Below are 72,089 nucleotides of genomic sequence, written 5' to 3'. Positions count from 1 at the left end.
CTATGTCAGATACTGCTGCAAAGTAGGGACTACTATAATCATTTTGCAGGTAAGATGCAGCCCGGGAGGATCAAAGAATGCGGTCAAGGTCACACAGCTAGCAAAATGGCAAAGGAAGAATTGAAACCCACAAGTCTAACTTCAAAGTCTCTGCTCTTAACCACCATACCACACCCCCTATCAAACACTGGGTTTATAGGAGGTTAAAACATAGTACACACACAAAGAAAGGCACTTAATTTTTTTAACGAGAAATAAATGTGATTTACTTCTTCCAGGGAGTTAAACCATGCCCTGAAAGCATTAACTCTCCATCTGTGGTCACTTATCTCTCACCCAAAGTAAGAGTCAATATGGTTTTCTTTTGGAAGAATTGGCATTTAAATATGGAGCCTGTTGTCCCAACAATTATAGATTTTAATAGAAGAATTTAAGATTGAGTAATGCTTGTGAGTGTAAACTGAATTTCCAGAGCTTAGGAATAATTTACATTATAAAGAACTTCCCTACTCTCTTCTGTGCATGAATCAGCTTAAAATATGATGATGGCTATTCTTGTTCACAGTACTATAGTTATGAATTTAAACATGCAAAATGCTTTAAAATCACAAATTGATTATTAATGAGAATATTGCTCTTGAAGGCTTATATTGTTTCAAAGGAATGCGATTGTTCTATCGGAAGGAATATGTTTTGTACATTGTCATAATTCGGGGTGAGTAAACAAAGCTAGCGTCTGGCCACGTCACTAGGTATTTCAGATCTCCCCTTTTCTGCCTTGGTTATCCCTTCACTGGATGGATTCAGGGTACAAGGATCAAAAATATCCTGCCAATGTTTTGGAAGGTGAGGATCAAATACACTTTAATTAGAAATCCACACTCAGCAAATCTACCTGTTTCTATACATTTGTACTTACTTTACCTTTGTTTCTTAGTAATGAGATTTCCCTTGGCAAAATCCCCATATTGCCTCCACTGGGCAGAGAAGAAAAGAGATATGGGCACCCCGAGGCTGGAATGCTTGGAGGTCTCAGGGGGCCCCCAAGAAGACAGGCATGAAGGAGGCAGCAACTATCACAGCCTAGCATCCTGGGAAGAGTTAGTGTGACTGGGGTTGGTTGAGAGGGAAAAACACAGGGGGGGAAATTGATTTTTTTTTCCATTGGGAGATTTATTTGCACTGGGTGAGTCTATTATTAGTCCATAAAGTTCCTTCCATTTCTACCAAGGCAGTGATTTCTCATCTCCTCTAAAAGTCCTCAGCAAAACAAACACTTATTAATGGTATTAGGCTGGATAAGCTATGTTGTCGTGCAGTAAAAAATACACTCCCGTGTCTCAGTGACTTCACACCACAAAGGTCTCTTTCCCATTCGGAAAGTCCACTGTGGGTTGGGTGGCCTCCCAGGAGTCTATGCACCATGCTGTCACTCTACCAGGCTGATCTTACAGGTCTGCCATGTTGCCATGAGCCTTCCTTGACAGTCCAGGCCAAGGGAGACACAGCTGGGGGACTGAGCATCGCCTCTTCTGAGTCTCGACCTGTAAGATTCACATGGTCACAGCCCATAGGACAGAGCGAGTGGTGTGGCTTCCCTTGAAGGAAAGCGTGGCCAGAAACCCAGTTTCTATTGCGTTGGGTGAAATGAGAATCATTACCCAAAACTGAGTATCAGTGACACATACAGATAGACATTTCAGCCTCTTTCTCTTAAGGGAGACCCAGGGAACACATTTGTTGTGTGAGGTATTTGCTAATATGATAATAACGATGATGACGGTATGAACGAAGGCTCCTAGAAGGCAGGGACAGTGTTAGGCATCTTGGTACCCCTCACACCTGGCAGGTACGTGCCTTGGGAAAAGGGCTCAACGAAGCCTTATTGGGGAAATAAATGTAAGAATGAGGCATCCTGTATTCTTAACTTCACGAGGCATTTCTTATTGCTGTTCTTTCCCAGCAGACCCCAGTTATATCACATTAAAAAGGCATTCTTTGAGCCTGAAATAGCTTTCTACTTGCCATAATTCATCTTGATGAGAACTGGAAGCCATGGCCTTGCTCTGGTAGCGGATAGGAAACAACAGGAACCAAGTCAATTGCATTTCAGTTGTAGACGTAATTGCCACTGTTGTTTGTCCCCTTACCTAAATCTCTTTCCAAAGAAGCGCATTAGCCTTCAGATGCATTTTGCACATTAGACCCCTTGGACAGGTCTTTATCCAAACCAATCCAGGAGCCATTCTTTCAACATCCAACGCTCCGACCACCATCGGCATCCATGCTCATGGTTGATTTTCTCATAACAGTAATGGGCCTGCATTAACCACACGTTGTCTCTCACCTAGTTTCCTGTACGGTCGACGGTGTTCCCCTTGTGAGGCAATTTGGCCTTGCAGCCACTGCCCAGATAATGCCTGTCTTGATATTTTGGCTTTGGCCTTCTTAGAACCCACTCATGAATGAGCAAATGGTCCTTGGCTGGACTCCTAAAAATAACTTGTTTTGCCTGCTGCCTTGACATCTGACTGCGAAGTCAGTGATAGGCAGAATTAAGTCAATGTGAATTAAAAAAAAATGTGCTGTGGTTTATGCACTGTTGTTCCTTCTGCAGTGGTTTGAAACAATGTCAGGATTTCTACACACTCTTTTGGGTTTACATATGAACTTGGATATGCCCAAGTACTGCGTTCTTTCATTTCTCTTACACCTGAACACTGGGTTCTTTTATTTCTCTGAGTGAAATCTTGTATGCAGGCTTTGGTTTTCTCCTCTAGGCCTGGTGTCATGCAACAAAACTGTGTATGTGCATGGTCATATTTTCATCTGTGTGCAGGCTGCCCCCTTGGGGTTTGAATATTAGCATTTGCTGATTTTTCCTGCCATATACATTTAAGTGCAAAGAGTTTCATTTAGATGCAGAACGGCCTGGAGGGTTGAGGCCGTGTAAGTTTTCAGTAATGACCTTAGTATGTACGAAAAGGTAATGGGCAGTTTTATATGGACTACTTATAAACTATCAAAGGGGAGGGGCACCTGGGTGGCCCAGTCAGTTAAGAATCTGACTCTTGATCTCAGTTCAGGTCACTTGATCTCACAGCCATGAGTCCAAGCCCCGAGCTGGGCTCTGTGTTGGGAGGCAGTCCCACTTAAAGCAAGCAAGCAAACAAACAAACAAACAAAACTATCAAAGCAGGAGAAAAAAGCACATGTAATTCTTGTTTCCAGGATAACGTAAACTGGACAAGAAGACTGTATTCATTCAAGTTTAACTATTCTCTATCAAAAAGCTTGGAATGGATGGAAATCAGTATTTCAAAAAGACAGCAGGCTAAATAAAAGTAACCATACAATATTAATCCCAAGTAGTTCTATTTTTCTTTCTCTTTGCAATTTATTAAAGTCTGGAAATAATAAGAGAAACCTGAAAAATGAGGAGGGGAATGATCCCAATTTATTTTTAGTTATTTGATAGTCTTGTAATTGCAATCCAATATTTTGACTTTGGCCTCTTGTTCAAACGTGTCTTTGGTTATAGACCAGATTGTTCATAACTGGATATAATCTACTTTCTGGATTTTCTAATTGAAAAAAACAAACAAACATTAATCATATGCCATCGTGCTCTAGCCTATTTCTTATTTACTAACAAATGCATTAATTCTTTTAATGGTTTTAAATGAGTGTCCAGACTGTCAGTTATGGTTTTCTAATTGCTAACAGTCCACCTACACTTACTCAACCTTTCTTTTTTCTAGTGCTCGTATGTTCACAGGAACACAGTCCAAATGGTTAGAAGTTAGGTAAGTTGGTGAGTGTTTAACACAAGGGTATCTTATAAAGATGCCCATGCTGTACGCTGCCTCCTAGAGGTGGGGACTGAGACTGCAGGGATCATGCAATCATTTAGGAGCGAGGACATAATCCAGTCCTTTGCTATTAAGCCCGTGACCAAAAGCCGTGACAACTACATTTGGAGTCCCAGTTAATTCTGAGTTTCATTCAACTGCAGAGGTGAGACGTTTGTCCGTCTGACAGGTAACAGATTCAACAGGGAAGCTTTTAAGACACACATCCCCAGATCCCACGCCCAGCCCTTCCCCTTGGAGATCTGGCTTCAGTAAGGCTGAAGTGGGATCCTGGCAACAGTATTTGGTAAAAAAGTCCCCCAGGTGGTTCTAATGAGCACTTAAAGTTTGTGAGTTAGTGACCAGTGCCTGTGGTTGGACCTCTAAGCCTGAATACACGAAGAAAGATTCGAGGGAACGAAGGGATGAGCCCAGTTCTGGCTCCACACCACAAGGTCCTGGAACGCTGGAGAATTCCTGATGTTTTCCCCAAACCTCAGAGCCAGGGGCAGAGAGCAGAAAAATCTCTCCTTTCCTAAGCCACAAAATTCTGGCAGGCGCTTGGTGATTTCTTTGTAGCAGATAAGAGTGGAAGAGTCACTTCATGTAGATTGGGAACCTTATTCATTACAACTGTTTAGAGATGCTGGGGCCCCATTTGTGCAGGTGTGTCTCCTGCTGGAGTTGCAGGAATGGGCATCCTTGGGCATCTTCTCATTTCTCATGAAGGTGAAGACCCCTCCCCCCAAGTCTTGTGTCCTCTATTCACCCTCTTCTCCCACTCCTCTGGGGTCCCGGTCATTCACATACCTTCCTTCCAAAATTATTGGAATGCCCATGTGGCCCAAGTGATCCTAAAGCCAGTAATACTAAATTGGGGCTTCCTTGAAACACACATAAATCAGTTAGAAGCCTTTCCATTTTTAACTTAAAATTCATCCTGGTTTTACAAAAGCATTTTTGTATAATTTCCTCTTTTTATTCTATATGAACATTAATACTTCAGATTTCTTTCGTTAACACAAAAATGTTTAATTCACTCTTACATTTCAAGTGAACAATCCAAAACATTAAAGCTTGCTTTTATTTTTCACTTGGGAAATAGACAGTCTGAAATTCACCTTCTGCCTACCAGATACCTCAGATCTCTGGAAGACAGCTAAACTTTAAAACCAAACCGTGGAAGGCAATAGCAGTTAATAGTAACAACATCTTCTGAACAGTTCTGAAAATGGAGGTTGCAAGCTGTTTACACAAATGAAGGAAGGGGCACCTGGGTGGCTCAGTCGGTTAGGCATCTGACTTCGGCTCAGGTCACAATTTCACAGTTTGTAAGTTCGAGCCCCACGATAGCTGACAACTCAGAGCCTGGAGCCTGCTTCGGATCCTGTGTCTCCTTCTCTCTCTGCCCCTCTCCTGCTCATGGTCTCTCTCTGTCTCCGTCTCTCTCTCAAAAGTAAATAGACATTAAAAAAGTTAAAAAAAAAAAAACAAATGAAGGAAGGATTCTCAAGATAAAAGGTGATGGACAATAACGTCCTATTGTAGGGTGCAAGCTGGTAATTCAGTTGAAATGGAATCTTGGACTTTATTCCTCTTGAATCCATTATCCTTTATCCCAACCATGTTTCCTCAAATGGATTGCCTTTAATGATTGCCTAGAATTCAAGGGAAATGCTGGTTTAATAAAACCATCATGATAGATTTTCTAAGGAAAAGTAGAGTTTTATCTACTCATCCATCCACTCACCACCTACTAATCTAAATCTATCATCTACTTCTGTTGTCTCTCTCTTTCTCCTACCCCTCCCCATCTGTTTTTGGAGGGTCTAACACTATCAAAAATATCCCAAATGACCTTATATCTCACAAGTATCAGCGCATAATCATAGAGCCTATAAAGTATACAACAGAAGTATAAGAAAAAATGGAAAAGCTCTATCTGCCTTGATGATCCATTGGTATATATTCCAAGATCACCACTTAAAGGCATGTTAAACTGTTTTTCTCAGCAATATAAAGCCTTATGGAAACTTTTCTTAATGTCGTCTATAGGTGTTAAAGAATTACCCCTCATTATGGAAAAGGCACGTGAACAAGGAGAAAGACGGAAAGGAAGAATCAAAAGAAAAGTAGTTGGTCAAAAAAGAAGAAACTCCTGCAACTTGGGACAAAGTGGGTGGGCCTCACGCGTATCATAATAAGTGAAATAAGTCAAACAGAGAAAGACAAGTAGCGTATGATTTCAGTTACATGTGGAAGCTAAAAAACAAATCAAAAAACCAACCAGCCAAGAAATAAGCAAGCTCATAGCCACAGAGAACAGAATAGTGGTTGCCAGAGGCGAGTGGTAGACGGTGAGAGAAAGGGAGTCAAAAGGTAAGAAGAAAACACAAAACAGAAGACATCGTGCTGTATACCTTAAATATATACAATTTTTGTCAAGTATATAGACCTCAATAAACTTGAAACAAAAGCTTTAAAAAAAAAGGTCTTCATGTTGGAGAAATATTCTGTTTTCCCTATTAAAAATCTAGCTACAGATTAGATATGTCTAGATATTGCCTGGGTGTCTCAGTCCGTGAAGTGTCTGACTTTGGCTCAGGTCATGATCTCATGATCCATGAGTTCGAGCCCCAGCACAGAGCCTGGAGCCTGCTTTGGATTCGGTGTCTCCCTCTCTCTCTGCCCCACCCCCCGCTTGCACTGGTCTTTCTCTCTCTCTCTCTCTCTCTCCCTCAAAAATAAACGTTAAAAAAATAAAACTAAAAACCTAGCTATAAAATTATTTTGGAGTTTCATTAAAAAGCATTGGTAAAAATGTAAAGTCTATTGAACTAAGTGTATTACAGGAAAAGTTTGTGCATAGTGCTTAAAAAAGTCAAGGAAAAAAAAATAGTTGGACTTGATCCTTTTTAACCATAACGAGTCTATAATATTTTGCTACGGACACTCTATAAGGTAATTTAAGGGCATTCAGTATCTCAATGTATACACTTAATACGTTAAGAACATGAAGAATTTGTAGTTGACCAGGGCTTGTGACTGAAGTCACACTGTTTAGGGAGCTCATCTTCCATGATCAGAAATGTTAAGAGTCTTAGATGTTTCAGCACAAAATGACCTGAAAAGGATATTTTGCCACACACTGAGCTGTCTCCTTGAGCATGTAGTGCTTGTTGAATCTGGCCTTTAGATGAGGATTGAGAAACAAGGATGTTGGAAACATACTTCCTGTGTTCATTAGGTAAGGGAGACCTGGTGCTCCTATTCCTTCTCTCCTTCCTGGAACACAGCAGAACTGCATTTCCCAGGCTCTCTGGCAATTGTTTTGGGGCCTGTAGCTGAGTTCCCCTTGGCAGAATGCGGGCAGAAGTGTCAAAAGCCACTCTAGGCCTGGACTGTTATACATCCGCCACACTGTCTCTATTCTGCTGAGGCTTGGGTGGCCATAGACAGAAAATGGCCCAAGTCTCTGACTGATGGCTGACGTAGAAAGAGCCTTGGTGTCCGAACAGCTGCATGGAACCAGGGCGCCCATATTCTTCCTCCATCCCTAGCAATCCACATCAGACTGTTACGTCAGAAATACACCTTCTATGAAGCCACTGAGGGAGAGGGTGTTTGTTCTAACAGCTACCATTATTTCTCCTGGTATTTTTTTTCACATACTAGATATGTGTTCTTGGAAGTATATTAGAATCTAATATTTAAATATAGCCTTTGTTACATTGGCATATTTACATGATATTGTACTTCATTTAAAGGTACAAACTTTAGTGGTAACATATACCCTACTGTCCACTGTGCTTTAGGGAAAGGCATATAAAAGCATCAGTTAGAATTTGGTTCAGCTGTATGTGAAGAAAGTCTAAAGACCAGGCTTTAAACAAATAGACAGGATTTTCTCTTACAGAAACAAAGTTGAGAAGCAAGCAGTCCTGGGCTAGTATGGTTACTTTAGGAAGTCATTAAATTCAGAAGCTTCTTGGACGCCACCTCTCCAGCCTCCCTATTGTGTGGCTCTCATACTCGTGGTCCATGATGTCAGCCCAAGCTCCAGCCATCACATCCATAGTCCAGGCAGTAGGAAAGAGGAACTCAGCAGAACTCAGCTACAGGGCCTCAAAACAATTGCCAGAGAGCCTGGGAAATGTAGTTCCGCTGTGTTCCAGGAAGGAGAGAAGGAATAGGAGCACCAGGTCTCCCTTACCTAATGAATCAACAGGAAGTATGTTTCCAATATCCTTGTTTCTAAATCCTGGTCTAAAGGCCAAATTCAAAGGGCAAAGAAGAAACGGGTCACAAGGCATATTAACAATCTTTTTAAGGGGGGCTTCCTATAAACTGCCACAAAACACTTCCACTGTATTTTGTTGTCCAAAACTGATCATCTAGGTAAACGCCACTGCAAAGGAAGCTGGGAAATGTAGTTTTATTTTGAGCAGCCATGTACCTAGTGAAAAATGAGTTATATTACTAACACAAAAGGGAAAACAGTTATATAGATGGATTCCAGAGCCTCTACCACATTAAATAAGCACAAACTTTTTGCTGTGAGGGAAAAATAGACTTATACAGAAGGCAATTTTGGACGGATCTCTGTGTACATCATACAAATGTTTGTCTTAAAAATATGTGATGCATTTAGCTTACCGTTTCCATCTTACTCTCAGTCCATCGGAATTCCTCTGGAGTCCGTGAATTTTAACTATTCTCCAGTGTTTGGGGCACAAATAGACCCGCATCAGACAACAAAGGAAGAGTAAAGATACTTTACATTTTGTGTATCAGGATGCCCAGAAATAAGTAATTTCGTGCCCACCTGAGTATAACAGGGTCTGCAATTGTTTCAATGTAAGGCTAGCATTGCGACTGTGGTATTGATTTATGGATAGCTAGTCTCTGTTCTAAGTCTGTTTATGTCTGGGTGTGCTTGAGGGAATGGTAAGAACTTCCTGTTCTCCATTTCTATAAGGAATCATGGAGAAACTCTGGTAGAATAAATACGGATCAAGTGAGAACTCCCTTTCGATAAGATATGGGGTCGACACCTTTCTTTATCCTGTGTCTTTTTGGTGCCCTGTATTTTCCAGGCATCCAATACATATAACAGATTCCCCTCAACATCCTATGACATCAGTAATGCCCTCCCAAGTAAACTGTATATTTGGTTTCAAATTGTATTTATCCTTCTTCCTCATTCTTTAGCCAACCTGTGTACATTCAAACACTGCATTTGCCCAGGCGGCCCCCAATGGAACAGATGGAATGTTTCATACCAAGGATTTGGGGTTTTGAGTGCCTTTGGGCATCAAGTGTTGGGAACGTCAAAAAAGTGACTCCCAGAAAACTAGGGCTAATTAACCACCTGCTGCGGACTGCTTTGCAAAGGACCATGCTTTAAGCTACTTTTGCATTCCCGCCAATTCTGTAATGAACGTGCGTGCTCGTCTGGTCACCCCTGTTTTTACAGAGGTGGAAACTGAGGTTCCGACTTGGGTCCAGTTACACGGCTTGCAGCAGCCTAAGACCCTGTACAAACTGTCTCACCCAAACCCATGCATGTGGGGCAGTCCCTCTCCGGGAAATGCTTGGGTCTAATTGGAAAACAACAGAGTAATAGTAAGAAATGACTTGAATACCAAATACCCTGTCCTCCAGAAGATACAGGACTGCAGGTGAATTACACATGTGACTCTGGCCACTAACCTTCTTTTAGGGGGCTATCTTGCCTTCCGATAACAGAAACATGGATTTGAGGCAAAGGTTTGGTGGAGATCTTTCATCAGGCAGATCCGTCCTGCCATGAATCAACCACCAACCACTTTCATATGCCCACTTAGTTCCTCCCCCCTCCTCCCAAATCATTTATTTGCAATCACGTTCTCATATTCTGGGCACCGCAAGTTGGTTCAGTTAACGAGGAAGAAGGGAAACTGATAAAGATATTGTTAATGGATCTCTTTGTGCATAAAAAGAACTCGAATCTTCCCTCCCACATGCTGTCCTGAATTCCCCTTTTCCTCCTTCTCAAAGTTTTACTTTTTCTCGAATGTCTGTGTGTGCCATATGACAGTGATTTTCTGTGGTAATTGCTTTATTCTTCACTAAGAACCTTTACAATAGCGAACTCCTACAATACTTATGTGTAAATTAGGGCTGTTCCAAGGCAAAAACTGAACCTTTGAATATAAACCTGTATCGTTTTGTGTACCTGAATGTGAGAATTTTTGACTGGTGCAAACCCCCCAAAATTCCCTCTTTTAAAAACAAAAAATCATTCTTTTTTTTGCATCAATCATTTCATGCCTTTGGGTTTATAATACAGGATCTCAGAGAGGACAGATCGTAAATTCACTTCAAAATAGCTTACTGAGAAAGAGTATATTTCATTCTGTCATATACAAAAGTTGGGTGGAATTCTATATAAATGCAATTTTAAAATTCAAGTGCTGGGGCGCCTAGGGTGGCTCAATCAGTTGAGCACCCGACTCTTGGTTTCTGGTCAGGTCATGATCTTGCAGTTTGTGAGTTTGAGCCCCAAGTTGGGGCTGAAAGTAGGGAATCTGCTTGGGATTCTCTCCCTCTCCTTTTCCCTCTCTCTCTGCCCCTCCCCTGCTTGTGCTCGTTCTCTCTCTCTCTCTCTCTCTCAAAGTAAACAAATAAACTTTAAAAAAAATTAAAATTCAAGTGCTCTTGGGCTAAGAATTCTCATGAACGGGCTGGCTGTGGGACAGGGGGTGGCTGTGTCCCCAGGCAGCAGGGTCCACGTAGAGAAAAGCCACACACCTTATCCGAGGGGCCCCCAAAGAGATGATCGCGCTAGCATAGCTTTATTTTGCTCACTTGCAACAGCAACAACAAAATGATGCCGCAGACGAAAACTGCCATGTCCCACCCACGCCATCTGTCCTGCGCTGTGCACCCACAGCCCCCTCGTTCTACAAATTAATCTTTCACACATTTTTTAACAAAAAAAGTGTTAATGTTATAAAAGAAAAAAAAAATAAGGAAAACAGAAAGGGCTGTGTAGAAAATAAATTAAATTTAAATTTGATGGCAGTTATGACTTTTTTTATTGACTATAAGAGCAAACAGTCACATCAAATTGGTGCCACTGGCATATCATTAAAACTACAGGGCACCCTTAATGATCTCTGACAATGATTGCGTGTGTGTTTTTTTTTAAATATAGCATGCACATTTTGTCCAATTTGGGCTCTTTTTTCCTGTTGCTTTTGTCCTCTTTCTGAGTGGATATTATTCATGAACTGAGCCTTTATTATCTATTTGGCCATCTGCATAGCATTGGCCATAGTCCCCTGTATTGTAATTTTGAGTGAAAATAAGGACTTTAGGAGATTGCAACACTAATACCACTACTACTAATAATATGCTTTAAGAACCCAAAAGTAAAAAAAAAAAAAAAAAAAACTTACAAATTCTTTGTGATGGAGGTGAGGTTTGAGGGAAAATAGCAAGGAGGTGTGGGGGGGTTGTAAACTCAATCATTCCATTCACTCATTTAGCATAACAGAATCTGGATATTCACTCTGACCAAACTAACAACTATTTGCCTTGATAACATGCAGTTCAGAAAGTGATGCTTCTTCATGGTAGAATGTCTTTGAAAGGAAAAAAAATTACCATTTTTTGGTTTTGTTTTCTTACTCGCTTCTCTCTTGTTTCGGAAGTCTTCACATCTGTTCCTGGAGTGACAGCCCCAAACAGTAGCATGGCCCCAAAGCTATTAAGATTCTAGAATTTGAATATTCATGCTCACAAGGCATTAGATGCCTTGTTTTTAGTCTAGCGAAGAGAGATTTTAAGTGAAAATATTAGGGCATATTATTTCCAATTTTAAAAATTCTGTACTGGGAACAAAATGAATTGACTGGAAACTTGTATACTTTTTTTTATTCCTAAAACTTCACCTAATTTTATTTGGCTTTCTTCATTCTGCTTTCTTTTTTTCTTCCCCTTTTCTCTGATCTTCTCCTCTCTCTCGTTCTGACATTCTCCTAATCAGTATTAGTTTGCCATTTTTTTTTTCTTTCCACTTGCCAGATTTTCCCTGCAGTCACAGGAAGGCCATCGAAGTCAACTGACTGAAAGATGTATGTGGACTAGCTGGGAAACATCTTCTCAGAAGGGCAAACACACAAGGCTGTAATGAATCAGGACGGGAACATTTTTGTTTGAAAAGAAAATGTATAATATCCTATTTGTTTTTTAACATTCCTTGATTTTTTTTCTTGTAGTTGTTTCCTATTAAACTTGAGTACTATGCAATTAAAGCGATATGTACATACACACACACACACACGTGCACATGTACTCGCATATGTGCATGCACACACAGACACACACACAGCACACACTGAGTTTACTACCAAAGCAAGATGAAGTCTGTCAGTTATCTCATGATTTGGAAAATGAATTATTTACTTGCAGTTAGTAGTGGCTTAAAATACCTTAAAAAATGTTCCTTTCCTCTCCAAATTGGTTCATGTGTGTATATAGTAACAACCTATATGGCATAAAACTTTCAGATTTGGAAAGTTAGAGCTAATCACTTTAGTATGCGTATTGATTCACCCGAAAATAATAGTTGCTAAAACCAAGAGGGATAACTCAGTTTCAAAATTAACTACTTACTCATGGTTGGTAAAATTTGGGCCATATATTTTTATTTATTTTCATACCTATTTAACTTGTATGTTGAGGGTATATTGATCTTTTAAAAATAATTGAATTAATTTATTTTTTTATTTTTTATTATTTTTATTTTTTATTTTAGAGAGCAAGAGTGCAAGCAGGGCAGAAGGGCAAAGAGAGAGAGAGAGAGAGAGAGAGAGAGAGAGAGGGAAGGAGGGAGGGAAAGAGGGAGAATCTCAAGCAGGCTCGTGCTCAGTGCAGAGCCCGACCCGGGATCATGATCTGAGCCAAAATCAAGAGTCAGATGCTCAACGGACTGAGCCACCCAGGCACCCCATTCTTTTATTTTTAAGACTACTTTAATTACAAATATTACAATAGCCCGGAAATAGTAATTACCATTTCATTGAATGGTATGCAATTTTCATTAACATTATAAAATATATGTTTACATATCAATATTATATATGTTACCTCTAGAAGATCTGCGGAAAATAAAACGATGATGTTATTTTATATATCTATCATATGGTTCTATTTCCACTAAATTGGTGTGATAATCACTGATATTTTTAAATCTTATCCAGATGTACATTTGATAATATGGTACAGGCTTCTCTTTCACAAACTATATTTCCAGTCTGATTGTTAAAAAAAGATAAAAAATAAAAATCTACACCTAACACAGCGAAACCCAAGCTGGAGCATTCACAGTTGAGAGCCAACATTTTTACTCTTGCAACATAACAAGAATAAAGTGATGAAAAATCATGAATTTAGATATTGCCTTTTAGATAAATGGTATAAAATAAATGCTTTTGGTAATATTAACAGACACCATACTCGAACGAAATGGTTTCGGTCAACATCGAACGCCTCGACCCTGCTTTAGTATTGCCTCTTCCCACCACCCACCACCCCCCCCAAGTATTATTTGCATTGAACATCATCTGAATGCTAAACATCATCCCTCAACCAGGGCTGAGGATTGCTCTAACTAGGAGTTCCGAGTCAGAACAACGCACAAGACCCAGAGTCCTCACCCAGTCTCAATCTGCGGGAATTTTAGGGCTGTTGAGAGAAGCAGGATTGGAGACATGAAGTACAGGTGTGCTTAGGTCAGACTGCTTATTCTTGGTTATTTCTGTAGTTGTTTTCAGCGTCACAGATTGATGATCTCAGAAGCTGTATGAGAAGAAAGGATCTCGATCAAATTTCTGACCAGATCCCTCCTTATGGCCATGAGAGTTTGATTTTTCATTTAAACAACAATAAATGTAGGCATAAGGGTTTGCGATAAATTATGGAAGCCCTTTAGCCGTAACCACTACATTCTGCCACCAAATGAGCTGCTGTTCTCACTTTGTTTTATGGGCTCCGCGTAGCCTGTGTTATTGTATCTGCCAAATAAAACCCAGCAAACCATGCAAATGAAAATATAATCTTTTATCTTTCATGGTCACAGGATGCGCCCATATATACAGTTTTATACATTCCTCGGCACCAGATTTACTGCTATTAGGACCCTACTGTCTTAGTAGGATCTCCAGGAAGGGAAAACATCTCTCTCTGGGATGCTCCTTCATTTAGATCCACCAATGACTTTGTCTGCAGTAGAAGCTACACTTGGAAAGTGAGGGATAATTCTTTTCACTATATTTTTAGCTTATCTGTGTGGTTCATTTGAGATCCTGGACTCTGTCCTTAAGTATCAAGACCTGAGAGCTTGTATTTTTTCAAAGCATAGCAGATTTTAATTTGTTTAAAAACAATGGAGCTTTTCTTTTCCTCTTTGGTTTTAGAGTGGCCTAAACACCTGAAGAATGATGACTTAATGAATCAATGACTAACTAGTTCTGCAACTCACCAATCTTAATATTGGGCCTTAAATAAGCTACTTAGCCATTCCATATAAACAGTCTTCTCCCGGTAACAAAAATAACAACAAATCGTCTGCCTAGAAGAGGTTTTGAGCAATAACTCATTTCTAAAATGCCTCAGAGATGAAATACTCTTTACATATGCTACAGAATTACTGAGGCTCTTACTAGAAGTAAAGTCTCTACCACATCCATCTGGGTTATTTCTACGCTGGGTCAGAGTACTCCCAAGAGAGTAAATGGACGGTTTTCTGGTAGTCTATAGAATAAGATGTACTCCTCACTTTTTCCTGAGTTCCTGAGCAGCTGAACATGTAAAGCTGTGCTATTCCCTCCAGCTGGAAAAATAGAAAGGTATAAGTTGTTTCTTTCCATCTCTCCCCTTCCTCCCTTCCTTTCTCTCTTCCCTCCCTCCCTGCTCATAGATCTTTCTGGAGTGTGTATTCTGTGTCCAGCACCATTCTAAGTGCTAAGGGTACAGCTGTTAAGGTCATAGAAAAAGTCCCCAAAAGAGGGAGCGCATATCCTATCAAGGGAGATTAGCAAACAAAAACTAGAGTCAGTATCTTAGATCATGGGAATTTTCCTGGTTCACTTGATTCCAGTAGTTTAATCTTCTTCCTTTACAATGCTAATTAATGCATCTGGTCATGAGACAGGCCAGATGCTATATATGGAGGCCGATGAGCCTAGCACCAGGCCCTATGTGTGGTAGATGTTTAGTGACCGTTGAATGAATGATTTTCTAAAATGTGATTAGGTAGGTGGATAAATAGTTCATATTCCTCAACGAAATGCCAATACACCCCCACCATCTCTCCATAAGGAAGGTCAACCCCAAACTATGTAGTAAGTGTGCTATGAAGCTCTGAGTCTATGTTAAGAAAGTTCTTATCAACCAGGTCTTATCAGAAAACCAACCAAACTAATGAGGTAGGCATGTGCTTGCATGAGTAGTTGCCTGCACGCACCCATATGCAGTTGCCCTGATAGTGACAACTTAATGTGTAGGAAAAGTTAAATACCAAGTATATTCTAATTCTCTTTACTTTGGGGCTAGCTAATTCGTAAAGCATTATTTAAGGACAAAGAGCAAGATATGATTTGACAAAAAAATAGTGGCAAGGGATCAGCAGAGGCAGGAAGGAATATTAACATCTCTGTTTTTTTTTTTTTTTTAAGTTTGTTTATTTATTTGAGAGAGAGACAGAGCGAGTCCAGGAGGGGCAGAGAGGCAGGCTCCACGCTGTCAGCACAGAGCCCCACTCGGGGCTCCAACTTCCGAAACCCTGAGATGACCTGAGCTGAAACCAAGAGTCAGACCCTTAATGACCGAGCCTCCCAGGCGCCCCGACATCTCTGTTTTCTCTCCTTCTCTCCTTTGCTGCTGCCGCCACCTCCACCCAGGACCACGTCCACCAACCAAGACCTCTAAGCACAGACCAGTTCCCAGTAGGATCTTTTCTTCTCTCCATCTCTCTGCGATTATCCTTCTAGACTGCCGCCATCTTCTCCATGTTCTTTACAGCCCTGCCTCTCCCCTATGAAGCTGTTATCACCTATGTTGCTGTACTCTATCATTTTTTTCCTAAAATTCTCTGTTGTGCATGTGTCTCTGTTACGAACACCCTTGTTGCTGTTCTGTCTTAGTAAGCCTCCCTTCCTGCACCTGTCCCATATTCCAAGTGCTAAGGCATAGCTTGCCAATGTGCACTAGTTGTCAGTTTCTTCTTTCTCTTTTCTTTTTTTTTTTTTTTTTGACTCACACTACCATGACCCCTCCAATTTTTTTTTTTTTTTTTTTTTTTTTTTGCTATGACCTTGCTGAACAGCCTCAGTTTTGTACGACAGCTTCAGAGCAACAGGTTCTCAATTAAACATGTGCCAATACATTAAGGTACAGAGCCAGGAAACAAAGAAAGCTCCGAGACACATAGAAGAAATTTGAAATCTGTTTTCTCTGAGTTCATATTCAAGACCCACTTTTCCTATTGTCTCCCATAAAGTCATTACTGCGGCTTCAATTTAAAATGCTTATTTTTACTGAGTTTAATTTAGATACACATTTGCATTGTAAAATGAGTACTTTAAAAATAATCATTTTAGTCTTAAGCATAAATGCTGGTTCTTTGTGAGGGAAGTAACTTCCTGAGTCGCATGTTATCGCTAAGGGCGAAGTAAATTTCTGGAGTGAGATTTTACCTTCTGTCTGCTCTTATTACCAGGAATAGTTTGAAGTTGGTATGTATAAAGACTTTGCATTACATTTACAGAATTTCTGTATAAGCAAAGGTTTTTATTAATACAATTTTATGTGATTATAATAGTTAGGGTTGGTATGCATTCATTAGCCACTGAACAAAAAACAAATGGTGTCTTTGTCCAGTGTGTCCACCATGATATTTACACATAACAAGGTCCTGAAGGGAGGGATGATACTATTTTGTGTATTGTTGGCACCTAGGATGTGGTAGAGATTTTACAAGGACCATGAGAAGGCAGTTCCGTATTTCTCTAATGTGTCATAAGTTCTCAAAAATTTGGAGATGCATCACTTTCCCTCCTGTCCATTTTAAAGTCCAAGAAAGGGCTGCATTTTGGGGGCGGAACAAGCATGAAAGGAAAGAAAAACTTGTCTTTCTGCATCAGAATGTGGACAGACAGGTGCTCCTTTTGGTCTGAAACACCATACTTGACACATAGTAGAGGTACAGCATTAATACCTCTTGGTAATCTCTCTAATTCTCTTTATTTTGGCTTTTCTAGCTAAGTTCATTTGCACTGAATTTCTACGGGTCCCAATTTAAGCAAATGAATATAATTAAGAATATTAGCATTTACATATTTAGGAGCTTTATTCTTTCATTTTGAACAAAACAAACTACCTCTATTTACTATATATTTTACAGAATTTTAGAACAATCAAAACTCAAAGATTTATGCTAGTAAAAAGTGGGGCACAAATATCATAGGTTCCTATCAAATCTTTCCGTTATAGAAGCTATTCATCTGGAAAAGTTACATGCTCCATCAGATTATTTTTAAAAATTAAATCTAAAAAAACCCACAGGTTGAATGAATGTGTCTTTCAATTACCCAAATTAATGCAGCCTCTACAACAACAGAATGCATCCAACATCTGGATTTTGGAGTCTGGTAGACTTGTCCATAACAATTTATTTTGTTTAGGAAAGAGTAGGGGTGGGGGAAGAGAGAGAGAGAATAGAGGTGTGGGTGGCCAATCCTGATGTCAACCAAGCCTAAGCCATCAGCCTCCTTCACCCATGATGCTGTCTCTGGATTTATGGTGGTCATTAAAAGCACTGATTTACAGCAAGCAACTGAAAACTGGCTACACAGGAGAAACAGTGCTGGGAAGACTGTATCTTTTGCTCTTCTTTTGCCCTTAACCTTCAAACAGGTTTGAATTACTGGTGTAGGCTCTTTCTGCTTTTAGCTTTGGGGGTGTATCCCCAGCGCCCTGTGTAAATCTGCTAAGAATCTCTCATCCAGAGTGTATAACATTATCTCTGTCTTCAGGGCTGAGAATCAGGATGAATTATCTCTTATTTATGGCTTATCAGAGTTGAGGAATTCAATAAATAGATTCAAGTATTACAGAATTTATAACCCAGGGAATGATTTGGTATATAACAGTTTTGCGGGATTATAAACATATATTTTTAAAAACGAGGCTTTGGGAAATATGCTCCCTGTTCATGTCATTATTGTAGTGTGTGTTCCAAATTGTTCATTTCTTTCTTTTTACTATTGTCTCCGCTGTGTTTCTGTGTCTCTTTCTACCTTTAGGCCATTTCAGCCTGTTCATTTCTAAAAGCCAGAAAAGAATGAGAAAGAGAGAATCTAAACAAGTTAATAGAATGTCATGTGTGCTATAACATTGAAAGAGTCTAGGCTTAATAGAAGCTTTAACACATTTTATAGTATACTCTTTAGTATGCTTTCCCTCTCCAGATTCAAAGTCAGGTTAACCTCTACCCACATTTTGTTACATTTTATAGTTATCATATGCAAAATACTACACTTTGGGACTATCTGGTCTTTCATTATTAATGCTTGCCTCCCTAATGTTTTGAGAAAAAAAAAACCCCAATTATACAGGAAGTTTATAAAAAGTCAATATTCAAAAATTAATTGCATAGACAACTTTTTCAACATGACCTATTGCACAAAGAGTAACAAAGATGCTGATTTTTTCAGAGATTTGACCTGTGGTTCGCATTTAAAAGTCAGACCTCCATTTTATGGAGTTGCCCATCAAATTAAATTTTATTGGGTCTGTCAACATTTTATAGTGTTAAATTGTTATTATTTGAAATCCATGCGTTATTAAAACATAAAACTTGTTCTCTGCAAGAAATTAACCATGAATGGTTAGATGGACTTGTATCAGTTTTAATTTCAGGACTCCCATAAAAGTATGGATTAATTGTAACTATAGAGGATTGGGATTTTTTTCAGAGGAAAGCAATGGTACATTTTTATAATGGTTTAGAGACTAGTTTTTGCACTTTTTTTTTTTCCTCACTGTGACAGAGAGGAAAAAAATTATTGGCTTTCAAACTCTGTCAAGTAGCTTTTTATCTTGGTAATTTGCTAAGCCTGTTGGGTAGAGGTAAATAGACCCCACTTTGAGGAGCTTACTTAAGGGGGCTATTTGAGTCTGACTTAATACTTTTCCATGGTTCCTAATGGGCACCCAGTTGAAACTGTAATTATTCTGTATCAGGATACCTCTGACATCGGTCTTGCTTTACTTAGAATTTGTATGCTGATGATTTTCCAAAGATGATTAAAAGTATTTTTATAGTAAGTTTATGACACTTTAAAATACGGTCAGGAAAAAACATTTTTTTTTTTAATGTAAAAAAAGAGGCAGAGAAAATACAACCTCACCAAGGAGCAGGGATAAGATGGTTGTAACAACCGAATATTAAATTTAGCTCTGATGCTCATATCCTTTTAAATTGTTATTTAGCCTCTCTGTTGTTTCAGGTATTTACATATTATACCATCTCTTTCCCAGCTAAATTTAAACCCCAGGAAGGACAGAACCTGTTCTCACGCTTGTTTGTCTTCCATCTCATCAGAGTGTCTTTCTTGAACACAGCAAATACTCCAGAAATGTTTTTCATTGATTCTGACAATGTATGGATAGTCCATGCATTGTCATAAATTTATAAACTCTTTTACATAACTGAGAGGACACACTTGCTTCCTTAAATATCCATTTAATCTATATTTTCTGGCTACACTACTCAGCCCTCAAAATGAATTCTAGTAATGGCTGTTAGATCTAGAAAACAACGCTCACGACTCTTGACGCATCAATGTGTCTGTTCCCCACACACATCTCTGGTGCCTTTACTCCTAGATGCATTGTGAGAAACCTTTTGTTACAGCTGTGATTTTGCTCTATATGCCACAGAATTGAGTTTCTAAGCTTTTTGTGGATAATCTGTTCTAATTTTCTCATGAATTCATTATTCACTATTTTTTCATATTTCACTATTACGTCTACTCATCCAGAGATCTGTTACTTTCCTTATTTTTAACTTTTAATAGATGAGAAACAGCTTTGAGAATGCAAACATTTCTTTATCCTTTTTCTTCCCTGAATTTGTTGGCAAAGCATGCGCTCCTTTTCATATATATATATATATATATATATATATATATATATACACACACGCACACATATATACACACATATATACACACATATATATTATATATATAACGGGAAGTATATATATACTGTACATATACTATACAAATATATATGAAATATAAAATATATATATATGAAATATGGTATATTTCATCCATCAAGAACATTTACAAATTTTCCTAACTTGAAACAGGTCAAACTGAAATTGGGCCTTGTACCAACAGATGAAAAGATCTAGAATTTACCAGAAGCACACGTAAGATTTATTTCACGGACTAAAAAAACCCAGTTATTACAGGGTGGCCTTGGCCTTAGTGATCAATCTTGAGGGCAATATGAAAAAGTTGAGGAAAGAGTAGAGACCATCACTACTGTTTCTAACAGGATATCCTAACAGTATTTCAGTTCCAGGCATGTTACGTGCTCCTGTTTTTACTTCATCAGTAATTCAACATGTCTGATTTGCCCACACAACACTTTCAACTTCGTTTACCCATTTGACCTGGAACAAAATGAAAGCACATTTTGCCCAGCTGAAAGGTCTCCTGGCAAGTTGGTTAACAACAGGCTTGCCAGTCCCGCTTCAGTTACCAAAGAATAAACACATTTCATTCGACAATTACTAGTGTAGTGACTTCCTCACTGTGCAATTTTCTAGTTCACATTCTCGAATTTTAACTTGCTGTTCAACTCTTTACTTGTAACCCCTGCCTCAACAAGATTTCTAATTTCTTGCGAATATAAGTTTCTACATTGCTTCATGGCCGTGATTAACCCAATTTACTTGCAAAGAAGAAGGACCGAATAAAAAGTTCATTTGAAGGGAGGGCAAGTCCTGCATCTTCCCTCGGTGGGTTAACGTTGTGGCTCAGTACGTGCCAATTAAGGAATCAGGCTGGGCTTCCACAAGTACCAATTTTACTGTAGTTCTCTACAATGTGGCCACGTGGGAGTGCGCACTTGCGGCAGTGCGAGTGCACCTGGGGCGTGAAAGCGCCGCCGGCAGCCGGACCTACCTCCCCGCCTGGCCGCGTCCCCAACGCCCGGGTGCGCACCTGGGGACCGGGCGCGGCCGCGGCGGGCCTCGGCCCTGCTCCCCGCGCTTGGGGAGGGGGGGGGGGGTGAGGGTGGGGGCGAGGAGCCGGCGGCGTCGCCCGCGGCACAGGGGGCACCGGGCGCCGCCGCAGGCCAGACTCCGGCCCTCGGCGTCCCCGGGGGCCCTGCCTCCGGAGGAAACCGGCGCAAGTCCGCGCGGACGAGCCGCACTAGGTTTAAAAGTGTATTTATGGTGGTCACGGTGCACACGGAAAAGCTCGCTCCACACCCCCAGGGCGCGCGAGGCCTCCGAGGCCGGAGACAAGCCCCTCCCAGCGCAGCTGTCGCCGCCGCCTGCGGGCTCCTTTCACTTTCTCACGGCCAAGTCACCCAGAGGGGCGCCGCTGCCGCCACCGCCGCTGCGCCCGAGGACTCCGCCCCGCGCCGCCTCGCTGCCGGCCCCCGCCCGCCCGGGCCCAGCCCACCCCGACAGTTTCTGCCCGCGATTGGCGCGCGCGAGCGGCAGCTCCGGCTCGCTTCTCCTATTGGCTGAGTCTCCCTGTCAATCCGACAGTTGCCCGCCACTCCCTCCGCCCTCCTGCAAAGCCGCCCTCCTATTGGAGGAGATTGCGCGCTGGAGGCGGGCAAGGAGCTCCGGTCCAGCCGCTTACGGTCAATCGCAGAGGCCCCACGCCGGGAGGGAGGGAGGCAGGGGGAGGAGCGGGGCGGACCGAGGCTGGGCGGGGGGGGAACATCTGGCCGGCGCCGCCGCGTGCGTGCGTGGTGCGTCCTCCCGCCCCCTCCCCTCCCCCTCCCCCGCCCGCCCCCCTGTCCCCCGCCCCCTCCTCCCCCCCCCCCCCCCCCCCCGGCCGGCGGCTCCGCGCTCGCTCCCTCGCTCGCTCCCTCGCTGTGTCTGGCAGGCTGCGGCCGCCGCTGGGCTGCTGCCATGGGGAGCCGTTGAGAGTGGGGCCCTCTTCGCTCCGCCGCGCTCCTCCGGCTGCCAGCGGGGGTGGGCGGGAGGGAGGGAGGGGGCAGGGGGGAGCGGGCGACGGAGCCGGGATTGGGGGGCGGGGGGGCCGGGAGGGAGGGGGGCAAGAGGAGGAGGAAGCCCACCAAGTCCGGCGGCGGCGGCGGCGGCGGCGGCCGGGAGGAGGAGGAGGAGGAGGCGGAGGACGCGGCGGCGGCGGCGGGGACGCGGTGACTTAGGGCCGCTCCGTGTGAGTCCCGGCGCCCGCCCCGGCCCCTGACCCGGCGCCCCCTCCGCGCGCGGCCCCCTGGCGGGCGGGGGGCGCCAGCTGTGCGGCCCCGGCCGGCGGGGCCGGGGCGGGCGGAGGGCGGGCCGGGCCGGGGGCGCCCCCGCGAGTGGAGTTAGTTTGTGTGCTTGGAGCGGCTGGGGCGGCGGGGGGCGGCGCAGCTGCGGGAGGCCGGGCGCGGGGACGGGGCCGCCGCAGCTGCGGGGTCGGGCGGGGTGCGGGCTCGCCCGCTCCGCGCCCCCCCCCCTCCCACCCCCGGCCGGTGCAGCTGCGGCGCGGGGCGGGCTCCCGGCCGGTGCAGCTGCGGCGGCGCCTCCCGGGTGCGGAGGGCGGCGGGCTGGGGGAGGGGGGCTTGGGAGCCGCCGCAGCTGCAGCGGCGCCCGGGACGGCCGCGGCTCCGGGGACCGGTGCAGCTGCAGTGGCGCCCGCGGGGGGGCGGGGGGGGGAGGGGGCCGGCGGGGGAGGGGCCCCTCCCGGGCTGGTGCAGTTGCCGGGAGGCCCCGGGGGCTCGCGCGCCGCGGCGTCGGGGAAGCGGTGGCAGCCACCCTCCTCCCGCGGGCTGCTTCTTACGACTTTTCTTTTGTTGTTGCCGTGACCCGGGTCTGTTTTCTCGTCTGTTGTTTAAGGTGTTTTCCTGCTGCACCGGCTCTCCGCCCTCCTCCTCCTTCCCTGTGGTTTAACCTTCCTCTTTCCCCGTGTGTTTTATGCACGGCCAACTACGTGGACATTTGCATTTCTTACCCCCGCACCCTCGCCCCCACCTCTTGGAAAAACAAAAACCCAACCCCACAAAACCTCTCTGGACCCCGCGGTAGCAAGACGTGAAGGGGTTGATTTGTGGGGTGGGAGTCGCTGGCCCATTGCGGTGCTTGGGACTCATTAAACTGTCACTCACCCCCCACCCCACTGGGTAAATGGGGTGATTAATGTCTGATATATTGGAATGGGGCGAGGGCATTTGTGGAGTAGAGGCTGTGTGGCTGAGAAGGAATTTAGCTGCGAAGGGTGCCTCCTGGCATAGGCGTTCGTCATTCTGTCATTCCCCGCGAAGTTAGAGAAAGTTAGGTTTGTGACTTTGGCAGAGCGAGAAGGACAGGACCGAGACGTTGGGTTTTGTTACTCTTTAACTCTGCCGCGGTTTCCTAATGAGAACGGAGTGCTGATCACCAGGCAGGGCTGCGACACTTGCGCCTCAGGCCTGTTCTACTCCTCACCCTCCCGGGAGTCTGTGGAGATGTATTTGACATTCACAGATGTCGCAGCACCTTGCAGGGCACTGGTCGGCCCAGCCCGGGTTACCTTACGATTTCATCAGCCATTAGTAAAGACCCACAAAGTCTAGCTAAAAAGTTCCCAAACTTACTCAACCTGCTCCCCCCCCCCACCTCCTTTCTGAAAGGTTTTCTTGTGATCACGAAACATTACAGAGTGACCCAAAAAGAGATTGTTATGGGACACAGATCAAGGGGAAGACAAAGTTCTGCTTTTTCTGAGCCGGGAGGCGGATCAGATACGCAGGTGCAGCGTTCACGTTAAGTGGTGGTAGCAGGTTGTGACCGTTTATTAATTTGTCTCATTGAACCGAAGTACTTTCCAGGATTTCAGAAAGTGCAGTTTCACCACGTTGATACCGAGACTTGAAATTTGCATGAACTGGCAGTGTGAGAAATTGCGTTGAGAGGGAAGCTGGAGATAAATAGTTAAATAAGAGGGGAATAAGAAGGTGAACCAGGCTGGAGCAGTAGTTCTGAATAGTCTTCCACCCTCCTGAGACACGTATGCCATGATCTCGGCAGGGGGAAAATATGAAAGTGCCATAATAATGTCGAAATGGGACTGGAGATGTCAATTGGGTTGGTTTAAAAATATCCCTAAGCTGCCTTTGAAACTAAACGTTGGAGTTGAATAAAAGTGAATCTGGATTTCCTGAATAGCACCGTGGCTTGAGTGTGCTGTCAGTATGTAAGCCAGTCCACCAACTTAAGACAGAAGTGTTGCTATTCCATAAATACAGTAGAACTCCATATGCTGAGTTTTTCAATTTCTTCTGTTAGAAAGTTTGGGGGAAAAAAAGGGAGACTTTGAAGTATTTTGTTTATACTAACAGAAGAGAAAAGTTCTCCTAAGAAAAAGCTGGTGGCAGGAGTGTAGAGGAGTAGCATATGGCATTAAAAGGAGCACAGCTGGAGGTAGCATTTCCATCTGAACATGATGTCAGAGCAGCTGACAGCCTGCCATCCCTCAGCCTTTTATTCTAACACACAGACAGGGAGTTAGTGTGTGCGGATCTGTGGTGGAGAAGGTATCTCGTTCCTCTCTAACATCATCTCCACTTTGCATCTGTCTCTCTTAGTCTGCTTTTTTTCCACCGATGTAACAGACCTGGAGCCAGCGAGACTCAGAGGAAAGGACTTAATCAGGTTTATGTGTCCTAAAGGTAGGAGTAGCAAGAGATTAGATTGAGCATATTTCTGTTTTGGTGTTTTGTTTATTTAATTAAAAAAAATCACATTACTTTTCTAACCCAGTTTAGGAATAATATATGAAATCGAGTATTAAATGAACATCTTGTTGGAGTTGAAAGTCTTGGGCTCGTTTAGTTTTAATTTTTATCCCTTTTGCTCGAGCAAGTAAATAACTTTTATACACAGAAATATTTCAAGTTTTGAAATGCTAAGAAAGGCTTTGAAATGTTGCTTTTTGAGATCACTTTGGATTAGAATGCTTTTTTCTGTTCACTGCGATTTAGGCTCCTTTTGCTTTTGGGGTAGTGGGGGAGAGAAATAGTAAACTGCCTGGAATCCAGCGATCAAACTTATATGAGAAGATTATTCTAGTTAAGAAGCTAGATTGTTGTGTAATTAATTCCACTCTGAAACTTTATTCTTCAAAAACATTCAGCAGCACTACTGAAACATACAGCTGTAAGTGCTTTTGAAACCGAAGGTTTTTTAAAAAGGGGGAAAAAAAAAACTTTTGTCCCCAGGAGAATAGTTTGACTGGTTTCCTCATTTCTCTTTCAAATATATATTTAAGAGATCTTTTATTTCAGCATAACAATAATTATTTGCAGGAGTTTTTGTGTTAGCGACTAATTTAGAACTTGTAGATTTGAGCTGCCTGAATTGGCCAGACAGCTGTAATCGCACTCCTCCATTCTTAATCTCTTTATCTCGGCAGCAGCTGCCATATGGCCACAGTCAGCTGGATCAGATGTTTATAAGCTTCCTTCTTCGTCCCTCTCTGTCCTGTCAGCCTCCTAATTTGATCACGGCTACCTTGTGAGCTGCCCTCCAATCTTTATTTTTAGCCCTCTCAAGGATTAGGATTGATGTTAGCTGTGGAGCACTCAAAGTGATTGTATTGTAAATCTTGGTGTATTCTAGCTGGGGCGTCGTGCGGAACGCATTTGGGGGCTAGGATGAAACTTTTAGCCCATCTTGGGCAAAGTGTAGAAAAAGCAGGGAGGTAATTTCTGAATATTAAATTACCATGTATCCGTTCCCCAAATGTACTTTCTGAGCTGGTTGGTGTGGAACCTTGCTTCTGGTCATAGGAAAAGGGAAGTCGGGTTTTCTTGATTTTTTTTTCTTTTTTTTTTTTTTAAGGAGTTGAATTTTACAGTTGAATTTTGACCCTTTGTACCTCCTCGCCTTTGCTCCCCCTCCATTTCACCCTCCTTCACCAGAAAACAAGGGCAACGATGCATATTTGAGAGAATAGAAGCTAGTGAGAGAACAAAATATATCAAGTTTTATTGAAACAAAGTATTTTCTGTTGAATGAGGTAAGGCAGAGTCAGAAAAAAATAGTTTCTCTTTTTCTAGTAAGGCCTTTTTTTTTTTTTTTTTGGGTGGTGGGGGGGGAATGTTGAACCTGTAAAGCTTTGGAGTTTCATTTGAATACAATACGCCTTTATTTAAAAGTTTGAAATCATTTTAATATGGAATTCATTTGCTTTGCAACGGATCAAAGTTTAGGTGAGAATTTTCAGAGTGAAGGGAAGCCCTTCTGGTTCCTCATATCCTAGATGTACAGATTTTTACAAAGAAATACTACTTTTTTTCCCCCCCCTCCATTCACTTAAAAAATATTTGGATTTGTTCATAGTAAAGATGATCTTTTCCATCTGTTGGTGTAGTTCTTTCTGATCTCTTGTACACGTGGGCTCTACCTGCAAATCCTAAGGCGTTAACATCTGTTTTTATACACAGGGCTTTTGTTGTTGTAACACTCTGACTTTAAAAGTGAGTTGTTTGCTAATTTCTGGGCTAATTATGCGATTTCACTTTTTTCCCCTTGATTCAGCCAGTGCGTGTGTGTTAAAATTGTGCTTTCTAAGCGCAGTCATGTATCAAAAGTAATGGAATAAAAAAGGATGGTTGAACAAGTTTTCTGAATCTTCCAGAATGTGTTTGGGACTTTTCTTTGTTCGCTCTACGAGCTGTTGCAGGTTTCGTAGGACATAATTTGATGAGTAGGTTCACTTCTCCTGAAAGAGATGTAAATTCTCACTCTCAATAAGGGCCAGTAGTGAAACAGAAGGCTTTTAAAACTTGCCGGAAAGTTCCAGGAAGGTGGGGATGCGTCAGGGACTGTTGGGCTGGGGTAAGGGAGTTGGGAAAGGGTACGTTTTTCCTTCTCGCGTTTGGGTTTCGTGCGTGCGGTCTGGTCTGGTCGTCCTCGGGTCATGAGCCTGATTAAAATGCAGGGACGGGTACCTCGGCGGCCCAAGCCGAATCACTGTCATTATCTCTCTTTTTTTTTTTTTTTTTTTGTTGGTAACGGGGACCCGGGCGGCGGAAAGTTGTTCCTGAGCAGGCTCTCACGAGGACTGTCTCTGTCCCCAGGTTATGAAGACAGCATGGAGTTCCCAGACCACAGTAGACATTTGCTGCAGTGTCTGAGCGAGCAGAGGCACCAGGGCTTCCTTTGTGACTGCACCGTCCTGGTGGGAGATGCCCAGTTCCGCGCGCACCGAGCTGTGCTGGCTTCGTGCAGCATGTACTTCCACCTCTTTTACAAGGACCAGCTGGACAAAAGGGACATTGTTCATCTGAACAGCGACATTGTTACAGCCCCGGCTTTCGCGCTCCTGCTTGAATTCATGTACGAAGGGAAACTCCAGTTCAAAGACTTGCCCATTGAAGACGTGCTCGCAGCTGCCAGTTACCTCCACATGTACGACATCGTCAAAGTGTGCAAGAAGAAGCTGAAGGAGAAAGCCACCACCGAGGCGGACAGCACCAAGAAGGAGGAGGACGCCTCCAGCTGCTCGGACAAAGTCGAGAGCCTCTCGGACGGCAGCAGCCACATGGCGGGCGACCTGCCCAGCGACGAGGACGACGGCGAGGACGACAAGCTGACCCTCCTGCCCGGCAAAAGGGACTTGGCGGCCGAGCCCGGCAACATGTGGATGCGCCTGCCCTCGGACTCGGCGGGCCTGCCCCCGGCCGGCGGGGACGCAGAGCCACACGCCGCGGCAGCTGGAAAAACAGTGGCCAGCCCCTGCAGCTCCACAGAGTCTTTGTCCCAGAGGTCTGTCGCCTCCGTGAGGGATTCGGCAGATGTTGACTGTGTGCTGGACCTGTCTGTCAAGTCCAGCCTGTCAGGAGTTGAAAATCTGAACAGCTCTTATTTCTCTTCACAGGACGTGCTGAGAAGCAACCTGGTGCAGGTGAAGGTGGAGAAAGAGGCTCCGTGTGAGGAGGGCGAGGTGGGCGCTAATGACTATGACATGGAGCATAGCGCCGCGAAAGAGAGCGGGGGCGCTAACGCCCGCGGGCCGTACGAGCCGGCGCACCTGGCTCCGCTGCGGGAGGACTCGGTGTTGAGGGAGCTGGAGCGCGAGGACAAGGCCAGCGACGACGAGATGCTGAGCCCGGAGCACGAGCGCGGCCCGGCCGAGGCGGCCGTGGACGGCGGCCTGCTGCCCTACGTGTCCAACATCCTGAGCCCGGCCGGCCAGATCTTCATGTGCCCGCTGTGCAACAAGGTCTTCCCGAGCCCGCACATCCTGCAGATCCACCTGAGCACGCACTTCCGCGAGCAGGACGGGCTGCGCGGCAAGCCGGCCGCCGACGTCAACGTGCCCACCTGCTCGCTGTGCGGCAAGACTTTCTCGTGCATGTACACGCTCAAGCGCCACGAGCGGACCCACTCGGGCGAGAAGCCCTACACGTGCACGCAGTGCGGCAAGAGCTTCCAGTACTCGCACAACCTGAGCCGCCACGCCGTGGTGCACACGCGCGAGAAGCCGCACGCCTGCAAGTGGTGCGAGCGCAGGTTCACGCAGTCGGGGGACCTGTACAGACACATCCGCAAGTTCCACTGTGAGTTGGTGAACTCCTTGTCTGTCAAAAGCGAGGCCCTGAGCTTGCCCGCGGTCAGAGACTGGACCTTAGAAGATAGCTCTCAAGAACTCTGGAAATAATTTTCTATCCCTCTCTCTCTATAAATAATATATATATCGACACGTACATATATATACATAGATCTCTATCTAGTTGTGGTACGGTCTAAAAGCAGCCTTGTTTCCTGGAACTAAGACGTCGGGGTGTTGACTCGGTTTTGCACTTTAGAGTAGCATGAGACTCTCGCTAATTTAGCATTCTGGTAAAAGAGACTCTGGAGCAAGTCGGAGACTAGAGAGGGCCTTTTCTTTCGAGGGGGCAGGGGGAGGAAGCCAATAAGAACCTTTGAAACAGGTCGTCCTATCACAAGATGCTTTCACAGGGCTTCATTTTGTCGACACTGCATTGTCTTCTGAGCTCTCGCTCTCGCTCTCTCTCTCTCTCTCTCTCTCTCTTTCTCTTTTTCCACTTTGTTTTTGTTTTGTTTTGTTTTGTTTCGGAGTAGAGATCCCCTCCAGTTTTATTAGCCTCTCTATATGTCACAAATTGCATGAATCTTTTCTGGCTGTTGGAAACCTGAATGCTTTTAGACCCAAATGGGAGATTTCTGAGATGCTGGATTATCTATTTTTAAACAAGCAGTTGACTTAAAACTTTCTGTGGCAACTTCTGGTTTCCTGACGGTTCCCAATGAGAGAAATGCGGAAAGTACACTGGGCTCACTGGGACGCTGTCTTTGTGAAGGTTTGCTTGGGATGGAAAAGGATACTGCAGCTCCAGCAGTGTTGAACTGTGTGTTGAAAAATGTGAATTACTGTTCTTGTATACTGTAATTGATTACACGGGCTGGGGGGGGTGTCAAAGAACTTGACAGGTTGTGTTGATGCTCTTAGTTGAGTCTTGAAAAGTAAATATTAACGCTACAGAAATGCATGAGTTTCAATATATTTTTTGTCTTTGTTTGCATTGTATAACTTTAACGAGTGAGTTTAAAATTATTTAATTTCCTTAGAAAAACAAAATAGCACCGTTTGGGGAAAAAAAAACCTGGTGTTATGAAGAACGTAAATGCACTGTTTTTATTTTTATTTTATATAATTTAAATTGACTTTCCCACTGTCTTTAAGTTGAAACTGTTAAGCTGAATAAAAACTTAAGCTGCAAATTGATAACTTCGCTACATAACAAGGAAAATATAAATGTTTACAAACGGCTTAAAGATTTGCATGTGCAGTGTGCATTTGTAACAGACTTCTGATTGCACAGAACCCATGCCAGCTCAAAGTTTAGGGGTACACATTTACCCAGTGGAGCATTTTTAGAATAACTACTGCACAAATTGACAATAGGTCATTCTCTCTTTTTTTTTATTTTTGTTTTTGGGTTTTTTTTTTTGGCTCCCCTTTCTTTTTCTCCCCTTCTTCCTTAACCCTCCCTCCCTCCCCTCCTTCATCATCCCCCCCCCCCCCCAACACCCACCCCCACCCCCACCCCAACTCATGAAAAGATTCTATGGACTGAAAAAGCCCCGGGCTGAAAGGACTGGCCTGCCTTGATTGACGTGGGGAAGGTGGGGAAGGGGGTTAGTAGACTATGTGTATCACGCAGCACAGGCTGCAGCCCGACGTGTGGTTTTTAATGACCAGCGCGCAGGGCAAAAGCATTTTGCACAGTGTTTGTTTTCCTGTCTTGCACTTACAAATAAGGTCTATGGGAGTAGCATGGAAAACGTTTGCTGTTTTTCCCTTTTTTTTTTTTTAATTGCTTTTGTTTAAAATTTGATCGCCTTAACTACTGTAAACATAGCCTATTTTTGTGCTTAAGATACTGAATGGAAAACTCCATTGTGTGTTGCTGGACTGTTTTGGAAATATTTGGTCAAATGTGTGTTAATTTGGCTGTAATGGCATTTAAAGCAAACAAACAAACAAAAAAAGCTGTGAAAATGGCCTTGGAGCATTATCTTTAGTTACTTGAAGAGTTTCTAGTTTGTTTTTTTTTTTTTTTTTAAATACAGTTTATGTTAAAATAATTTTTATTAATTTAGAGGAGACAATCAATGTCTGAGAAAACGGACTTTCTTTTGGATTTTCTTTTTGTGGTCATTGTGAGTGATTGCTTTTCCCTTTTATTAGTTTCACATTCTTCCTTTGTTCTAAAACTTAGACTGACATCTAGCTTTGACAATCATAGTATGTTTTATTTTCCTGAGGGGGGAATAACTTATAATGCTGTTTAGTTTTGTACTATTGGTGTGTTGGTGAATTTTTAAACTGTGTGCTAACTGCAATAAATTATATGAACTGAGAATTTCGCGTGTGTTCTTTTCATTGTGCTCTATCTACCCCATAGATCCTAAGTGTGTATGTACCTGGTGCCCTCGTTTTTAATATCCGTTCTATCCGGGGCTTACGAAGTTACTAGAATGCCTTATTAACGCCAACAGAGATGTGCAGTCATCTTGGCTTCTGGTCACTTAAGGGCCTCATGCACATTTTTAAAACGTGACCCGTTTTCTACAACCTAGATCAAGAGTGGGTGAATCTATAAAACTTCAAGGGGCAGTCTAGGCTTTTCATCATACCGCCTACAACAGCTGCTCATTCACACACACGCTGAGTCCCTCTCGCGGGTGATCTTACCCTGAGTCCGCCGGTCCAACCTATTCTGTGTTCTGGTGTAAGTGGAAGGCTGAGGAGACCGGATGTCTTCACTTGGAAGAGTGCTTGGCTAACAACTTGGAATTCTAGGCAATCCAATTAGCAAGCATTCGATCGTTCGAGATTGGCTCCACGGGTCCTTTTTGTGGCTGGGAGAGCTCAGATGTTCCCAACTTTTAATTCTCAGAGTTTTACTTTGAAAATGCAGTTACAAGGACTCCAGACCCTCACTTTTGTGATCGTCCCGACTTTGTGATGGTCTCAGGCGTGTCAGGGTGAGAAACACTGCTGGTGGATGGACAGAGCACGCGTGGTCCCGGACAGCACTTTAGAATTGTCACACTCGGTCCTAAGTGTGCGTAGGGCCGGCGCAGACCTGAGAGAGTTTTTGTAAACCCTCAGATCTGTATCTGTCAGTACCTTCCAGCCTTTAGAGATACATATGAAGTTACAGTTTTACATGACTGCTGTCCAATAAAATACATTTATGTTATAAGGCCAATAGGAATGGGAATTTTCTTAACTTCCATAGAAAAAGTGAGATACAAGGTCCAGAGCTTGGAACTATACTTGTGAGCTCCTGGATGGCTTTGGTTGAGAATCCAAAAAGATTTTTTTAATCAGCGCAATTAGTAGTTTACTATTTGGAATCCCTGCATTTGCTTTTTTTTTTTTTTTTTTTTTTTTGGTTGAAGCAGGATTTCTATTACACGTAACTCACACTGGGTTTTAACCAACCAAATGTTGTTTCACGTGAAAGAGGAATGTGTATTTGAACTCCACAGAATTATTTTTCAGCAGTTACAAGCTTATTTTTAAAAAGGGCTGGAGGTGGGGGTCGGTGCGGGGTGGGTGGAGGGAACTGGGGTAGAGAAGGTGGATTTTGTGTTTTCAGTTCCTGTAGTAACTGGTCATAGTCCCTCAAAACTTTCTGGTTTTGTTGAGATGTTGAGAGTTATAATTTAGTTTCACCAACTAGCATCTAATTTAAAATGAGCATTGTCTTAAACTTAGCTGGATATACTCATGAAAACAATATTTTGACGTGTGATTTGGAAGAAATAACTACTTAAAACATTTCTTGCAAACCTAGGACAGAATATCAATTACATAAATCGCCACATTTGTTAAGAGAAGTGAAGGAATCAGTTGTTCATTTGCTACATTTCAAAAAAAAAGGAAATTAATCTGTCATGTAATCACGTTGGAAACCATTCAAATTGATTCCCCCTTTGACATCTGGCTGAGGTCTAAGTGTATTTTAACTATGTGATTTCATTTACTTTTGAAACCATCTGTTTTTTTAGGTAGTCAGTCATGCCCTAGATCACTGTGGGCCCAGCATTGTGTGTAAGCTGCACCCTAGGGAATATCCCAGAAGTATAAAATGTTAGGGATATTGGTTTTGGATTTCCTTTCTGGTTATTTATGCTATCAGATTAATGGGTGAATCAAGTAGAGTTTTTCTTTAACAGACTTGTCATGATTACCTATAAACAGGTTCTTGAGAGCCTAGAAAAAGGTGAACACCATGTTATAATTACACAAGGGTGCACATTAAAATGGTCAAAATATTCATTTTTCCAAGTAAATCTTTTGTTTTGAACTATCATCAAAGAAAACAGTTGAGTTTTTTACCCAAGAAGTCATGCTACTTAAAAAATCTTGAGTCTCGCAAGTTTCAATGAAACACAAGTACATAAAAATTAGACTTTACAAACCCCACTGTAGGAGACAAGAATTTTTTTTAAAGTCTTAAGATCTCAAAATTTCCTGTATTGTAGGACTATATTTTATTCCTAGAAAACTTAAAACATTCTTTGATTTCTAATATAATTGGGGAAACTTTTATATACCTCTGGTTAGGAAACTCAGATAATCTTATATTTCATTTGTAGACACTGACCTAAATTTTTGTTTAATTGTTTGTTACAATGTTTTAAATTGCTGATAAAGTGAATCAAGTAAGTGTGAACTTTGAAATCCAGGACGGAAGAGCTCTATCCTTTTCCTTAAAATCATTTGGCATTAACATGCTAGAGATCATACCATTTAAAAAATAAAATAATAGTTTTATTGTTTTCTTTTAAACAAATAGCTTTTTTAGGAGTTTTATTTTGGCCATAGTCCAAGTTTATTACACTGACAAAATTTTGTCCCTTATGTTAACATTTTTCTACCTTTTGCCAACAGTAACGTGGCAAAATATCTTCGTATGTGAGCCTTTGGTCTCAAATGTAGAAGTACCTATTTTTTTTTATTTCAAGTCAACTCCAATTAGAAAGAAACATGTTTCTAACCTCCCCGCTCCTTAGATTTTCTTAACATTGTGAAGAGTTAGCTAAAGCAGTCAGATCTTACTGATGTCACTGGAGGTGTTTAGAAGTAGTCGTTTATTTTCACAGACATTTTAGAAATTAAACTTTTAGTATTTTTTCAAACTGATCCCTTAAAAATTATTTCTCATTTTTGTTAATTTCTTGTAAATGAAGCTAAACTCTTCAAATTTAAAACATTGTAACAAGAAAGGGTGAGGTCATAGAAATGAAACAGAAGCTTGAAAAGTTTCTCTTCTAAGCCCAAATACCTTAGTACACTCAATTGTTCAATTAATTATCCCGGTAACTTGGGCTCACAGCGTAGCTTTTTCTGAAAATAGTCAAGCCCTTGAGAGAAATCGGATTTTTGTTGAGAGAGACAAATATACCAGTCAACTTTTCTGATTTTATTTTAACATTTCCTAGTTGACTATGGATCACAATCGCTAGGTTTATGTGAATGTGGTATTTCCCGTGGCTGAAGGGTACTTTACAAAACAATTTTTTGAAACTAAAATTTTCCTTGAATTTCCAGGCACTTTCGCCCCCTTTCTAGTCTTCGGGAATGGGTGTGCAGTTGAATCTGCCTTTTGCTATAGGAGGCATTCTCTCTGTTTGGCAAGAGAAGAGTGAAAACCCAATTTGGCTTTAAAATGTGGCACATTAGTCCGTAACAGTTTCAGTGAGGATATTTAGAGTGGCTTTGAGAGGCAGTATGACACCCATAGAGAGTCCCTTCACGGAAATGACTTATTTTACAGTGTGTTATAATCTCTGTAGTTAATCATTAAATCAGGTCGTTTTTATTAAATGTCAGTATGCATGCTTAATATGACTGCATAGGAATTGAAGAAGTCCTATTGGCCTAAATATCGAAGTTTGTTAAGAAGTACATTTGTAGTTAGTATGAGGTGGTGTATGGAAAATGTATCTGAATATTAGGAAACATTTAGAGGGTAGATTAAATCTGGTGTTTCAGTACATAATGCTTATACAACAGTACTGAACTTGAAGGAATGGGAAAAGTTTATTTATGTGTGCTATGCCGGGCCCAAGCTAACTCTGACATGTGACAGAGCATAAAGGAATGCATCTTAACCGTGTGTGATTAAAAAATATCCATTACTTAGAATACTCATAAAGAGGGGTGTATTTACTTCATTGAAAAAATACTACTCAATGCAGTGTGCGCTTTACCTCTGAAAGGATTAAGAAAGACACTAACATTTTTTTGTATGTCGAATGCTCTGAGATGATCTTTGATCAAAGGAAGAACATTCAGGCTTTTCATGGGAATCTCTTACATTTGTTTTAAAAAGCAGACTAAAACTATACATATATCTTTTCTGTGGACCACTTCCTTGGAACCGTATCGTGTAAACAAGCTGTTTGGTAATATTGAAATGCCTCTTTCATGTTTACTGGACAGACGACAATGCTTCCTAAGGATGTCTATTTGGACAATTTTCAGAAAAGCACAATGGTATACTAATGGAGAATTAAAACATTTAAGAAAAGTATTTCTTGCTTGTGAGCCACAGCCACGGAAGTTAGTGAAACAGTGTAAAAAAAAAATCCATTTCTCCTGCTTTACACTGTTTCTCTGTGTAACTTACAGTCCTCACCGGATAGAAGTTTGAGCACAGAATCATATCCCAAGAAGATCAAATTTATAAAGTTATTTCTATAACTAACTTCCTTTGAGAAAGACAGCCTCTCAAGGATGGGCCGGGAAGGGACAATGGTGCAGGTTTACAATCAAAGCACAGACACGATACATTTAAGATTTCAGGATCCCCAAGACTTGGCAACTGAATAAACCCAAAGAAGCTGGAGGGGGTGAGGGGTGCAGACGGAATACGGGAATATGCCTTTACGTTCTTATTTCTGCTGAGACCCAAACTGAAATTTCTACTTCATATAATGTCCTCTGTTTTCTCCATGTCTCCATGTCCCTCCTATAGAGGGTAAAATTTTATGCAAGGAGTGGTTTTGACACCACTCTGCACCCATGAATTTTCCAACCCAGTCGGTGTCATGTCTGAATTTCTACCATCGTGAAAGAATGGAAACGACTCTGAAATGAAAACTACATTGAGATTGGCCGTATTTGCCAGTCTGCACCAGCAAACTACATGGGCGGGCTGGGGGGGGCGGGGGTGGGTACGGGCAGAGCACTCGGACGAAGGAGCTGAGGTATTTCCGGGGACTTATTACAACAAATGACACTGAACTGCATGAAATCCCTAGGTTAAGAGAAAACAAAATTAGAGGGGATGTTGGGGCACAGTGAAGTTTTGTTTTTCATACTAAGTGTGGAGTCTAGAAAATGTGGTGATTTCTCACATTCTATTTATATGTTATTTTACTTGAGGGATGCCTCAGAGCAGTACTAGAATCACTTATGTGCAAAAGGGGAGGGAGGGAGGGTTTGTCATCATTTTTGTTCCATTTGCTTCGTAAAGGTGCTTATCTTGCAGTATAAATAATACTTTAGTCAAAATACAGGCGGGTTTGGAGGCTTGACCAGCATGGAAGGATTTTAATGATTGAAGTGTTTCCGTTTAAAAGTCAGTCAAATGATGCCCTTGAAGGCAATCAATCCTCACATTGTTATTCTTACTTAATAATACATATATAATTTTTTCCTTCTCCAAAAATAACAGAACTTTTAAGCATTATAAACAAAAACAATCCCAGGCTTACTTCTGTATCCTGAATTTTTAAAATTTGCATTCTGGACTGAATGTTCTTGAAATAATGAATTAATTTTGTTATTCGGATTGTAACAATCTAATGGCCAGAATTTGAAAATAATCTAATGGTCCAATTATTCTCCATCATTTGAAGACCTGTATTGTGTGTCGGATACCCTCCCCTACAGACTGCCGTAGCACATGGGCTTCCACAGAGACCCATCTAAAATCACAAAAACTCAGAGCTTGAAGGAACAAAAGTGATTTCCAGTTTATTTATCCTGGGCATAGAGGGGCAGGTGCAGAGCTAGGCATAGGGGAGGGGAAGGAACTGAAAGGATTTTGCAAACATTTCATACATTCCCCAAGCCATTGACCATCTATCATTTCAGACACGAGGTTTTCCTCTCTTTAGAAGCACACGAAGGGTGAATTCCTCGCTCTGGGCACATCTTTGGTGGCGTCTGAATCTGAAATCTACATTCTGGTTATGCCCAGGGGATAAACCTTGCATCACGGAATTATATGTTTACCACCATTGCGCTTACCATTGTCTGCTGTGTGTATTTACAAACCGAACCCAAGACTGGAATTCTACGATGTCTCTTCCTGGCTTCGAGCCTATCAACTATTTTAAAAACATCACAGAAGAACACTCTCTGCCGGTGTCAGAGGTAGGCATGTCTTGGGCCCTCTGCCTCAGGCTCTCCAGGAGCGGAAACCCTGGCAGAAGTCTACTGACTGACACGCTCTCTCTCTCTGCTCCCGGCCACAAAAAGAGTTGCTTGGGTTTCCAAAACATGTTATTTGTTCAACCACAACGAGGCCCTGCTTCTTGCAGGGCTACTGACTATAGGGTTGACAGACCTGTCGCTGGCCATTTGAGAGGGAGAGAAGAAACATGGCGGCATGGCCGGGTGGCAGCCAGACAGAAGCCTCGAAACTCATTTTGCCGCCCAAGTGGGAGAACTGAATAGTTTTCCGCTTAATCTGAAAATTGGCCTCAGTTCTTGGAATGTTTCTCACCTCCTTCTCTCAGGATCGGCTGCTGAACAGAAGACTGAGGAGAAATTTGCAGAAGGTCTACCAATGACACGGAAGGGACCGTGCCCTGACACCTTCATTTTTCCGTTTCTGAGACCAGAGTAATAATGCCCACCTCACCTTCTTCCTTAGAATAATGTGACCACAGATGTGCAAAACGTTAGGCTCAGAGACAAGGGGCTGAGTCTGTCATCTGAGGTGACATCACTGTTATGACAATTATTATTTCTTACCCTGAGAGGAAGTTTCTCCTTAGCATCCAGCCTTCTTACCAATGTGGATTGTGTTCAAGGTGGAATTTTATGATTTTAATCCATGGAGCACTGAATGCCTCAACTTTATTTCAGTTTTAAGCAGGCCTGGAGGAAAGCAACCTCTAAGTGCAGTGCAAACAGGAAAGGAGCACAGTCATGGGAACGGTTGCACATTCCCAGGTGGGCTGGTAGGTGGTCCACACGTTTACCTACACGAACCTTGTGTAACTCACATGCCACTGTTGGTTCCTCTGCCAAATCTCTCAAAGCATTTTCAACTCTCTGATGATCTAATCCAAAAACCCAAGTGGAACACAGATACTTTTTTTCCCCTTTAATGTTGAAGAGACCAAGACGGAAGCTCTGGTTTACGTTTACACTTGCGTCATAATATAAACAACAGCATGATTAATATATATCACGATAACGAACAGGCACCGCTCCCCAGGGAAGCACACAGATTAAAGTGATTCGCCCAGAGCCTTCAGTGGGTTCCTCCGATCTCACCAGGAGAAGGTGGAACACGCCAGATCAGAGCTCGCAGCCTCTCCGTTTCTGGCCTCACATCACCGATGTGCTTGCTATGTTACGTGTGCCTAGAGCCACGCTGTGGCACGATGATGAGCAAGTCCCTTTAGAGGAAGATGCACCTGTTCAAAGTCCACACCTTGAAGAAACGCAGAGCTGCTGTGCTCCTTTTAGGGAAACTTTGAGTAGCTATTTATTGCCTGGAATAAACTTACGGTCCGTCTTGCCCATGTAAACAGGCGTCGGAAAGCCCTTTCGGAGTGTCCGCTTGGCTCTTTGATGCAATGCCACTTTACAAAAGGATTCCTGCCACACTCGTCTCTTTTTCTGTTCCTCCTTTCTCCCCTTGATATAATGACGCAAATCTTCCTTTTTATTTTATAATTTTCGTAGATTTTTTTTTTTTTTTAAAGGCCATGACTTTAAGAAGACACGTTTGGTGAAATAGGTCCTTTTGGTTGATGTATTTAAGAGTTTGGGTTAGGAAAAAGTTGAAAAACAAGAACCAAAAACAAACAGGTCCCCCCTCCCCGCCTCCCCCTTCCCCCCCGCCGCTCAGTGCCATAGACAAGAGTCCAAAGGACATTAGCTGCCCCATTGCACACATTGGAAAGGAGAGTTTGCTGTGAGCTCAGTCCTTCTAATAGACTGGCAATTTTGTGAAAGGTTTAGGGGATTTTGTTTAACCATTTCTGCATGTGTTTTTAATGAGCTCATGATGGTTTTAACAAAGGCCAGGTTGTGCGTTTTGCGGCATTTTCTGACCTGATCCCTCCCTGCTGAGCCGGGGAGTGGGCACCTGTGCTCTGCTCCTGGCTCACCTATGGGAGTCAAGGTGGTGGGGCCATCTCCGGGCCTGTCTTCGTGCCAGGGATGAATCATGCAGTAGGCAGAGCGGAAGGAGCCTCTTTGTTGACAGCTTTCCATCTGGACTTTGGATACGGCTGATGGTTCACGTAGAGCGTTGGTTAGCTGGAAGGGACTAGGAGAGTCCGCTCCTCCGTAAGGGATCAGGAGCGTGCAAAGCCCCAGCAAAGAATGGCCCCAGATTTCATCTGCAAAGCTCAGAGAAGCATCTCACTCCCTGAGGTTCAGGTACCGAGGTCCGTGAATGTGTATGACTGCGGCTTTGACACGCCGGTGTTCAATAGTCAATAGGTCATTTACAGCCCCATTCACATAATCCAACTGGAGTCCATCTGAATAAATTCATCAAGCTCAGGTGGCCAAGAGCGAACCCCTTCCGTGTTTAATAATTAAAATAAACAGGGCTATTGAGATGAATTTCAGTTTGTCATGTATAAATGTAAGAGACTCCATAAGGGATGGTGTTTTGTGATTCATATAGAAATATGATGGATGTATGATACGTTTTCCACAGCTATTTAAGAAAAAAAAGATTATCTTAGTCATGGGGTAAAGTTATGTGATGCATTGCACCATCCAGGCTGTGTCTGGGCCAGTACAGATTTTTTTTTTTTTTTTTTTTTTTTGTGAAAGATTACTTCTTGGCAAACTAGATATGCAAACGCCAGAATACAGTAAAACCACATTTAATTGGACCTACTTGCCAACTTCTTGAACACAGCTTGGATTATTCCACGGGAGAGGTTGCTTCTGTTAAAAGCTGGCGGGGGGGCGGGGGGAGGAAGTGGCATATTGACAAGGCTTCAGATAATTTTTTTTTCACTTGAAGTACAATTATGCAATGAGCCAAGTTTGGAAGTATTTTACTATGTTTAATAATTATTATTCAAGATATTGTAAAACATATGCATTTGTTAAGGGGAATGTAATGGGAGTGAAATCATGTCATAAATTATACTTCGGATTTATTTTCCCTATTTTGTGTTTTTTTTTTTTTATTTGATAGCCTTCCAAATTGGTTCTAGCCAAAACCATGCACTCTAATACATACCGTACTTGATATCAAAGTGAGAATATGAGTAATTTATAGAACCCGAGTGAGAACAGTTTTCTTCTCTTAGCCAGCTTCTGCCACCTCTATTCAGGTACCAGCCGACACATCCAACAGCCAGTGAGATAATAGGGATCAAGAAGTCCTCCACGTAGAGGAACTGCCACATCCTTCTCAACAACAGAAGACTCCCAAGTCCACTCAGCCTGGCCACGTCTATTGTTCGAGTGTCTCTCCTTCACACAGGAGGATGACTATTTCTTTAAGTGTGTGTAAGTCTGGGAGAATCGCACGCCGCTCCCTCTCCCGAGGTGTGAGTGGGGACTCCCTGACCACCCACGATGTGCTCAGGTGAGTCTGAGCTCTGGGCGACGCTGTCACCCCGAACTTGGGAAGCTTGAGAAGGCATCACATCAGTTTGCTTCCCATCTTGAGCTGAAACAAATTTATATTGTTTTTGCAGTCTCTTTTCCAAGGGAGAGAAAAGAAAAAAATTGCCCCTTGCACTTCCTGAAACTGAACAAAGGTGCCATCGCTAAAGATTAGCAAGACGCTACGGATTTGCACCGAACCCCACCTGCTCTGTGAAAACCCCACGGTTTTCTCACAATCCCACTCAAGCTGCTGAGCAATTGGGCCTTGTCTTCTGAGTCGGTTATTCGTCAGCTTGACTTCTGTTTGCTCTGCCGGTTCATTGTTTTCTCATGCCATGCCACAGCCAGCGACCGGGAGAGGAGAAGGCAGAGCCTTGGGGCCGGCTCCTGGGCCCCTGCAGAGGGGCAGACTTTCCCGGCGGGCAGACAGATCGGCGGCGACCCTAGGTGTGTTTTGAACGTGTGCCCGGGGCTCACGGAGCCTGATGCAGCTTTGCTGCTGTGTGGGGTGGACTGCAGCAGTGCGAGCCTTGTGTCTGCAGAGGGGACATGAGGACATCTGGACCGTGTCCCTGCGAGCAGGGCTTTTGCTGCAGGCCTTTGAAAATCCTGCCGCAACGGCCCCCAGCGCCTTGGAACTTTCTCCCTGGAGAATTTAGAAGAGCCGGTGGCCTTGATTTCTTGGCCATCTACAGCCTCCACACGTGCGGGGCTGTCCCTGAGCAGGGTGATTCAGGGGGTCCAGGAAGCGTTTTGCACAGCCCTTCTCTCTAAGAGCCTAACACTAGGACTGGGGTCATGCATGCCTCTCTCCCGTCCTCAGCCACCTAGCTGTGCTGTCTTGAACAAGTGACTTCATCTCTCTGGGCTTCTCCCCACACACACCGCACTCCCCCCCCACCTTCATCTTTAAATAAACCTCTTGGACCATGAGACTCTGAGGTTCTTTTCAGGTCTAAATTCTTGGGCTTTTCTTTTTCTTTTTCTTTTTCTTTTCACCTGTTTAACTGCAATGCTGACTGAGCTTGGGCTGATTAACAAGAAAATATTTTCCAGGTAGAATAGAAATGGTGACTAGCTCATTGCCATGAAAGGCACGCTCACTCAGATAAGGGAGGACACGGGCAGGGTGGGTGAGCATTTCCACCGGCCTTTGGATTTTTAATCTCTAACTGTATTTACAAGTGCCCGTGCTTCCTTGTGTCTTTTCGAGCCCAGCGGGTCTAGGGTCCTTTTCTGTTTTCTGATAGCAGGAAGCTGAGAGGTCCTGGGTAGATGGTAGGCAAGAGCTCATCTAGTTCCAAGGTCTGTTTACACTGCACCCTACCTGCTTTTGCGAAAGTGATGAGGACCATATGACCCTTGCTGTGGTCCCTCATCGTCTTAACAAGCGGTGAACACGTGCAGGGAACACCAGGCTGGGCAATCATCCCTGTCAGTCCTGCAAAGCGGTTTTTTGCTTGTTCAGCTCCTCACGGAGTCTTGGTTGGACAGCTCCCCGGCCACCTTCCAGCACAGGACAGGGCCTTGCGTATGAAAAGGCTAATTCTGGTAGCTTCCATAGGAATGGGCACACCAAAGACCATTGCCGTGGGTTTCGTTCATGGAATTTGGAGTGTCCCAGGGGACTGGTGATAGGTCTACAGATCAAAGACCATTTGATGTTGATCATGAAGAGAACACACCACACTCATAGATGGACTCTGAAATTAAAGAAAACCCAATTCTTAGTGACTGTCATAAAAATCCCATGTTACACCATTCACAGCCAGACCACTGACCTAGTCATCCCCTGTATTTCTAGCATGTACCTAATCCATCCCAGAATGAAGGAAAACCCTACCAGAGTGTTGCGTGGGCGGGGGTGGGGAAGAAAAAAAAAAAACAGCCAAGAGAATGATTGTGGACTCATTTGTACAAGAGTCTAACTCAAATATTTCCCCTTTTATTTTTTTCATTCTGAAGCCACAAAGCAAAATGGTTGCCGAATTAAAGATTAGCATGTAAGTAAGATCGAAATAGGACTACATTCTTATATTAGTTAAAATTCTTTTGGTTGCAAGGAATAGAAATCCATCTTAAGCTAGTTAAGCCAAAAAAGAATTTTATTATAAGGCTACTTGGATTCAGTGGAATCCGAAAGAGGAATACGGGAGGCCTTGGGAGCAGCTAGAATTAGGAGCTCAAAGGCTGTCAGGCTTTCTTCTCCCTTCCCTGCCTCTGATTCCCGTTCTGCTGATTGGCATTTTCCATTCCTCAGGCCACATGGCGGGACAGGCTGCCAACTCCTTCTGCATTTCCTTGTCTTCATCTTCAGACTCCCAGGGAGAGGCCGATGTCTCTTGTCAGTTATAGTTCCCAAATCCTGGGGGAGAATTCTGGTTGGGCTGTATGGATTGGGTGCCCACCTCTCAACCAATGGGAAGTGCCAAGGGCAAGGCCCATTGTACCAACCTGAGGTCCCCGACCTGGAGCCCCCAACCCCCTGCACTCGTGCTGGGGTGGGGGGAGGGGCAGGGGCGTGGTCCCCAGGGGGGCGGGGAGACACTTCCCTGCAATGAGGCAGGTGCTGAGCTAACAAAACAGCAGGGGACTGCTATGTTCCTCTACAGAAATTAAAGGGAAACAATGAAAAAAATATTATTTACCTGAAAGTGAGACTAATATATTCCCCTTTGTGCTCTAACAACCGTTATTAATTTCTAATCCATAGCCAAATAGTAAAGTGAACTCATGTCTGTTTTCTAAAGTATAAAATATTCATTAATTTTCATTTAGCTTAGTTTATCTGACCTCCCTCAAGTTACCTATCATTTTATAGTCTTAGAGCATGTTCATGTACTTTTTGGTGAAATCCTTACCTGGCTCATCCCGGTGAGGCCACAGAATTCAGTTGTTGACCTTATCTTTCAGCTATTTGATCACCATCCAGGTGTCCTGTGAGTGAGGCAGGGGGTGATCAGACAACAGAACACACTGAACAAAGACACTTCTCGTTGAGGACGTAAGGAGACTGTGCAATGTAAGCTCTGTGTTGGCAGCAGGCAGCACACGTGTGTTCTCTATCTGGGGACACAGGAATCCCAGAGTCCAGAATGGGGGAGGGGCTGGGAAGGCCAGTGTTGGTTGATTTGAGTGAGGTGCTCAGAGCCAAGGTGTTGACTACCAACAAAGCTGTGTTAACCCTCTCAGGTGTCTCCAGGGTCACAGCTGGGAAATGCGGCTGCCTGTTGGGAAGAGAGACTGGCACCCACGGACTGAGGTAAGAGACACACTCAGATAGTTTTAAGTGGAAGACACAGGCTGTTTGGACGTATGACTCCTCACTCCTTAGGTACTTCCTGTCCCATTGCTAAAGATGCAAAATACTCAAGGTTTGAAGGAAGCCACTGGTTAGAGTTAGGTCTTCAAGGCCAAGGTAGAGGAGCCTCCTTGATTCACTGTGTCTCAAACTGTATAGAAAAAAATATGAGTATTTTAGGTACTGTGGATTTCACTGATGCTTTTTTTTTGTTTTTTGTTTTGTGTGTGTGTGTGTGTGTGTGTGTTTGCCCAAATTATTGTAATCTGCATTTGAGGAACTTTGGAGCCTGACAAAGCACGTTCCTCTTTTCTAGCCTTTGTCGTTGGTCGTCCCCTCCTCCTGTGCACCTCGTGAGAGGCAGCTGGGAAGCCAGGATACAAGAGTTTGTGCTACAGAGGCAGGCAGAACGGGGTTCAGGTTCAGCCTTGGGCCAGCTTTTTGTCTCTACAGCAGAGAACCCACAACTGCCCCTCAGAAAGGACCTTGAGGACTGGCCAGATGGCACCTTTAAGGCAACAGAAGCATTGCACCTGCCAGGACCCGTCCAGTCACAAATGACAGAAAATGAACTCAGACTAGCTGGAAATGCAAAGGAAATTATTGACTCACATGTCGGAGGAGTCTGGGGGTGGCAATGGCCTCGGGGGTGACTGGGCATGAAGACTCAGGTGACAGCATTGGGTTCTGTCTTTCCCCTCATTCTCTCTTTCCCCTCCCCACCCCCTTTCTTGGGTTCACTGTCTTTACAGCTATAGATGGGCTTTCCTCACATGATGGGGGAGCTGGGTGTGGACAAAGATGACACTAGCTGAGCTCGTCCCAGGAAATGACCCCAGAGGGAAGAGAATGGCGTCTTCTGAACATCCGCCCTGTTAGTATAAGCCTTGATTCAAGCTTCCCAGAGGAGGAGGTAGAAGATGCAGGAGTTCTGGAGAGCCCTGAACCCAGACACGAAGATTTCACCAGGGAGCCAAGGACAGAAGTAGTTCCTGCTCATGGCTTCCTGTCCAGGGAAGACAAATTTGACTTGGGTGTGGGATGGTAGGAAAAAAGGGATACGGCAGAGGGCAAATATTTATTGACCACTGTGCACTTGGCCCTGGGGGTACAGCAAGTCCCTGCCCTCATAGAACTTACTGGTTAATGAAGGAATTAAGGAAAAAATGTTAGTAAAGCATTGTAAGCATTATGAAGATAGTACACGGCAAGTTCAAACACAGAGTAAGGGGAGTCCAACCTGGCTGCTGTGTAGCAGAATAAGGGGGTGGACAGTGTTTGGGGCAGAGGGATCAACATGTGCAAAGGCCCAGAAAGAGAACCAGGTGGCTTTAAGGAGCCCGTCAGTTTTTTCCCCAGCTAGTCCGAATGGCTGGAGCACTGAGGGTTCATTTTCTGAGGCCGCTGGAGCAGATTACCACAAACTCGGTGGCTCAGAACAACAGAAATGTACTCTCTTGTGGTTCTGGAGGCCAGAAGTCCAAAATCAAGATGCCAGCAAGGCTGGACTGGGGCGGGGGGATCTTTCCTGGCCTCTTACATCCCAGCCGCTGGCAGTTCCCGGCACTGCTTGTGTCTATACCATCCCATCCCTGCCTCCATCCACACACAGCTCTCTCCTGCACGTTCATATCTTCACCTCTCTTGCTTCCTAGAAACACTTATCATTGGATTTAGGGCCCACCCGAGGAATGTGGGGTAATCATCTCATCTCAGGACCCTTAACTTAGTTATATATGCAAAGACCCTTTCTCCAAATAAGGCCACATTCACAAGGTCGGGGTGTTAGGAAATGGACATACCTTTTGGGGGCCACCATCCAATGCAGGACAAGAACAACAGATACTCTGGACTGAGAGGCAAGGCAGGTCCTAGGAAATCGGGACCTCATCCTCCAGCAGGCCAGTGATGTTTCACACTGCGTTTTAGAAGGAATACCGTGGTTGTTTCGTGGAAGCAGACTGGAGGTGGGCACTGAGAAGGAAGTAGGGCTGTGGTCTATTGGGAGGGCACTGCTGTGGCTCAGGAGGGAGGAAGAGGGGCTGCGCTCAGGAAGTGGCTGAGCCAGGGACGGAAAGAGGTGGATCATAGATCTGCATAGGAAAGCGGGTAATGGGACTTGGGGATCAACTGGTTGCAGGGTGGCAGGTGGCAGGACACAAGCAGGGGATTGTCATAGATAATGTGTATGGTTATGCTATGTACCCTGCATGTTCATTTTTCCCAGGGGACAGCCCTGGGAGAAGGAAAGAATGTTGGCTTTGGAATTGCCTAAACCTGGGTTGAAATCCTAATGCTTTTCACTTTCCAGCTTCTTGACCTTGACTGTGTTTCTTATTTTCTCTGAACCTCAGTTTCCTCCTCAATAAAATGAAGATATAATACTGACTTCATAGGGCTCTAGGAAGAAGGGAAAGTCACCATGCAAAGGGCGCCTGGCCCGGAGCCCAGCACCACATGGGCACCCCAAAAGTGCCAGTTCCCCCTCCTTCCCTTGCTTGACCAGCCCCCTCTCTTGCAGGGGCTCTCCCCTATCCCCGCCATGGTTCAGCTCCTCCCACCTCCCATCTCCCTCCCATCTGCTTCCTGGCGAGCTGCCTCCTCACCTGCAGCCCCTTCCTTCCCAGGACCTGCCTACAGATTACCCTCTCACTGTCCCAGACCTTCTGCAAATACTCTCCCACTTGTTACACTGAAGTAGCCTAGACCGTGAAAACAAACAAGCTGTGACATGGGTGGTCTCAGCTCCTTGAAGAGGGAACTGAAGTGCTTGTTTCATTTAGTTCCTGCTGCATTTCATCCATTCACTCATTTCTTCCTGCATTTCTGCATCCACTCCCTCAACAAACATGTAGAGCGGGGGCGGGGAGGCAGGAAGGGGCAGGCCTGACAGGACCCACAAAGCTGAACGAACTGTGGCTCCACCTCCTGCAGTTTGCTGATTCTGCTGGGCCACCAACCTTCTCTCCCCTTGTGGATTCTCCTGATGTGCCAATTTCATGGCTTCGCTATGGCTTTGAAATCTCCACAGGTAAACTGAGGGGAAGCATGAATTAGATGCCCTGAGTCTAATCCAGAAATAAGAGTCCCAGGAGGTGGCAGGTGTCTCCTTAGATGGCACATCCTCTCCATCCTGCCTCTCAGGCAGATTTCTAGTCTCGTCCACAACATTGTCCCCAGCCTATCTCTTGCCACAACCTCACTCCCCTTTGCTCATTGCTCTTCATCTGGTTGGCTGAGAGGGCAGGGCTAATCTTTTATTTACTTAGAGCCATGTGTTTTTTTTAAGTTTATTTATTTAGTTTTGAGAGAGATAGAGAGAGGCAGAGAAAGAGGGAGACAGAGAATCCCAAGCAGGCTCCATGGTGTCAGCACAGAGCCTGACATGGGGCTTGAACTCAGGAACCGTGAGATCAAAGTGAGCTGAAATCAAGAGTTGGACACTTAACCAGCTGAACCACCCAGGCATCCCTACTTAGAACCATGTTTTAGGAGGGAGGGTACAAAAACCCGCATGGTTTTCAAGGACTGGCCATGCACAAAGTGGAAAGGATCTACCACATTCTGCCCTCCTGGGGGTTTGGCTTGCTCTTTTGGGGAGTGGGGAGGCCTCTGCTTTCTGCCTCTAGGCTGCCTGCCTCATGGTGCTCTGGGGAATTTATACAAGTAAATGCATCCTGATGGGATCACATGTGTCAGGAACCCTCTCCATAAAGGGATGGTCTCAAAGACTTGCAGCAGAGGTTACGAGACGCTGATTCAACCCACCATCTCACACATGCTGTCTTGAGGAAGGGGGAGATGGTGTGAACTCCAGGAAGGCATACATGCTATCTTAAGGACAGGGGAGATGGTGTGAACTCTGGGAAGGTGGAAACTTCAGAAAGAACATATGAATAATTTTATTCATTGGCACATTCATTTATTCCATCAGCATCATTCAAGACACCATGGGGCTTACCAAAAAGAAGAAGAAATTGTCCCTGTCCTGGACGACCTCAAAGAATCAAGAGTCAAGACGCTTAACTGACTGAGCCATCCCAGGCACCCTCTAACAATGTTTCAAGATAGGTAAAAACACCCATTTCATAGATAAGGAAACTGAAGTGCACAGAGTAACTTCTCCAGGAATCACAGTTTCCAACCCAGTTGTACTGACTCCAACGCTTATTAAATGTGCTTGTCAAAATTTAAATTAGGGGCACCTGGCTGGTTCAGTTGGTTGAGTGTGGGACTCTTGATCTTGGGGTCATGAGTTCAAGCCCCACGTTGGGTGTAGAGCCTTCTTTAAACATTTGTAAATTAAAAAAAAAACAAACAGATGATGGGGGTGCCTGGGTGGCTCAGTGGGTTAAGTGGTTGACTTAATTTCGACTCAGGTCATGATCTCATCATTCATGAGTTCAGGTCCCATGTCAGGTTCTGTGCTGACAGCATGGAGCCTGCTTGGGATTCTCTCTCTCCCTCTCTCTCTGCCCCTCCCTTGCTCTCACTCTCTCTTTCTCTCTTTCAAAAATAAATAAATAAACATTAAAAAAACCGATGAAAGGGAATTTGGCACATCACAAAATGTTTTTCCTTTCGCAAAAGAATTCAGTTCTTCAATCCTTTAAATTTTAAGTGATTCTAGAACCTTCACTATAGAGTTTTCACTCACCTGACTTACCTCCAGAATTTCAGGAACATCCCCGACTGGCGGCATGAGGCGTTGCTGGCTGAGCTGTTTGCTGCTCTTTCTAGAAGAGTATGTGGCCAGAGTCTTTGGTCTCATTTGCTGATTCCAAAGGTTGATATGAGAAGGCCCCAACACAGAATTTAGAGCCAGAAGGGAATTTAGAGTCTCTCGGCAAAATCTCTCATTATCAGGCATGGGCACTGAGACCCAGAGAAGTTAGGGGACTGGCCTGAGGTCACACAGCTGGTTCGTGGTGGGGAGAGGAGATTTGATTTTGCCCAGTGTCCCTTCTGCCATTCAGTGCTACACAGCACAGTAGAGGAGCTGGCTCTGCCCCCCGGTTTCTGTGGCCCATGGAAGTGCTAAGAATGATCACAGTCACCTCTATTTGATGGAACAACCAACTACCATCATTTCCAGCAGTTTCCACATCCTGGGATACCCACAGCCAACTATATGTACCCTTTGCCAGGAGTCAGACGTCCCTGGTGCCGTGTGGGCGAAACCTGGTGAGCAACCTTGCCCGTTTCGGCCCCGCTGCTATACATTAAGGGATCAGTTTACATTTAATTGAAGTTTGACCTACCCTGAGCTGAGGTGGCCTTGCTTTGGCTTTCTGAAAAAGGCATGCAGCTTTGGCCTGAGAGTTTTGAGTTTCACAAAGCGGGAAAGCGGGTGCCAGTACCTGAGGGAGACTGCCCCTATTGCTTTCCAGAGTCTTTCTGAACTGAACCTAAAAGTCTGTGTGTTTGCCTCCTCTGCTGTTCCTTTCTCAGCCGAGGGCAGCTCCTGAGTCTGCAAGGCTTGGGGAGCTGAGGCTCGTGGAGAATAAACTGTGTCCCCTTCAGCGCTCGGGCCATTACTCACCATGGGGGACATTCTCTGGAAGTAGAGGATGATGCGAGGAAGGGCTCGGCTGTTACTACCATTGCTGATGCTCACTCAGGCTTCCACACCTGCACCTCCGGCAGACAGGGACCTGGAGGCCAGTGGACGGGATCCTGGGAGGGAAGCGATGGCGTATGAAGGTTAGTCAGTGACATAAATCAGCCCACAGCCCTGCCAGGCTCGGCACCTTGCCCCTGCCTGCAAAGTCCTTCCTGCTCTCTGACTCTGGAAATCCTAACTGCCCTTCAGGCCCCGCCTTCCCCCGAGCTCTGCACAACCTCTGCGTGCGTTGCCTGCCTTTATTCTCACACGCTGCCTTCTCTGGGGTCCACTCCTGGCCTCGGCCGCTGAGACCCTACTCTGAGTCACTTGACATTGAACATCCCTTTAGATCCTCACATCGACCTTATGCAGTAGATGTTTTCCCCTCGTGATGGATGAGGAAACAGGGTTCGCAGGAGGTAAGTGACTTGTCCAAGGTCACCCAGGGAGTGACAGCGTGGAGGCAGGCTCAGCTCCTCTGTTCCCCAACACCTGCTACAAGGGCTGCTTGCTGGCACTGGGGTAAGATGTGGTCCCTGACCTTCAACCAGTAACGTGTCTGGGGGATGTGGGAGCTTTTCTTTTCTTACACATACATTTCTGTTTTGCAAATCTTTCCCAACAAGGCTGCATCACTTGCGTCATTGAAAATCACGTTAATGATCGCTGACTGTAGACAGGCACTTACTGAGCCCTGGACAGGTGTCATCTTGCTGGGTGAGGCTCCTATGATCGTCATCCTTGCTTTCTAGAGGAGGAAACCAAGCTGAAGAAATGTGAAATAACCACAGTCACACAGTCAAGAGCAGCAGAGCCAGGAGGCCCAGGGAGGCCTGACTGAGCTTTTCCAAGTGGAAATGAAACTTTGTCTTAGGAATAAAAGGAGAAATCCATTTAATAAGAAATGTGCAGAGTAGGCAAATCCACAGAGACAGAAGCAGATTAGTGGGTGCCAGGGGCTGGGGTGGGGGTGGTGGATGGGGACTGGCCTTCCTTCCAGGGGATGGAACGTCTGGAACAAGATAGTGGCGATGGCCATACACCATCGTGAATGTGCTAAATGTCACTAATGGTAGATTTTATGTTTGCATTTTATCACAATTTTGAAAGTATAAAAAAAAAAACCCAGGAAAGGGAGAAACTACTACTGACCATTTCCAGGGACAGTCTACATTCTGGAAACTTTTTTTCAAGAAGGAATATGGTTTCTTAAAAAATTAATAGCAAGTGGGGAGCCTGGGTGGCTCAGTGGCTTAAGTGTCTGAATCCAGCTCAGGTCATGATCTCACGGTTCGTGAGTTCGAGCCCCACATCAGGCTCTGTGCTGATAGCTCAGAGCCTGGAGCCTGCTTCGGATTCTGTGTCTCCTCTCTCTCTCTCTGTCTCTCTCTGCCCTTCCCCCGCTTGCACTCTCTCTCTGTCTCTCTCTCAAAAATAAATAAACATTTAAAAAAATCCATAAAAGCAGACTAAGAAGAGGCCCATGGGGATGGGCAACCCCGAGGACCAGATAATCAGATGGCCATTAGAAGTACTGAGTTTACAGAAGGGTCTACAGGTTGAAAAGTCTCACTAAGAGTCACAGTGCACCGAGTGCCAAGGGCGGTATGTGGACCGTTTCATCTGATGCTCATCAAAATCCTGGGCATCACTGCCTTTATCACACCCGTTTCACGGATGAGAAAACTGGGGTGTAGACAGGTTAAATGACCTGCTGGAGGTCATGATGCCAGTAAGTGGCAAAGCTGGACTTTGATTCCACGCGGTGTGACCTCTAGGTCCACACTGGGAACTGTAGCCCTCAGAGATCTGTGTTCAGTCTTGTTACCTAGGCGTGCAGCACGGTCCGATTTAACTCCATGAAAACACTCCCACCTTCACCCTTCCTGCTTTCATCAGTAATAACTTGTCCAACGGGGATAAGTGCTTCAGAGATATCGGGCTTAGCGAAACTGCTGAACACAGGAACCCCAGCCAGGCGATGCCGGGGGATGACAAATTGTGTTCAAATTAACCTCGTGCCCTGAAGTTTGCATTTGGTGGGAGGCGAAGGAGAAGGCATGAGCTCCCGCAGGTGCCGGTGGGCATGGTGGCTGTTCCTCGGCCTGTCTGTGCCCAGCACCAGGCTTCGTCACCTCCTGCTTGGATCTTTGCAAGAGCCTGCTAACTGGGTTTCCTGCTTGGACTCGTTTGTCTTTAGCCACCCACCAACCACTGCACCCCAGGGTGAACTTTCCAGAGCCAGGTGGGGTCAGCTGGCTGCCTTGTTCCAAATCTGGCCGTGGTTTCACTTTATTCACAGAATAAAACAAACGCACCGGGCTGGCAATCAGTGCACGCAAGCATCAAGCTCCCTCCAACCTTTCGTTTAGTACTTGTTCAATGCACATTCCTCCACGTGCCAGGCACTGGGACCCCCACTGTGGACATGAGATGACAAAGTCCTGGTACCTTCTCCAGGGGATCTCACAGTGTGGTGGGGTGCACCGCCGGGTCCTATGGGACCACACAGCCCGAGTTCCAACCACAGTCCCGGGGAAGGCAATGAATTCTCCAGAGTCCCTTGAGGTCACCTGAAGGGAGCAAGGAATGGGGTGGGGTGGGGGGGGTGGAGGGATGAGCCAGACAAAGACAAGTGGGTCTGTGGTGTGGCGAAGACAGGGGAATGAACCAGGTGTGGGATAGAGAAAGGCCCAGAAGCAAGAGGCTATAGAGCAGTTGGGTCCAGCCACAGCCCGTTAGGACAAGGTGATGGTGGGAGTGCATGGGGCCAGCTTACAAAGTTCAGACTTGGCCCTGAGAGTGGGCGTGGCTGGGGGGGGCACAAAAAGATGTAAGTAGAAGAGTAATAGGACCAGACTGACATTTCAGAGAGACCATTCTGTCTGCAGTTTGGACAAACTGTTGGAGAGAAGGGAGAAGAGAGGCAGGGAGATTAGTCAGAAGCACTTCCCAGGAACCCAGGCAAGAAGTGATCATGGTATTAGGGGTGGGCGGGAATGCACAGATTCGAGAGCTATTGGAGATGTTGAGTGGGCAGGTCTGGGCAATTATCTGTGGCTTCACAGGTTTCTGGCTTGGCTAGCTGTGTAGACGAGGGGGCCAGCTCCTGGGCTAGGAGCCAAGGATAAACAGGTCTGGGGACTGGGTGGGGGTGAGACTGTGAGACTATGGCTCAGCTTCGGACACAGTGACATCCGTGCCTGTGATACACACAAGGAGAAATACTGTGGTCAGAAGAAGCAGTGGGCCTACGACTAGCTCTGAGGAGCCCCGCTGCTTAAGGATGGCCATGGGAAGGGGCCTGCTCAGTGACACAGCAGGAGGACTCAGGGTTGGAGGCCAAGCTGGGGCAGTAGGTCCCCAAAATCAGGATGCCAAGGCAGATGGGGACGGAAGAGCACCTGTGACCTTGGCAGGGGGAATTCCCGAGGGGCTGGTGCCGGTAGGGGAGAAGCCAGATTTCAGCGGTTGGTGAGAAGGTGAGTCAAGGAAAACAGTAAGATGACTTCTGTCGAGCACTTCAGCCAAGAACACAGGAGAAAAAGAAAAGACTGAGTCTGCAGAGGAAAAATCTTCAAAAGAGGTTTTCTTTCTTTCCTTCCTTGCTTCCTTCCTTCCCTCCCTCCCTCCCTCAATAGGGGATCCTGATCTTGTCATATGGGGAAGGGGCCAGCACAATGGCAGCAGGGAAGACCCACAGGAAGGTGGCCAGGGAGGGAGTCAGAGCCTGGGGAAGAGAGGTCCCTCTTTCACTGCTGCCAGAGGAGGACAGCAGGGGTCGGATGCACATTAGCCTGGGGTTTGTGGCCAGGACTTGGGCATCATCTCACCCTTTCTAGCCTTACCTCCAACTGGTCCTATACAAAAAGGGCAAAGCACACAAGTTCCCCTGTGTGCCTGGCTTTCTCCACTTTGCTGCACCTGCTACCCAGGACCTCCATGCTATCTTTCAGGGGAGGGGCATCCAGATTTTGTGGAACTTGACATGTACATGTGAGACAGCCTTCTTAAGAAAAAGAAGGCTAGAATCAATACCTTTGGAAAATTTTTCAGAAACACATGAAATTGGGAACACGTTTCTTGGTTCCTCCTCAGACCTTGAAGGGAACCCGTGTGAGCGAGGGTCCTCGAAGGTCAAGCTCTAGAAATCCTCCTAGATTCAAATGTTACAAACACAGGCAATCTTCAAACCTGAACCACAGCAGCAACAGCAAACACAACAAAACAAAGAAACGCCCAAACGAAAACGTCCTCCATGAAGCCTTTCCGAGCTATCTACCACCTTGCTGTGAGCATTAAATCAGGTGACATATAGGACAGAACCTGCATAGATCTTTCTTCATAATTGGCACCTTCCTAAATGATTGCCAAGGAAGTCAAGTTAACACATGAACCTGCTCCCCTCCATCACTTATCACTCTGACCTGCATGGAAGTTACGTGTATGCTCACCTTCTCCTTCCAAGGGACTCCACACACCTTGCCCATGTCTTGCTATTTTAGATCCTGTACCCATGCCTCTTGCATATGGTGGGCATTCGATGCATTTATCAGATGAATGGATCGATGAATGAACTGTGCACGAACCACTTTCGGAAGGAAGTTCATTGTTAGGAGACTTGCTTAGAACTCCACCTGAATGGGTTTTCCAGTAGCCGCTGTGGATTGTCGGTGTCCACACTGGTGATTGGGAAGAGCAGGAAGGTGTCACGGCAGGTAGCTTGCATTTGCAGCTGGAGGAAGCAGAATGTGGGAAAGGCAGGGCCTCGCTTCAACCAACTTTCAGAGTTTAGTTGGCAGAATCAAGGAATCTTTAAGACAACACGGTGAGGAGTGCTGCTTGGGCTAAACGTGGCAACCCCTCCCCCCCGCCCCAAACTAGGCAAGAGCTGTGAGACGCGATTCGCAAGTCTAATGAATATGTAATATAATATGGGCGGATTTCTTGCCTTATTCATTTTGAATATGTTGCTGCTTAGAGAAATTTCATTTTCCAGAGCTACCTGTGTGGGGAGAAAGTGCTTTATGGTTTACTTTCCAAAGGACTTTTGCGAAGGTTAAAAGGAAAAAAATTGAAGGTGTTTGATAAACCGTAAATGACACATAAATATATTTTGTTATTACTGATATTACTGCCTCCCTGGCCTGATTGCTCTTCCTCCCCATTTGGGGTCCCCTCTTGTCCTTTCCCTCTCTTCCCACAGACTCCAAGTCCATTCATTTCTTCGAAGTATCATCATTTCCCAAACACATGAGTGAGGGTATTCCTTGGGTCTTTGTTCCAAACTGGTCAGGGTAGCCCACCCACACATGTGTCTGCCTCTCCCCAGACGCTGGAGTCCTTAAGAATGGTCCTGGAACATAGTAGGAGCTCTGTAAATGCTTGCTGGGTAAGTAATACTCTAAGATGATGGGAAAATAGTACTTGTATAATTTCATCTGGATCATTCAGTTGCACAGCCTCTGAGGAAAGCAAATGTAGTTCTCAAGACACCAGCCCCCTTCAGTATTCCTTGGAAAGCAAGGTCATAAATTTTCTACAAGCGTTGAAATCCTGGAAATCACAATATACCTGTTCTGAAGTAACTTCTAAACTATGCTTCATGTCACATTAAGGAACCCAGCTCTTTGCTGTGGAAAAAGCCCCAGCAAGATATGGCCAAGGATATGGGTTTAAAGCTACATGATCTTGTCTAAAACCCTTGACTTCTTGGAGTCTTAGTTTCCTCTTGTGTAATGTGAAAGTAGTAATCCTGTCCTGACTTCCTGTGGGGACTGTTTTTTGGATCAATAGAATAATGTGTGTATCTACTAAATAATGTGTGCACCCTTATTATGCTCCCTCGTCCCAGGACAATCTTTTTAGACAGGACATTGGTAGACACAAAAGACATTTATTGATAAACATTGGTGAAGGGTCACAAATGAAAGGGAAATACTAGAAACAGGTAGAGCAACAGGTATCCCAAGGGGGCAGAGCAGTTGGTGGTTGTTACCAAGTGGATTGTTCTAGACTGGCAAATGGGACCTTTTGGTGGGAAGAAGGAGGGCATAAAGCATAAGGGGGATAATTCTGGGGCTTCCACTCCTCCACTTCTCCTTCCCCGCTCTTGCAACAGAGAAGCCTCGTTTTAGGAATCCATCCCACCCAGTCCCCTCTGGCCCCTGCACTACACTAGTCACATCCATATTTCACATCTCCCTCAAAACCGCGTCCTTTGCACTGATATGCTCAGTCTGCCATCTTAAAAATATCCTCCATCAACCCAATAACCCCCTGCCTCCATTTCTTCCCTTTTTCTGCCCTGCATCTTGGTAGAGTTCTGTGCTCATGGTCTCCATTTCCTCATGTCTTATTCACTGGTGTTAATTTTCCATTTCTCCACAGAATCAGTTCTTGGCAAGAACCATGATGCCCATGTTCCTAAATCCAGGGAATGTCTTGCAATCCAGTGAAATCTAGTCTTCCTCTTATTTATGATGATCCCTCTGTCCTCCTCAAGGTGCTGCTTTCCTGTGGGTGCGTCCATGGTATTACAGTTTCCTGGCTTTCCTTCTGCCTGTGGCTGCTCCGTCTCAGTCTCCACTGTGGGTTGAATTATTTCCCTGCAAAAGATGTTTAAGTCCTAACTCCCTGTATCTAGGAATGTGACCTTATTTGGAAATAGGGTCTTTGCACATGGAATCAAGTTACCATGAGGTCATTAGGGTGGGCTGTGATCCAAAGACTGCTGGAAATTTGGACACAGACACAGAGGCAAGGTGGCCATGTGACCACAGAGGCAGAGACTGGAGGGGTGCATCCACCAGGATTGTCACCAGTTACCACGAGTGACCAGAATCTAGGAAGAAGCAAGGAAGGACTCTCCCTAAGAGCCTTCAAAGAAAGCATGCCCTATTGACACCTTGACTTTGGACTCTGGCCTCCAGGACTGTGAGGTTAAAAATATCTCAGTGTTTTAAGCCATGGAATTTGGGGTACTTTGCTACGACAGTCCTAGAAAAGAACATAGTCTCTTTTTAGGCTCATCCTACGTTAGATGTCAGTTTTCCTAAACACTTAGTTCTAGACTTCTCTTCATTTCTCTACATATCCTCCTCCCTAAGTGACCTCCTCCACATCTACACGTCAGCCACAGCTTCTCCACCCATAAACCACTCCCCTTCTCAACACTCAACTCAGACCTGACTCCCACAGAGAAGCTTCTCCTGTAGATGCTGTCAGTGCCCGCCCACATCCCTGGGTCTCCTCAATACCAGTTCAGCCTCTTACTGGGGGCTGCTGCTCTCTGCCTGAGCACTTTCACTGGCTGCGAGGGGATGATGGCAGGCCAGAACCTCAGAGAATGAACATCTCCAGGAACCACCTGCCAACAATGGCAGATGGGAACTGGAGGAGAATAGCCAACCCAGCTTCCTCACCACCCAGTCACCTAGAGCATCTATGAAAGACTCCAGTAGATGAAGCCTTACTGGCCCATGGGGTAACCTACTCACCAACTTGGTCCATGTGGGTCACCTTCTTGGTCCCCACTCCCTTCTCATGCTGCCTGAGGTCACCTCCCAAATACACTGCATACACTCAAATCCTTGTCTCAGGGTTTGCTTCTGGGGGATTCTAACCAAGATGCTGTCTCTGAATTACCAGCCTGGGACAGGTTATTCAATTATTCTTTCTAACAGCATGATGAACCTTGGCTGCAGAGTAGCTATTATAGTTTGGGTGTACATATTTTGTGATTATTTGAATAGTGCCTGTTTCTTATGCTAGAGCGGAAGTCAGCAAGCAATAGCCCTCAGGCCAAACCAGACATGACTATTCATTTCTGTGGTGTCTATGGCTCCTTTTGGGCTACAGCAGCAGAGCTGACTGGTTTCAGTGAAGACTGTATGGCTTACAAAGCCATAAGCTTGTATCAGTTAGCTTTGGCTGTGTAAGAATCCATCCCCAAACTTGTTCGAAACAAACACCATTTACTTAGCCACAATTCTATGGTTTTTCTGGTCTAGGCCTGATCAGCTGATTTCTCCTGGGCTCTCTAAGGTTCTTGGGGTTAGCTGCTAGGTCAGCTGGAGGCAATGATCCTAGGATGGCTTCACCTACACTTAAGAAGTTGGTGGCTGTTGGCAAGGGAGACAGTAGCAACTGGGCCTTTGTGTCTCTCACCATCCAATGGCTGTCTTAGGCTTTGTCACATGTGGTGGTGACAGAGGTTCTAAGAGCAGCCAGACAGGACAAAGGCCTCTGCTTGGATCATGCTGGCTAACATCCCATTGGTTGGAGCAAGTCACATGACCAAGTTCAAAGCAGGAAGGCACTCAAAGGGCATGGTGCGGGGAGGGGAAGAAATTCACCATGAAGCTCTATGGGGCACAGGCCCCATTTTTTTGTTGATAGTGCCTGGAATGCAGTAGGTGTTGAATACATATTTATTAAGTAACTGAATAAAGATTAACTGCTTGATAACTGTCTTGTTGAGCCTTTGCTAATGGGTGCTGTTCGAAATGTTTCACATGCATTATCTAATGCTTACCATCTAAGACATTACCGGCCCCATTTTATAGACAAGAATACTGAGGCTTAGAATCAATAACTTGCCCTGTATAACACAGGTAAAAAGAGAGGAATCAGAATTTGAATCAAATTTGTTTAACTGCAAAGCCCGTGCTGTTAACCACTACTCTAGAATGCTCATATTAGTGTTGCTATATATATATATATATATATATATATATATATATATATATATTTTTTTTTTTTTCTTTTTTTTTTTTTTTTTTACTAAAAGCTTTAAATTTTGTAGTTGAAAATTTCTTCCTTCAGTTTAATTTTAAATTTAGTAACAGGATTCTCCTTGTTTTTCTTGGCCTCCCCTGCATCACCTCCTTAGAGGTCCAAAGGTCCTATTAACACTTGACAACAGATCTCTCGTTCTCATGGCACTTTTGAGTTAAAATAATAAGCTCGTGGGGCACCTGGGTGGCTAGTCAGTTAAGTGTGTGACTCTTGATTTTGGCTCAGGTCAAGATTTCATGGTTCGAGCCCTGCTTTGGGCTCTGTACAGACAGTGTGGAGCCTGCTTGGGATTCTCTCTTTCTCTCTCTCTCTGCCCCTCCCCTGCTCACTCTCTCTCTCTCTCAAAACTAAATAAAAATTTTAAAAAGTAAGCTTGTAGGACAATCAAAAGCCTCACATGGAAAATCACTGCTCTTGATGGCTCAGCAAAGCCAGTATTTCACCCAAGAAGGCAATAAATCCAGTCCCAAAGGGAGCTGAGCAGTGCTGAAACAGCCTTGTTTGTCTTATCTGTCAGACCCGTCAGTCCTGACATGAGGGAACCCATGGATCAAAATCAGAGTGGTCTCTAGTGAACATAGTCTTCTAAATGACCATCGTTATTCAAAAGTCAATAATTAATCAACCCCACCAACATTTATTTAACATTTACTCTATTCCAGGAATTGTGCTATTTACGGGAGAGGAACATAAATGAACAAGAGTCCCTGTGGTCAAGATGTTCATGTAGACAGACTTATTTGACAATGTATTTAGTGTGCTGGTAGAGAGATGCCCAGAACATGCAGAAGAGGGGCACTGAGATCAGTTTGAGTGGTGGGGGTGGAAGGGGAGGGGTGGGAGTTCTATACAATTCAGGTTCCAACAGGGCTGGGCTTCCAAAACTGTATAATTGAGTTTTCACGCTCATGGACTGAGGGGTCAGACAGACTGGGTTAGTACATTGTTTCTGCCACTCGTTAGGTAATGCAGTTTTGTAGAAGATAACTTCTCTAAGCTTTTATTTCTTCATTTATAAAATGGGCTAAGAATAGCATCTGCCTTATTTTTGTGAGACTTAAAAAATTATCTATCTATCTATCTATCATCTATCTATCTATCCATCCATCCACATGGCAAATGCTTAGCACAATTTTGGGCATATAGTAAATGTCCTAAAATTGACAGGTGTTATTAGTGGTTGAGGTGGTAGTAAGCAGTTGTAATGGCATCCTCAACTAGTTGTAATTCTTTCATGCACTCAACAAGTATTTGCTAAGCATCTGTCATGTGACAGACTCCATGGTAGGTAGAAACATGACAAGGGTCCACACCATGTTCTCAAGAGGCTTACAGTTCAGTGTAGCGAGAACACACATATAAGTAGCTACTCTCCTGTCCAGATCCAGCCTGGCATCCAGTAAGAAGGGGCCTGGAATTCTCCTGCACGGAAGGAATGATTTCCCCTTAACATGCCCAGCGATCTGTCTCTGAACACTTCTGAATCTTTTTGATATCAGATTTATCCCCCATCTTTCATCTGTAATCTCTCTGTGGGTAGTTCGCCCACGTGTTTTTATACTGACTTCTGGCTTTCGTTTTCTGGCTAGGGTTGATGCTCTTTCTCCCTTTGGTTTATGTGATGTTCTCTTTTTGGATTATGTGGATTATTTGTCTCCAGGCAGACATCTTACCTGACCTGGCTTAAGCAAAAGCTTGATCCAAGCTTAGTCCTTAGAGGTTGGCCAGATTAAAAAGGATCTTAAGGGAGGGATGTGAAAGCACTATGGACAGCTCAAGGGAAAGTCAGCTTGGCCTAGACTTCTTCACATCAGCTGGGTGGGCGGGAAGCAGCCAACCTTTATGGTGTGATTCATTTTGTGCAACACAGAGCACCTGTGCAGCCTCCTAACTGACCTCGGGTGTGTCTGTGTATATATATTCTCTGTTAACGTTCGTACAGAGTCTTCAGATGCTTGACTATCCCTTGACATCGAAAAATCCATCAGTTTATTTAGTAATGTTAACAAACTGGTTTCAGCCATAGGAAATTAGAAGCTAATTTTTCAATAAGCCATGTCTCCAGGGATAGTTCACAAAATCAAAGAGGAAAATACCTGGTCAATTTAATTCATTATCACAATCAAATAATGGTGAAAGGTTATTTGTGGAGTAAGATTAAATTAAGGAATTATATTAGCAGCACTAATCATTATTGATTATTTAATTTTCAGCCTTTAAAATTGTCTCCGGTTTTGAGATTTTGGATCAGATTGAGATTTATAATATTGTTCTTTAATTCAGTCTACCTGTAGCAACGTGTATTGTAATATTGTTGAATGAGCACTGGGCTCCCCTGCGTTCTTGTCATGGATCCTTCATTTAATAACCTGGGGAAAGTCAGCCATTCTTCCTGAGTCTTGAGGTCCTCATTCATAAATGGAGAAAATAATACTAACTTTGCAGAACTAACACAAGGATGAAATGAAATGGTATTTATGAAGGCACTGTATAAAAATAATAGTTAATAGTTATGAGTGCTTATCGTGTGCTAGGAACATGTGTCACTTCCTAACACATGTGGTTGACCATATTTGTTGACTTCTTTAATCTATTTAAAACCCTGTGAAGTTATTATTACTCCCATTATATAGGTGGGAAAACAGAGGCACCAGAGAACCCTTCGTAATTTGATTGAAGTTCTCACAGTGAATAAGCAGTAGAACAAGACTTTGAGTCCAGCTACCCTGGCTCCAGGGTCTACACATTAACCACTAGTAAAATTCATGTCTAACTACTAGGCAACGTTGCCTCTTAGTACCTCCTAAATCAGTGTTCAATGTACAGTGGGTGTTCAACAAGCACAAATGTAGCCAACTACTAGTGTCATCACCAGAGTGTAACCTCTTTTGAAGATAGCAGAGTGTCAGACACTTGGGTGGCTCGGTCAGCTTAGATCATGATCTCCACTGTTCGTGATTTCAAGCCCCACATTGGACTCACTGCTGTCAGAGCAGAGCCTGACTGAGATCCTCTGTCTCCCTCTCTCTCTGCCCCTTTCCCGCTCATGCTCTCTCTCTCAAAAATAAACATTAAAAAACATTAAGATAGCACCATGTCTTAGTCATCTCTGCATCTATCTTTCACAGATGCTAACAGTTGGCTACTAGAAACTCAATACTGTGTGTGCGTGTGTGTGTGTGTGTGTGTGTGTGTGTGTGTGTGTGTGTAATTGGAGGGATGAGATTGGGGGAGGAGGAGAGAGGCAAAAAGGATAAGATACAGATTTTACTAATTCCATAGGTAACTTGAAGTCTAAAGATGTTATGGCCTCTGCTCAGAGTCTTTTGGGGGAAACATCCTAGTGTAACTTGGCCAGGCTTAACTCTGCCTAGACTGCCCCATGTCTGAGAAATCAAGTCTGGACACGCTTTCTTGGGAGAAGTATTGGTGGGTAACAAAGAAACAAAGTTGGAACACTTGGTGCATTAATATCTGAAATGTAATTCGGGTGAAGTCATACTAGGTTCTGCCAATTTTCAATTGCTTCCAGCATCTTAAACATCAAGTGCCAAAACTTTCTATCCACCTCACTCACCAAACACCTCTGCTTCCCAGTCACTGGGGCTCAAGATCCCCATCTCTGAATCCCTGTTCTCCCTGTGCACCCCACGCTCCCCCAAATCACTTTCCAGGGCCACAGCCTGTCTTCTCCACACCATTCACACTGGAACTACACTCCAGGTCCTTCCTTCCCAGATGTCTGCGGTCACCAAAACCTCCTCCCTGTTCCTGTCTTTCTCCAACCATCTATGCACCACTCTTTCATGCATTTTCTTTTTGTTATTTTTTTAAGTTTATTTATTTTGAGAGAGACAGAGACAGTGCAAGGGGGGAGGATCAGAGAGTGAGGAGACAGAGAAGCCTAGGCAGGCTCCCCACTGCCAGCACAGAGCCTGACTTGGGGTTTGAACTCATGAAACCACTTGATCATGACCTGAGCCGAAAGCAAGAGTCGGACGCCTAATGGACTGAGCCACGCAGGAGCCCCTTCACACATTTCCTAGTTGCAGTTCTAAGTACATCATTGCCCTGCTGGAAGAAACTTGGTGGACACCACCAAGTATGTTCTGGAGCACATACTCCTTCTCCTTGAAATCATGGGCTTTAATCAGGTGATTCAGTTGAAAACCTCAGGCTCCATTCCCTCCACTTCTCTCACGTCCAACCTCACCTTCTGCACTCCAACCCAACGTGCCATTTGTGTTTCCACGGCTTCCTTCTGGGCCTTTTGGACCGTTCTGCTCTTCAGCTGGATGCTCCTCTTTCTCACCTGCCTTTAAATCCATGTAACCTTATTGCCGTTTACAAGCCAAAGCCAAAGAGACAGATCATCCAGGGTGGCGAGGATCTTATAATTTTTCTTCTTGAAAGACACAGTGTCTACTCACCAGCTGTCAGGACACCTCAAAAGTTTCTTCATTACCCGCTATGCTTTCACCCGTATCTCATTAAAGGGTTGCCCATTAAATCTGAACCTTACCTTTCTTGTGGACAGGACTGCCCCGGGCTTACTGGTTTACTTAGTGGTCTGTACCAATTACTTTTGAAGGAAACCACTTTGAAGCACCCCATGTAGCTAGGGACATGCCCCCATGGAAGGAAAAGCAGAGGGAAGAGTGAGAGAGTGGGAGCAGGCAGCCAGGGGCCAAGAGCCAAAAGCATGCAGGTGGATGATGGAAAGGGGTGGGAGAGGTGATTGCATTCTGGGGCCTGGTGCTCACTCCTTTTGACCCCTTCAAGTACACGTTATTCCTCAAATGCCAGGCATAAAGCAACTAAGTTAAATTCTTTTCCTCCCCAGGAGGATCATGATGGATCTCAGTAGAAGATTTTGGATTCAGCCAATAGAAAATGCACGTTCTTCAGATTTGGAGACAAGCTCATCTATGATAGAATGGATGTTACCATCATCCAATTGATAATTGGGCAGATTATTTCATCCACTCCTGCATTTTGCAGACTCTAGGGCACTCCCAGCCTGGGATCCAGTACCCCCACCTGCTTTAAACAGGTAATGAGTAAGTCACTGATTCTAGAAATCCTTCCTGTCCCAAGAGCTGTTGTGCCAGCTCTGTATTCTAGCTCTTATATATGGGTCACTTGTTAGGGACTTCACATAGAAATCTCTCCTGTATCTAAAATAGCTTTCCCTAAAATACAGACCCCTCAGTTTGCTACACATCCCTTTAGAACTCTGTGACATCTTTCTTCTTAACAAATGTCACATTGCAGGGCACCTGGGTGGCTCAGTTGGTTGTCAGACTCTTGGTTTCAGATCAGGTCATGATCTCATGGTTTGTGAGTTCAAGCCCCACATTCGGCTCTGGGCTGACAGTGCGGAGCCTGCTTGGGATTCTCTCTCTCTCTCTCTCTCTCTCTGCCCCTCCCCTGCTCATGTGCTCTGTCACTCTTTCAAAATAAATAAATAAATAAATAAATAAATAAATAAGTCACATCTAGATCTTCAATACTTCATCTGAGGATCATGAAGAATTTAGGTATACAGGTCTATAACAATTTGTTGCTTTACTGTCTCATTTCTCATTTCACCTGAGAAAAAATTGAGCATAATCTACAACTTTTACTGTGTGGAACAATTTTTCATATAACCACAATATCACAGGGGGACTTGGATTCTCCAGGGAACAAGCAGTAAAATCTTAGAACCAACAGTCAGGTGTTAACGTTTCTTGAAAGTCAGAATCATAACTTCTTGCCATTAATTTTTTGGCATAACAGCATGTTTGTGGCACTTTCCTAGGCACTGGGTGGAGGGGAAAACATATACTGAGGAAAATGAGAAAACACATAGAAAACGGGGACATTGGGGCACCTGGGTGGCTCAGTCAGGTTAAACATACAACTCTTGGTTTTGGCTCAGGTCCTGCTCTCACGGTTTCGTGAGTTCAGCCCTCATTGGGTTCTGTGCTAATATCGTGGATCCTGCTTGGGATTCTCTCTCTCCCTCTCTCTCGGCCCGCTCGCGCTCTCTGTCTCTCTCAAAATGAATAAACTTAAACAAAAAAATAACAACAAGACATTGCCCTTAAAGGCGTTACAGGCCGTTTTGTTATGAGCGGTAGTTATGATCCATCACTAGGGCACAGACACTGAACTCAGTGAATGCTGAGTCGTTTCTCCTGGGAACTTGCAGTGTGAGGTTCCTGTGAGTCTCTGGTCACAGCATTTTCATCCATCAATCAATATATAACCTTGTTTTATGTGTGTTTCTCTCTAAAGACACCTTACTTAATACATATTATCGATTCGTTAACATTGAACTCACTGCCAACGACACTATAACTCATCCCACACCAAGCTTGTCTAACGCGTGCTTTCTCCGTAAGGCACATCGCCACCTTCTTGCACTTGGGAATGGTGCACACCACTTCAGCGCTCTGCTTGTGGCCATTGTAAACAGTAAAGTCACCAACAAAAAGCACAATATGGAATCCGTGAATAATGAGGATTGGCCGTGTATTCCAAAAGGCATGTTAACAGCAAATTATAAAACTTACAAGGCAGAATTGAGGCAGAGCATTAGAGCTGGAACCAGCTACATAATTGACAGGCACGGGACAAAATGAAAATGCAGGGTCCCTTGTTCAAATACAGCAGCCCCAGAGCATCAAACCAGGTGAGGGCCTCTGTGAGGATGAGGCCCTTTTGACTGCACAGGTCCTATGTCCACAGAGCTGGCCCTGACCCTGACCCTCGGATTAGTACAACCTGGGGAGCAGGGACAATGTCAGGAAAGGTTTTTGTTTTTGTTTTTGTTTTTGTTTTGACAGACAGAGACAGAGTGCAAGCGGGGGAGAGGAAGAGAGAGAGAGGGAGACACGGGATCCGAAGCAGGCTCCAGGCTCTGAGCTGTCAGCACAGAGCCCACATGGGACTGGAACCCATGAACCACAAGATTGTGACCTGAGCTGCAGTCAAACGCTTAACCCACTGAGCCACCCAGGCGCCCCGTGGAAAGGTTTATCTTGGAGGTAGCATTCACACCAAACCTTGGGTGGCTTGAAAAAGTGGCTCAAATGAATGGCTGAATGCTACCCACGCCTACCACTTTCACAAACAGAACAGCTGGGAAATGTGCTCTGGACCCCATAGTACAAAGGCTGAGGAGCACATATTGACCTTGACTGCGTGTCAGGTACTGGGGCGAACCTTAACATGCATTCTGCCATTTAACATCCCCAGAGCCCCGTGAAGGAGGAGTCACTTACACCCCATTTCCGGTTAGGGGAGGGGAGGCTTGGTGAGGCTGGATAACTTGCCCCATGAGGTGCAGCCAGGGGCAGAGGAAGGTCCTGAACCAGTGTCTCTGATTCCAAATGGCACACAATCTTGACCATACCGTGGCCGCCTAGACAATGGGAAATACACAGCGCCCTGTTTTCACAGGGTTGGCTTTGACAGTCTCACGGCTGCTGGGCCAGGGATGCAGACACAGGTCACAGAGGGGACGGCCCGAGCCTGAGGGGCGCCTCCATTCCTCGCTCGCTCCTCAATCCTATTGGTTCCTGCCAAGGAAACTCGGCCACGCATTCTAGGCGTAGACAAAGGCCTTGTGTTTGCACAGCCCCTTAGAGTTTACAAAGTGCTTTCACTTTTGTTATCTCGTGCCTTCTCACAACAGACTTGCGAATTCCTCACTCACATTTTACAGTCTGGAAAACCATGAGCAAGGGTGAGTGACGAGTCCAAGGGCACGCAGGCGAGGCGCTGAGGCAGGAACTGGAACGCCGATCCAGCTCAGGGTCCTTCGGGCTCAGTCCCTCTGTCTTCACCTGGGACCACTGAGCTCTCAGTAGTCTGGTTACTCCTCTGAATACTAGACACGACAGGAATCTGCTGGCAGCCCGGGTCAGTCTGTGGACTGTTGGGCCGAGGGGGGGTTTCTAGCGGCTCAGAAGAGCAGGGTAATTAAGCAAAGTTGCTTGAGGGGGGCTCCCCTTGGTAGGGGAGAGGGAGAGCAGAGCAGTGTTTGAAGACTCAGGTACCGGACTGGCATCTCTGCCCAGCCCGGAAGGCTCTTTGGATCCGAGAGATGAGCCTTTCCTTGCTTCTTTGTGGCCTTGGCTCCTGGCCGCCTTACTGTCTCACAGCCAGGGCGCCCAGGCCTTCCGCCCTCACGGGCCTCCCAGGCCCTCTGTCCTCCAGCACATGTGAGGGGACCAGGCACCCTTTCTAGGGCCATGAGGAGAGGGAAGGAATAAAAAGACACACTGGCTCTGCTTTCCAGAATTAACGGCTAGCATCCGCTGAGGCTATTTGCACAGTAAACGAGAGTAAACAACGAAAAACAGGGAGGAAGCAAAACAACCCAAATGATCAAAAGCCATTCTGGTGGCGGGTGTAAAACTCTCTTTCTCTCTGCAGCAGAGGCCCCAGCACATGCCCCCTGTCGTAAAGGCGAGCTGCTCAGGAGGACACCTGTGCGGTCCCTTTTGCTTGGGGACACATGAGCCCGTGTGCATTTCAGGAGGAACACACACTTCTGCCGCCCTGCACAGCATCACACATCCACGTAGGAAGCGGTCTGAGGGGTCTGAATCTCAAGTGGAAGTCCCTGGAAATTTGGGTAAATTCTCAAAAGGGGTGGGTAGAAATTCAGCAACTTTATTCTGTTAGGTAAGGAATAATTCTGTGGCAGCTAAGCATCCTTCTGTCTCACCAAGAGATTTTGTGGTAGACTCATTCTATGGAAAGTTTTGTCTACAGTTTTCCATCTGTTGTGATAATCATTATTAGTCAAGCTGCTGTCACGCCATCTTGGGCTGTGATTTTTGTCAACTCCTCGCTGCTAAGCAGGGTCGGTCCTGGGGAAGGAGGGTGTACCTGAAGGGCTCAGATGGTGCATGTTCCCCGCGTCATGTGAGAAGTCTCTGGGCTGTTAAATACCATTTTCTAAAAGAAACATACTATGGAGTCTGCAAACATAGATATTTTCCAAGGCTCATCCAGCAGCTTCCCCCCCGCCCCCCAGACCCTGTTTCAGCTGGAAAACAGGTACTGACATGGAGTTGACCCAAGTCTCTGACTCTATCAGAAAAGTTCCCAGTCACTATCTGGGTTTCTTGGCCCCTGTGGATTCCCCATGCGCAAACCCTCATTTCCAGGTGATCAGAGGGGAGTCCTGGGTCCTGGAGAACGAGCTTCTCTGCAGCTGCCCCCCAGTTGGTGGTCTGCAAAAATTAAGCTGCGTGTTTCAATTTTTTTTTAATGTTTATTTATTTTTGAGAGACAGAAAGAGACAGAGTGTGAGTGGGAGAGGGGCAGAGAGAGAGGGAGACCCAGAATCCGAAGCAGGCTCCAGGCTCCGAGCTGTCAGCACAGAGCCTGACGTGGGGCTTGAACTCACAAACCGTGAGATCATGATCTGAGTCGAAGTTGGACGCTCAACCCACTGAGCCACCCAGGCGCCCCTAAGCTGTGTGTTTTAGAGTCTGTTTGTTGATTTACTTTGTATTATTTCAAAAAAGCAACTGACGCTAAACAGTATTTTAAAATTAATTTGAGAATTTCGTGCTCTGCTTGAGATGATTGGCAAGGAGAGTTATTTTTAAAACTAGAACCTCAGGACCAGGAGACATGAAACAGAAAGCAGGAGTGGATTCCCATGTTATGATTAGGACAATGGCAGAAAATTTTCAAGTGGAATTTTGGGCTTAAAACCACTAGGATTCATCATGTTGGAAATATCAACAAAGCTTATTTCTCTGTAGTCCTCAACCAATCAAATTCTCCCTCCCTTCTTGGCCTCCCAATATATTCCATTTGAAAGACAGACACAACAGAGCCTTCCAAGAAAACAAATTTATCATAGCAGTAAAGGATGTGGTAAACATATGTGGGCTAATGGGTAGATCTTTTGTATCTCCTCGTGCAGAATAGAAATCAAAATAACAACAGAACAACAACTAAGATTTACTGAGTGTTTATTGTGTGCCAGACCTTGTGCTAAGTGATTTATGTGATTATCTCATTTCTTCTGCCTGACAATCCAAGGTACTGTTATTATCCCCATCATACAGATGGGTTTGAAGTAGCTTGCCCAAACTATAACTAGTTCTATAACTAGTTCTACATCTCGTAAGGAACAGAGCTAGTATCTGAACTCAAGTTTGTGTGACTGCAGAGCCCATGCTCTTCAACACTGCACTTCACTAGAGAGAACAAGCTCGTAGCCAGACCTAAGAACTAAAGTTCACGAGGACTTGACATTAACAAGAATCCCTCAGTCTTTAAAAAAAATTTTTTTAACATTTATTCATTTTTGAGAGACAGAGAGAGAAACAGAGTGTGAGTGGGGGAGGTGCAGAGAGAAAGGGAGACACAGAATCTGAAACAGGCCCCAGGCTCTGAGCTGTCAGTACAGAGCCCGACTCGGGGCTGGAACTCATGAACCGTGAGATCATGACCTGAGCTGAAGTTGGACACTTAACCAACTGAGCCACCCAGGCACCCCCTTTTCTTTTCTTAATTTTTTTTCTTTTAAGAATCCCTCAGTCTTTAAGGAAATAGGAAGCTGTGTTCCCTCATCTGTGCTCCCTGGGACAGTTAAGGGTTTTCAGGTTAACCTTGAATAATCCAGGAGTTCAGGTAACTGGAAGATGACGTCGTCAAATGATTTAGATTCATTAAGATTTAAATTCCTTTTGTTGCTTGACTGTCACGTTTCTGCACCTGGGTATCTAGATTACCCTCCCCATGGTGTTTCTTGTACTTCAAGTCCCCTGGCTTCCATGTACTTCTCTGTTTTTCTTAGTGCCATTGTCACTTGCTTCTGTGCTTGGGAGAATTTTTTCTTTATATATCTTGACTTCTCTTTCCCACATTTTTGTTTTGAAATAAGCCAAGAAGCTCTCCTGAAAAAGGCAGGTAGGATTCTTATTGGCTGTTATGTACTCCTTTGCTCTGCACTAGACTAACTTCAACGTTTTAATTTTTATCTCTCTTTGCATCTCTGCAGCCCTTATTCACTTTATTCCTTTTCCCCTTTCTTCTCCTTTTCTGTACTAAATGTTCAAAGCAGCTCTTCTCTCAGAGGAAAGCAGCCCCTCCAGGAAAGAGGCGATTCGGCTTTCCAAGTTGCCAATTCAGCATGGCATCGGAGGATGCAACAGAGAGGCATACATTTAAAATTGCTGATAGGCATAGAAAAATCTTGTAGGGTGGTAGAAAACTGTGGAAGCCATGAATTTTCTGGGACCGCGTTCATTACTCACGAACTTTGGCAGGTGGAAGCCTGCTCACCTCTCCCAGAGGATGTCTGCTCCGGCTAATGGAATTCTTCTGTTTTCCTATGGCTCTGTTTTGTTTTCTTTAGGCACTGAGTCAAATGGCATGTGCCAGTGTGGGTGGTAGCTGTCCCCGCTGCTACTGTCCTGGCATGGCTATGACCCTTCTCTCTCTATCAGCATCAAGAGGATGCCGTCATCCCGTGGCGCCCAGCAAAGCCCTCCATCCTCCACCTCCTAGAGCATCACGTTGTCTCCAGATCCTTCCCTTTCGCCATTAACTGTGAAATACCCAGCGCAGGAAATGAAGGTGGGGACACCAGTAAACGGATGCATTCCTGCATCCTGACAGTGATCTTCCTTTTCCTTGGGATTTCTCTTCTGCTGACTCGAGTTTCAAATCCTAGTGTTACTGTAACTAATTCCTGGCAGATGATGGATTTTTTTTAAAGCACAATTAAATTAAAGCAGACTTTGCTCTTCGTAAACTATTTTTAGTAAAATGTATAGGATGAAAAAAAAAAGCCCAACTCAACACTAACAACATGCTCAATCTAGAAGGGAAAGCACATTGTTCACTCAAAACCCTTATACACGTTTTGTTATTGTTTAAGAAATGGACTGGTTTATTCGTCTACAAGAAATTTAACCTTGTGTAAGTACGAATACATAGCAAGACATCTGAAAACTCTAATCTATATATACTCAAACAAAAGATTTGAAACTATCAAAAATCCTAATATGCCTGTAGATATACTATTTAATTTGCATAAAATAGTAAGCAGGGAGTTGCTGTACAAAATGCTACGACGTGGGCTCTAAAGCATATAGGCTTAGAAAATATCTAAAGACCATACACCTCCCATCTTAAAGTCAATTTTAAGTCCATAAACAACTGTCCACCCATACCTGGCATATATAGTGAGGCCAGGATCCCAGTGCCTAATTACATGCTTAGCAAAAGAGGAAAAGGCAGAGGGTCCTTCATCAGAGGGCGGCTTCAAAATGGGCAGTGCTTAATTCCATGTGACCCCCAACTGGCTCATAATAGAAATGGCCCTAAAGTTTCTCTTTTTTCTCTTCTACACTGAAGAGAATTATGAGTGAGAAAATGCAGCCCACTGAGAAGCAAGTCCTCACTGCAAACCCAGTGGTTGGAATCCCTGACTTGATTGATTGCCCTCACGTACTCTCTTCTCGCTGGCAAGAGCATCCTCGCCCCTGCCCAGGACCACAGAGCCACCTCCTCCGCGCTGCTCACCGGACCAGCCATCCATTATCCCTCCCTCAACAGCTGTTTTCTGCTTGCACTCCATGCAACGGGAGGCTTTTAAATTCCTCCTTCCTTCCTTCCTTCCTTCCTTCCTTCCTTCCCTCCCTCCTTCCCTCCCTCCCTCCCTTCTTTCTGTTTTCTTTCTTTCTTTCTTTCTTTCTTTCTTTCTTTCTTTCTTCTCTCTTTCTTCCTTTCTTCCTCCCTCCCTCTCTCCCTTCTTTCCTTCCTCCCTCCCTCCCTTTCCCTTCCCTTCCCTTTTCCTTCTTTCCTTTTTCTTTCTTTCTTTCTTTCTTTCTTTCTTTCTTTCTTTCTTCTTTCTTTCTTTCCTCCCTCCTTTCCTTTATTTCTCTTTCTTCCTTCCTTCCTCTGTCTCTCTCTCTCCCTTCCTTCTTCCCTCCCTCCCTCTCTTTCTCTTTCTTTCTTTCCTTCTTCCTTTCCTTTCTTTCTCTTTCTTCCTCTGTCTCTCTCTCTCCCTTCCTTCTTCCCTCCCTCCCTCCCTCTCTTTCTCTTTCTTTCTTTCCTTCTTCCTTTCCTTTCTTTCTCTTTCTTCCTTCCTTCCTTCCTCTTTCTCTCTCTCTCCCTTCCTTCTTCCCTCCCTCCCTTTCTCTTTCTTTCTTTCTTTCTTTCTTTCTTTCTTTCTTTCTTGGTCTCTATAGCTTCCATAATTTCCTTTTGGGATCTAAGACTGTTCTTATTTATTTATTTAATTTTTGAGAGAGAGAGAGAGAGAGCACACAAGCAGGGGAGGGGCAGAGACAAAGGGAGACACAGAGCCTGAAGCAGGCTCCAGGCTCCGAGCTGACAGCACAGAGCCCAACACAGGGCTTGAACTCACAAACCGTGAGATCATGACCTGACCTGAAGTCAGACGCTTAACCTACTGAGCCACCCAGGGGCCACATAACTAAGATTATTCTTCCCTTTTCCCCAATTACTATATTTGACAGCACAAAATCAAGAATCTTGTCATCACAGGTTTAACATCTCCATAAGTGGGACAGGTAGACCAGAGCCCCAGGGACAGCAGTCTTGTCTTTGCTTCCCCTGGTGCCATGGCAACATTGTGCCTGCTGGGGGCTCACTGCAGGGTGGGGGTCACAAAGTCTGAGTGGTTCCCTGTGCTCTGAGTACCTGAGAACCACACAGATAGCACCAGGCTCTGACTGGAAAACAGACTGCTGTCTTCTTTTCCTTCCAGGCAATAACATAATTAAGGATTCTTAAAAGGAAAACGAACAGCAGAAAGGTTGGTGCCTTTGCTAAATCCAGCAGACCGGACAGCCTACACAGAAAATCATCAGGATGGG

The 72,089-nt window shown here is 44.7% G+C and overlaps 1 protein-coding gene across 1 annotated transcript; it reads left to right on the top strand.

The window, feature by feature from the left end:
• The first annotated feature begins 22,259 nt into the window (after positions 1-22,259).
• ZBTB18 (zinc finger and BTB domain containing 18) lies at positions 22,260-29,889 on the top strand. The gene is made up of 2 exons (XM_042925582.1): positions 22,260-22,336; positions 27,222-29,889. The coding sequence occupies exon 2, from the start codon at positions 27,236-27,238 to the stop codon at positions 28,802-28,804; it is 1,569 nt and encodes a 522-aa protein (XP_042781516.1). The 5' UTR covers positions 22,260-22,336; positions 27,222-27,235; the 3' UTR covers positions 28,805-29,889.
• Positions 29,890-72,089: the final 42,200 nt, after the last annotated feature.

Source organism: Panthera leo, chromosome F3, assembly GCF_018350215.1.
Source record: "Panthera leo isolate Ple1 chromosome F3, P.leo_Ple1_pat1.1, whole genome shotgun sequence".
Lineage (NCBI taxonomy): Eukaryota > Metazoa > Chordata > Mammalia > Carnivora > Felidae > Panthera > Panthera leo.
The sequence above is the reverse complement of the archived record's forward strand: the minus strand, read 5'-3'. Positions and strand labels throughout refer to the sequence as shown.

What these genes read in the sequence shown, in the direction of transcription:
- ZBTB18 (XM_042925582.1), top strand. Translation starts at nt 27,236, where the DNA reads ATGGAGTTCCCAGACCACAGTAGACATTTGCTGCAGTGTCTGAGCGAG.